The sequence below is a fragment of the Barbus barbus genome (genome assembly GCF_936440315.1).
Source record: "Barbus barbus genome assembly, chromosome: 8".
Classification (NCBI taxonomy): domain Eukaryota; kingdom Metazoa; phylum Chordata; class Actinopteri; order Cypriniformes; family Cyprinidae; genus Barbus; species Barbus barbus.
In genome coordinates, this window is record NC_136736.1 from 1,382,638 (window position 1) to 1,454,726 (window position 72,089).

The window sequence follows — 72,089 nt, forward strand, 5'->3', positions numbered from 1 at the left end:
ATAGTAGAGTACACCAGAATACAGTACAACAAAAAGGAACAGAATAGAGTACAATGGTGTAGAAGAGAACAGAACAGAGCCATTTACCATCATACTAAATCATGTATTAGCATTAATAACCACAAGTGTGGACATTTTCCACTAATATATCATGAAAGCAACAAAGTATCACAGTTATTTTCAATATTAGATTTATATATTAATTCTTTTTTTTTTTTTAAGGTTCACTTAATACCTAACAAACGGCATGTTTCTGCTTGGAAGGGACTCAGGTTGAGTTCACCTCACCACTGCGGCTCCGGGGCCCTCTGCTGGTTCAGACGCTCACTCTCACGCACAGAGCATGCTAAACCGGAGATAAACCGGAGATTTTTCAGGATCATTTGATGAATAGAGAGTTCAAAAGAAAAGCATTTATCCGAAATAGAAAGCTTTTGCAACATTATAAATGTCTATACTGTCACTTTTGATGACTTTAATGCATCCTTGCTGAATAAAAGTATTTATTTCTTTCCAAAGAAAGAAAGAAAGAGATTCTTGCTGACCCCAAAACTTTTCAACGGTAGTGATAATGTTACAAAAGCTTTCTATTTCAGATAAATGCTGGTCTTTTGAACTTTATATTCATCAAATAATCCTGACAAAAACAATTGTACAAAACTGTTTTCAACATTGATAATAATAATAATAATGTTTGTTGAGCAGTAAATCAGTATATTAGAATGATTTCTGAAGATCATGTGACACTGAAGACTGTAGTAATGATGCTGAAAATACAGCTGCACATCACAGAAATACATTACATTTTAAAATGTATTAAAATAGAAAACAGTTATTTTAAATTGTAAAAATATTTCACAATATTACAGTTTTTTTTTCAAATGTATATATATAAGTATAAAATACTCTGCAGAACTATTAAGCTCCCAGGTCTCTGGTAGAGAACCCGAGCTTGGACGAAAAAAATACCACCTAACTAGTGCGAGCAGGGAAATATTAAAATATTGAATCCTGTTTTGTTGGGTATCCTCATAAGCGCAGTCTAAAATGAGTTACATAACATCTTAAATGAACTTAAAGAGTTGTGAGAAAATGAGATGTGCATCAGAGCAACAAAGCTATCAAATCACAGAACAAAGGTAACAGCAATAATTGTAGCTTTATGGACTAGTCTATATTTCATTTATAATTTATGCAGTTAAGACTGTAAAGTGTTTGATAACTTTATTTCTGAATATAACCTACAAAAAAAGTTGGTCCTTTAAAGTTTTTTTTTTGCATGTAGTTCATATGCTGAGATGGTTCTTTTCATTATACTTCAGTTTTTCAGATCTGTATCTGTCAAAGCCTGATATCTGGGTTTCTGTCGCTCAAGACAGACTGTCAACATACTCTTAACAGGAAAATTATGTATTTCTTAAAATCTTTTATCAGATAAAAAATATTTAAATAGTAACTTTCAAGTTGTATTAATAATATAAAGATACTGATGAATGAAAATAAACTGTTATTAAAAAGGGTCATACATAGGACTTTCAAAGCACGGTTCTTTATGGAAACTTATAAAAAAGGTTCTATTTAGCACCAAAAAGGATTCTGCTATTGTTTCAAGTCAAAGAACCCTAATTTGGTATCGTTTAGAACCATTTTTCTTAAGAGTGTACCTGTTAGACAGGTAGGATGGCCACATAAATACGACATTGCTATAATGGGTTTAAGTGAAGATTGTTTTAAGTTCACTTAAATTAAAAGTTATTTTTAAAGCCTGATACATGTTGAATTTGATTGTAGTTATACCCACATAGCTATTTGTGTATTGTTTCAAAACAATATTATGCAGGTGCAGTTCCACACTTTACAGATGGCAAACCATGCAGGACAGTTTCAGAAAGCTTTGCTGTTAGAACCTGTTAACACTGGTGTTCCACCCTGTTATGCTCCGTTCCACCCTGTTAGACAAGTCATTTTAAATAAAAATTAGAAAGTATAGCATTAAATGTTTGGCATACCTTTGTCTTATTTTGTGAGGTGAGGAGCATTGCCAGCATATATATGTTTTTTGAGCATACATTTTATATTATTTACCATCCTGTTGGCACAAATGGGCACTAAAAAGAACCTGTTCTTAATAATCAAGATATATTCTATTCATTAATAATTGTTTTGTTTTTGTTTCAAGAATAAAAAATACCATTATGGCATAAGGGACATATCTTATTCTTGCTCATTATTGTTTAACATTTACATTATTAAAATGTTGTGGTAACTATGTATATGCCCCTAACAGGGTGGAATACATTCACAGCGAGTGTCTGAACAATATACCCATAATTATTATTTTTTAAGTCACTGAGCTTGACCAGTATGTCTTCCATTTAGTTAAACATGTCACTATTTTGAATGCTAAAACATTAAAACCATGTAACTTTTTTTCCAAAAATGATGAAGCCAAAATGTTACCGGATATCAGGAATGACCCACATAATACAATAGGTTCTTTTCATCGTCACTAACGTGATATAACTGAGAGAAAGATGTTAATTTTAATAGAAGAAGTGTGTGTGTTAAACAAATGTATAAAAATATATCAGTACAAATAATGAATTCATTTACAAATTAATAAATAAGTAATATAGTATTGCCTAAATAAAATAAATAAATATGGCTCAAGAGAATGAAGAAAATAAATGTAATAAAATCTATATTGTTTATGTAAATATGAATTACATAAAAATGAATAGAATTCTTTTATAGGCATTATTTAATAGATAAAGTAAAACAAAAATAAATAAATTCAAAACAATGAATAGAATACAAATAAAAACTAATACACTTATATAAATATTATTATATTATATAATACAATACATTTTGTCTACTGATGAAGGGCACTGTGTGTGTGTGTGTGTGTGTGTATATATATATTCATTCCCTTTTTTAATTGGAGATATTATTGCAGCAATAATCCCATCTCTGCCGTACTCAGGACCTGTTGAGCCGCTCACCTGTGCAGACCTGCCTGCATCTGTCCTGTCCTCACCTGCTCCTGTTTACAGTCGAGTGAAAGTGTGACAAACTAGACACCTACACCTGCTGATTCAGTCAAACTGACACACCTCAAACCCTCCATCACACACACACACACACCTGTACATGCACCGAACAGCACCTGAGGTTACACTGAGATGTCCGTGTCCTCCGGACAGAGAAACACATCGATCATCTACATTCTGATCATGCCAGCTTGACAACACACCAAACACACAGCATCTCTGTTCATTTCTATTAAAATAGGATTGTTTGAGCTAACCTCTTAAAAAAATTAAAATCTTAACAATGATATCGCTTTGTCAGCAATCAAGACTTTTGCACATGGAGTTTGCAGTTTCTCAAATATTATACTTTATAGCTGTAAAGGACGTCTTATTAGCATAATTAAACATGATGCAGCTCGAAGCGTGTGAATGTTGTGGCGTCCTCGGGGCCCTTCACACGTGACCTCAGCAGACGGGTAGAGCCAGTCAGACAGGTGAGTTCCTCAGAGGAGTTAAGAGCTCAACCTCACCTGTCCCAGACACCTGTCACAGGACCATCGCAGAGCAACGCAGAAAAAGGTAGGAATAACATCAATCCAACAAACGCAACTCCTGAACATTTATTAGGTGTAAAACAAGGGCAGTAAATTAAACAGATGTGGTTTAATTACAGCTTGACTTATCAAAACCAATCCTCTCAGGTGCTTTTTTACATGGCAATAAGATAAAAATAAATAAATAAATTAAATAAACAACAATTACCTGCTAAAGTTCAATGGGAGAAAAATGGTAAAGGAATTACCTGAAACCTTATTCATTTAGAGATTGATCAATTTCATAAATAGTAGCAAAGAAACCAGGCTAACACACTGAAATAAAAACAGTTTTTAAACAGAAAAACTGAAATCTTAGTTTCTTGTAAAACATACTCTAATTCTAATAATAATAATAATAAAGCCATTATAGACATGGAGTTTGTTTGTGTGTGTTTCTAATAACAGCTACTGGAACTATAACTTGAATAACAAACAAACAAACAAATAAATTGACAAAGAACTTTGATGAAGATCCCATCATCATGATTTTACAGCAGTAACTCCAAATTGGTGTAGTCTAAATGTGACCCATTCGGAAGTCGCACGGGCTAATTTTGAGCTACAGGCAAAAGAAGTGGAAAATGTCAGTTTTGGTCGAATTTGAATTCATTAAGCCCACTTCTAGCGATCCCAATGCTCCAAATAGCAATTAAACATCTAAAATGATCTTTATTTGTATGTTTTCTGAGAGGAGAACCTTTTTCTCTGCACACTTCTGGAGGACGGCTATGCTTCTCACCACAAATTATAAATCTATTGTTGCAAAGCGCAGCATTCCAGCTTTGTTAATATTCATATTGAATTCTCGATGACATGAGTCCAAACCAGTGAAATATGATTTTCAAACCCATACTGATGACGATTGTGTTGACTGACATTTGCAAAGCATAAGTGCCTAAGACCGCATTTCCGTGAGCGCCCGATCTCCCTTATAAAGTACATTATTGTGAAATATGTATTGGCGAGAGTCACATCATAATCTGTTATGACTGACATGAACGTTTATTTAATAGTTAGGGGGAAATCTGATGTGTAACATTATATTTGATCCATGCATTACAGTAGATCTTAATATAGATCTGTTTCAATGTGAATTAAAAGAAAAGACGGAATCACTCGCTGCTCTTGATTAAATACTGTTTATTTGCATCTTTAGGGCCCAAGCCAGTAAGGCGCAGGGCCCTATTGTTCTTCTAAGGATTATTAGGGCCCAAGCCAGTAAGGCGCAGGGCCCTATTGTTCTTCTAAGGATTATTATTTTTTTTTTTTTTTTTTTTTTTTTTATTTTTTATTTCAATCATCCGGGCACTTTTGGGGGCCTTAACGTGCCCGAAAACTCTCGAAAATTGGCACGCACGTTGGAACCTGCGGCCATTAGGACGCCGCTGAGGCTGGGACCCGGGCGTGGCACAGGGGCTCTACGGCGCCCCCTGGAAAATTGTCAGAAAGCTTGATGTATAGCTCACACATACTTGCACGTATTCATATGAAACTCGGTACACATATAGAACTCATTGAGCCGAACAACTTCCGCGCAGCATGTCATAGGCTCCGCCCAACAGGAAGTCGGCTATTCAGGGCTGTTTAAAAAGCGCATGCTCTGGAATTTGATATACTCCTCTGAGGATTTCCATACGATTGCCACCAAACTCGGTGAACATGATCTCAAGACATTGGGGACGCTAAATTGCGAAGATATTTTTGATATGTCGAACGGTTTGCCCGTGGCGAGGCGATGAAGTTATGGCGAAAAATGAGACCCAGGAAATGCCTAATAACGTCCACATACATTGTATGATGTTGATCAAACTCCAGTGGTTTGTTCGTTGTATGATGCCGATCGGATAGATGTGACTATTATGACTGAAAGTTATAGCGCCACCAACTGGCTGCAGGAAGTGTGTCGTTTTCAAAATTATTTGAATTCAGCATCTTATTTTTACTCGATTTGCTTCAAACTTCACCAGAATAATGTCAAAACACGGCCGATGTAAAACTGTGAAGGGAATATTGATATCTAAAATTATGTTGCCATGGCAACGTGTCAAAGTTGAAAATTCGTTTCTGGTGATTTTGAGGCAGATAACATGTTTAGAATGTCATGAAACTCAACACACATATCCATTTTAATGATAGTTAGACACTGGAAAAACCTCATAAACGGGCGTGGAAGAGGCACTCTATAGCGCCACCTTTTGTCAAAAATGGGGGGGTTAGTTTTAGCTACAGACACCAAACTCGGTACATAAATTGTTCTTATTAATCCGGACAACTTTCTAATTTACAGTCATTAGCTACGACCAACAGGACGTCGGCTATATTTATTTTAATGTGGGTTTTTTTTTAAAACGGGCTGTAAACAAATTCATACTCCTCAAAGCAGAAACACGTAAATCACACCAAACATTTTTTCTCATGATGCCAAAATACTGAAGATGCTAAATTGCGGACGGATTTAGGATATCTTGAACGATGATTTAATGGCAATTTATTAAAGTTACAGTAAAAAAGAGATTTTTTTTTTTTTTTTATCTTTTAAGAGCAGCTTCCAAACACTTCATAAAAAATTACATACACAGAACAATACAGTCTGAGGATATGTGATTAATTTCATGAATTTACAATACACTATGCAGAGGAGAAAATTTAAAAACTATCAGACAGTTGTTACAATGCTTCTATGAGTGAGAGTTCCCTGTCAGCCTGCAGCTGAGTGAGGGGTGGGGGTGGGGTGGGCTGTGAGTGACTGTGTGGATTGAGGAGCTGGGTGAGAGAGAGAAAGAGAGAGAGGGTCTGTTTTTTTTAAATCTTTAAAAAATGCTTATAAAGCATTAAAGGTTTTCATAACACTTTATAATTAAGTCTCAATTGTTAACAGTAGGGAATGCATTAATTAACATGAACTAACAATGAAAAATATAATTTTTTACAGCATGTTAATTCTTCATTGATAGTATGAACTTACAATGAACTAACAATGAACAAAATATTTTTAATGTTAGAAAAATAGTCATGTTCAAAAGAGAAACTTTAAAATTTAATAATATATTAACACATTTTGGAATTAATATTGATCAACATTAAATGGAATATAATTATTAATGATTATATATATATAATGATAGCTACAGACACCAAACTTGGTACATAAATTGTTCACATTAAGCCGGACAACTTTCTAATTTACAGACATTAGCTACGACCAACAGGAAGTCGGCTTTTTTTTTTTTATGTGTTTTTTTTTTTCAAAACGGGCTGTAAACAAATTCATACACCTCCAAGCAGAAACCACAAATTCACACCAAACACAGAACAAGACAGTCTGAGGATATGTGATTAATTCCATGAATTTACAGTACACTATGGCGAGAAGAAAATTTTAAAACTTATCAGAGATATCCTGTCACTGTGCTTCTAATGTGTGCGGTAGGTGACTGGGTGAGTGACTGACTGTGTGAGTTCAGTGAGTGTGGAGGGGAGAGAGAGAGAGAGAGAGAGAGAGAGAGAGAGAGAGAGAGAGAGAGAGTCTGTTTAAACTTCTCAATAAAATCATTAAAAAATGCTTAAAGCATTAAAGGTTTTGATAACACTTTATAATTGAGTCTCATTTGTTAACAGTAGGGAATGCATTAATTAACATGAACTAACAATGAAAAATATATTTTTTAAAGCATGTTAATTCTTCATTGATAGTATGAACTTACAATGAGCTAACAATGAACATAATATTTTTAATATTAGAAAAATAGTCATGTTCAAAAGATAAAACTTTAAAATTTAATATATTAACACATTTTGGAATTGATTTTAAACATTAAAACATTGATTTCAACATTAAATGGTATATATTTATTAATGATGTAAATTAACAACAGTTAAATAATGTTGTTTTTTAACATTGGTTAATTCACAAATAACATTAAATATTAACAATATATTTTTTACTTTATTCATTTGTGTTAGAAAAAATTATTCATTTTAGTTAATGGAAAAATAAATCATTAAAAAATGCTTATAAATCATTAAAACCTTTGGTAACTATAATAATTTCTCATTTGTTAGCATTAGTAAATGCATTAACTAACATCAACTACCAATGAAAAATATATTTTCATAGAATTTAAAGTTTTATATGTTGTTCTGTGTGTGTGTGTTTCACAGAGTTGATGGTTTGGATTAACCCTTTAATTGCCGTATCCCTTAAAACCAAACTGCCAGAGGGTTACTGTGATGCTTGTGCTCGCTGGGCACCGTTTTATCGATGCCACCGGGGTGGCGTATGCTGACGGCTTGGGCCCGTCATCGCTGCTCGCAGCTATATTTATTTTTTTTTTTTTTTTTTTTTTTTTTTTTTTTTTATTTCAATCATCCGGGCACTTTTGGGGGCCTTAACGTGCCCGAAAACTCTCGAAAATTGGCACGCACGTTGGAACCTGCGGCCATTAGGACGCCGCTGAGGCTGGGACCCGGGCGTGGCACAGGGGCTCTACGGCGCCCCCTGGAAAATTGTTAGAAAGCTTGATGTATAGCTCACACATACTTGCACGTATTCATATGAAACTCGGTACACATATAGAACTCATTGAGCCGAACAACTTCCGCGCAGCATGTCTTAGGGTCCGCCCAACAGGAAGTCGGCTATTCAGGGCTGTTTAAAAAGCGCATGCTCTGGAATTTGATATACTCCTCTGAGGATTTCCATACGATTACCACCAAACTCGGTGAACATGATCTCAAGACATTGGGGACGCTAAATTGCGAGGATATTTTTGATATGTCGAACGGTTTGCCCGTGGCGAGGCGATGAAGTTATGGCGAAAAATGAGACCCAGGAAATGCCTAATAACGTCCACATACATTGTATGATGTAGATCAAACTCCAGTGGTTTGTTCGTTGTATGATGCCGATCGGATAGATGTGACTATTATGACTGAAAGTTATAGCGCCACCAACTGGCTGCAGGAAGTGTGTCGTTTTCAAAATGATTTGAATTCAGCATCTTATTTTTACTCGATTTGCTTCAAACTTCACCAGAATAATGTCAAAACACGGCCGATGTAAAACTGTGAAGGGAATATTGATATCTAAAATTATGTTGCCATGGCAACGTGTCAAAGTTGAAAATTCGTTTCTGGTGATTTTGAGGCAGATAACATGTTTAGAATGTCATGAAACTCAACACACATATGAGTATTAATGATAGTTAGACACTGGAAAAAGCTCATAAACGGGCGTGGAAGAGGCACTCTATAGCGCCACCTTTTGTCAAAAATGGGGGGGTTAGTTTTAGCTACAGACACCAAACTCGGTACATAAATTGTTCTTATTAATCCGGACAACTTTCTAATTTACAGTCATTAGCTACGACCAACAGGACGTCGGCTATATTTATTTTAATGTGGGTTTTTTTTTAAAACGGGCTGTAAACAAATTCATACTCCTCAAAGCAGAAACACGTAAATCACACCAAACATTTTTTCTCATGATGCCAAAATACTGAAGATGCTAAATTGCGGACGGATTTAGGATATCTTGAACGATGATTTAATGGCAATTTATTAAAGTTACAGTAAAAAAGAGATTTTTTTTTTTTTTTTTATCTTTTAAGAGCAGCTTCCAAACACTTCATAAAAAATTACATACACAGAACAATACAGTCTGACGATATGTGATTAATTTCATGAATTTACAATACACTATGCAGAGGAGAAAATTTTAAAACTATCAGACAGTTGTTACAATGCTTCAATGAGTGAGAGTTCCCTGTCAGCCTGCAGCTGAGTGAGGGGGTGGGGGTGGGGTGGGGTGTGAGTGACTGTGTGGATTGAGGAGCTGGGTGAGAGAGAGAAAGAGAGAGAGGGTCTGTTTTTTTTAAATCTTTAAAAAATGCTTATAAAGCATTAAAGGTTTTCATAACACTTTATAATTAAGTCTCATTTGTTAACAGTAGGGAATGCATTAATTAACATGAACTAACAATGAAAAATATAATTTTTTACAGCATGTTAATTCTTCATTGATAGTATGAACTTACAATGAACTAACAATGAACAAAATATTTTTAATGTTAGAAAAATAGTCATGTTCAAAAGAGAAACTTTAAAATTTAATAATATATTAACACATTTTGGAATTAATATTGATCAACATTAAATGGAATATAATTATTAATGATTATATATATATATATAATGATAGCTACAGACACCAAACTTGGTACATAAATTGTTCACATTAAGCCGGACAACTTTCTAATTTACAGACATTAGCTACGACCAACAGGAAGTCGGCTTTTTTTTTTTATGTGTTTTTTTTTTTCAAAACGGGCTGTAAACAAATTCATACACCTCCAAGCAGAAACCACAAATTCACACCAAACACAGAACAAGACAGTCTGAGGATATGTGATTAATTCCATGAATTTACAGTACACTATGGCGAGAAGAAAATTTTAAAACTTATCAGAGATATCCTGTCACTGTGCTTCTAATGTGTGCGGTAGGTGACTGGGTGAGTGACTGACTGTGTGAGTTCAGTGAGTGTGGAGGGGGAGAGAGAGAGGGAGAGAGAGAGAGAGAGAGAGAGAGAGAGAGAGAGAGAAAGAGAGAGAGAGAGACTGTTTAAACTTCTCAATAAAATCCTTAAAAAATGCTTATAAAGCATTAAAGGTTTTGATAACACTTTATAATTGAGTCTCATTTGTTAACAGTAGGGAATGCATTAATTAACATGAACTAACAATGAACAAAATATTTTTAATATTAGAAAAATAGTCATGTTCAAAAGATAAAACTTTAAAATTTAATATTTAATATATTAACACATTTTGGAATTGATTTTAAACATTAAAACATTGATTTCAACATTAAATGGTATATATTTATTAATGATGTAAATTAACAACAGTTAAATAATGTTGTTTTTTAACATTGGTTAATTCACAAATAACATTAAATATTAACAATATATTTTTTACTTTATTCATTTGTGTTAGAAAAAATTATTCATTTTAGTTAATGGAAAAATAAATCATTAAAACCTTTGGTAACTATAATAATTTCTCATTTGTTAGCATTAGTAAATGCATTAACTAACATCAACTACCAATGAAAAATATATTTTCATAGAATTTAAAGTTTTATATGTTGTTCTGTGTGTGTGTGTTTCACAGAGTTGATGGTTTGGATTAACCCTTTAATTGCCGTATCCCTTAAAACCAAACTGCCAGAGGGTTACTGTATTGTGTGTGCTCGCTGGGCACCGTTTTATCGATGCCACCGGGGTGGCGTATGCTGACGGCTTGGGCCCGTCATCGCTGCTCGCAGCTATATTTGTTCTTGTTTTTAATAACAAAGATAAAATAGTAATTATTATTAAGAAACGAATTGGAGGAAAATATGCAACGTTGCTTGGTGATTCTGTTTTGGAATCTTTTCTCAAAATCAGATCTGCTGCTTCTATTGCCTTCAAAAGGCTGTAGCTCAGTCATTTTTTTTTATCAGATTTCAACAAGTCATATATAATTTTGAAGATATTTTAATGGAGAATGTGAAAATAATAAATAACTCATTATTGAAAATTTGCGAATTCCGACTCATTTTACCAGCACCGGTCACAAATTACGTTTAGCATGGCAAACCCTTGTTATTAACAGAGCAATTCTCAAGATGTTTATGCTATTTTGAAAAACAAACTTACTTATGTAAACACATTTGACAGACAGATGTTTTTCTGTTCACCTTTTTCTTGTGGTGTCCCCCAAAGGTCAATATTGGGCCCTATGCTGTTTTCTTTGTATGCTGCCCCTGGGATATATTTTTAGAGAACACAATATCTCCTTCCACTGTTATGCAGATGATGTAGAAATGTATTAGCCTGTCAAACCAAATGACAAAGCTTCATTTCTGTCATTACTTAATCGCCTGAGAGATGTAAAAATATGGCTGGATCAGAACTTTCTTTGTCTTAACGAAAATAAGACTGAGATTGTTGTGTTTGGTCATCCTGGGGATTTAAGTGCTTGTGTAGATGCACTTGGTAATTTAGGATTATATGTTCGTCCATTTACCAATAATCTTGGCGTGATTTTTGACAGTGCTTTTAACTTTGTAAAACAGATTATTTATTTAATCTGAGACTGTTGGCTAAAATCAAGCCCTACCTGCCGTGTAAGGAGTTTGAAAGTGTAATTCATGCTTTTATAACATCTAGACTAGACTACTGTAACTCTTTATATGTTGGTTTGGATCAGTTATCTCTTCAACTCTTGATCTCTTTAACTGGGACTAAAAACTGGGACCCAGTCTTAGCTTCACTACTGGCTTCCTGTCCACTTCAGGATTGATTTCAAGATATTATTGTTTGTTTTTAAGATTTTAAATGGGTTGGCACCTGCTTATTTATCAGAGCTTTTACATTTCCACATTCCTGTTAAAGCACTGAGGTCGTCCAATCAGGTGCTCCTCGATGCTCCGAGAACCAGGTTAAAAAATAAAGGTGACCAAACTTTTTTCAGTGGTGGCACCTAATTTGTGGAATAGTCTACCTGTACACATAAGAACTGTTCAGACTGTTGTAATTTTTAACTCGTTACGTACGACACTGTATTGCTTGGCTTTTATTTTGAGTTGAGCTGAGCCATTGTGACATTTGTATTGTAGCCTATTTGTCTTGTTTGTGTGTGAGTTTGTGGACATTGTTAAGCACTTTGGTCAACCATAAAATTTAACTGAACTGAACTACATAATTGTATATTTAAGCAGTAGCAGAAGTAGTTCGATGTAAAACAGGGATCTGAGGAACTTGCGCGACCAGCTGCTGCGACACACGACCAGAACACGACCAAGTCTGCTCTGAACGAGGAAAACAAGGAAAGATAAGAAGGAAAAATACAATAAAACGTCCTGTTGGTCAGACAGACGGCCGCTGTTGAGTGTCTGGATGCAAATAAGCATGACTAGCATGATACAAAAGAACGACGGGCTAATTTTCATATAGCGCTACGTTGATTCAGACTCATCACCTCAGGCTAGAGTTTCACGACTGCTTTAAGCGTTTATTCAAAGACCAGACTGAACTTTAAAGCCGGGATAGCTATTATTCAAATGAGCCACTGAAGGAAAAGTGCATCAGGGATGATTTAGTAGAGCACATCTGGGGTCATCATGAGAAAATGTTGTGTATATTAAATGTTTTTGTGGATATAGAAAGTTTGGGATGCTTTTATTCAGCAAGAATGCAATAAACTGACCGAAAGTGATAGTAAAGACATGTATAATGTTACATAAGATTAGTATTTCAAATAAATGCTGTTCTTTTGAACTTTATATTCATCAAACAATCCTGAAAAATCAAATGTGTCACGGTTTCCACAAAAACATGAAGCAGCACGTCTGTTTTCAACATTGATAATAATCAGAAATGTTTCTTGAGCAGCAAATCAGCAAATTAGAATGATTTCTGATGGATCATGTGACACTGAAGACTGGAGTAAAAAAAAATCAGCTTTCATCACAAAAATAAATGACCTTTTAACAGATATTCACTTAGAGAACAGTTATTTAAAATTTGTATAATATTTCACAATTTTACTGCATTTTTGATCAAATAAATGCAGCCTTGGTGAACAGAAGAGACTTCTTTAAAAAAAAAAAAAAAAAAGCATATGTTTATGGATGTACACCACTTTTACGGTGAGCAATGGTGTTTCCCTCACATAAAGATTCAACACAGCATCTCTTATGATTAAAAGAAATGTTTAGAAAGCAAAAATACATATTTTCTGTGTAAGAAAAAACAAAAAAAACAGTTTTACCATTAATGAACATCTCAAACATATTTCTTAATTTGCCACAAGGAACTACAAACTAAACATAAAAATAATAAATACACACAAAAATAATATAGTAAATAAAATAAAAATGTAAAAAAATCATGTCTTGCACTTGAAGGGTTAGTTCACCCAAAAATGAAAATTATGTCATTAATTACTCACCCTCATGTCGTTCCAAACCCGTAAGACCTTCGTTCATCTTCAGAACACAAATTAAGATATTTCTGATGAAATCCAAGAGCTCTGATCCTTTCATAGACAGCAAGGATCCTAACACGATCAAGGCTCAGAAACGTATTGTGTTCTTTGCACACTAAGTATTCTTGTAGCTTCGTAAAATTACGGTTGAACCCCTGATGTCACATGGATTATTTTAACGATCTCCTTGCTACGTTTCTGAGCCTTGATCGTGTTAGGATCCTTGCTGTCTATGGAAGATTCAGAGAGCTCTTTGATTTAATCAGAAATATCTTAATTTGTGTTCTGAAGATGAACAAAGCTCTTACAGGTCTGCAACGGCATGAGGGTGAGTAATTATTGACAGAATTTTTATTTTTGGGAGAACTATCCCTTTGAGTGTCCAATGATTAAATCTCTCATTCTTCTCTGTATAGGATAATTGATGTGTTACTGGTTGGAAAGAGTCAACCATCATCCTTCACTACAATCACAGGATTATCCAGTGCGACTCCAGCGCCACTTCTTCGCTCTCTCCATCGCGATGAACATCCCTGAGAAAGAGCGCAAACCAAAGAAGCCTCACTATATCCCTCGTCCGCTGGGCAAGCCCTTCAGATACCAGTGCTTCCAGTGTCCCTTCACCTGCAACCAGAAATCACACCTGTTCAACCACATGAAGTACAACCTGTGCCACGTCTCCGTCTCCATCAGCTCTGGCCGTGGCGGCTCAGCGCAGGAGGATACACACGAGCTCTCGAGCCCTGATCCCTCACATCCTCCGGCTCCATCTTCATCTCCGTCTCCAGACGTCTGCGAGGAAACCTCCTCTCTTGTGTGCAAGCCCGAGGTGCTCCGTCCTCACTATCCTGGGTCGGTCTGGAGGTCTGCCGCCACTCTCCAGAACGAGCCGCGTCTGCAGGGGAGAGCGGAGGGTTTCCCCTATCACCCGAGCTTTCATCCCCATGCCGCTCCTGCAGGTTTTCTCCCGCTGTATCCTCACTATCAGCCATACATCTACGAGCCGTACGTCCTCGGACTGTGTCCTCAGATGCTGTTCCCGATGGAGGAGTATTTCAGGTACTACTACACGATCCCGGCTCACAGCTATGGTCCGCCGGCGCAAGTGCTTCCCTCCCCGTACTCTGTGATGGACGTGGGCTCTACATTTGATCCGTATGCACGCATGGTGAATCTGAAGGAGGTTCAGGTGAGTCTGCAGACGGGACGCTCCGCTGCCGGGTCACCTGACAGACCAGACCCTTCCCACAATTCATTGCAGACATTGGATGAGAGGGGTGCAGCACCAGCCAGCCAATCAGAAGAGAGGGGTGGGGCCACACGGGCACAAGAGGACAGGAGTCTCCCAGAGAGGTCAGAACTTAATTATTTTAAATTAAATTAAATTAAATCTGTAATCTCACTGAGGTCAGATCTTCTACAATTTAATTATTTTATTAAATGATTAATTTTACAATGTATAATCTCCATGAGGTCAAACTAAATAATTAATTTAATTATACAGTATATATTGTTAATTATATACAATTATAAATGCACAAATTATTATTGATATCTTGACAAATTGAATAAAAATTATATTAAAAATTTAAACTTCCTGAGATCGGATCTAATAAATATTATGTATTACTTTTACAATTTGTTTTATCATTTATTTAAAACATATAATCACAATTTTACAAATGATTAGAAAGATTTTAATAGAAAGTATTAAAATTACATTAAAAAATCCCCCTGAGGTAGGATCTTTTACAAATCACAAATTATTCTACAAATTAGTTATTAAATTCATAATTTTCCTAAAACATAATAAAAAATATACAAATTAATGTTAATCATTTCACAACATATTCACATAAAATAATCTCTCGACGGTCAGATCTTGTACAAAACAATTATTTATAATTTTTAAATTATTTAAATTACGATAGTGTGTGTATATATATATATATATATATATATATTTACACATTCTGTATTATTTATGATACATTATTATAATATTACAAATGAATATTGATAGTTTTACTAAATAATAAAAATATTTTATTTGAAAATTTAAGCTCAGATCTTTTTTAAATTATAAAATGATTCCTTTTACAATTACTTATAATTTATTTATAATTTATGAATTTATAATAGAAACTATTTTTAAATTAATACATAAAAATAAAATAGTTTAAAAAGCAAAATAATAAAAAAAGGAAATATTTTTACTCATTTCTTGTTTCTGTGTACAGGGCATCACCTGCATCCAGAGAGATGGAGAGAGGGGAAAATGACAGTGCAAATGTCAGATATGATGAAGACTCTTTGGTTCCTCTCAACCTCTCCAGGGGAGACAGTCCTCTGAATCTGGCTATGACGACTCGATCAGACACCCAATCGCCCAGCGGCCTGATGAATGAGGGGATTGTGGGTACAGTGACATCACAAGAGGACAATCATTTACCTGTAGAGAAAACAGCTGCATTCGCTCTCTGTCAGCTGGCTCAGTCCGGCGGTTCAAACCTGAGCAGAAACATCAGTTACTCTGATTCAAGTGTCTGTCAGGAGCAAGAAACAAAGCTTCTGACCTCAGTCCGAAGTCCAGCACCTGATGTGAGCGAAACAGCTTCCACGGACTCTAAAACAGCTCCAGATGTGAAATCAGGTGTAGGTGTAGAAGACTCCGCCCCTTCTGCTGCCGCAACGGAAGTCTCCGCCCCCTCATCAAATATTCCACATCAAACATGGACAAAAACACACGGAAAACACAACCTGAAGAGAAAACAGACGAGCAGCCGAAGCAAACACAACCCGAGGAAGAGAATTTGCCATTAATGTCAGAAAATCAACAACTAAAAAAAACTATAATAAATACAGTAAATGAGAGACTATAACCAATAAAGTTTAAATATTTCAGGGAAACTTATTAACTATCAGGTGAAGCACAGAATCACATTTATTTATACTTTTTTATTGTTAAATTTATTTTCCTTGCATTGTTTTGAGGTTTTCTTACATGCAGAATTATAAAATGGTCGAACTGATCTGAAATGACTCTTTTTGCAATCATGAACGCTTCAGTCATACTGTCCTTAACTTCAGCAATATCTGCACACGAATGCAAGTCTGTTTATGCCAGCGACGCATATTTGAGTGAAGCAGGTGTATCTGAAACCTGATAAACTGCTAAAAAACTGCAGGTTCAGACATGCGACTTCAGCAAGACCGTTAAACCTGTCTCTCTCTTTCTCTCTCTCTCTCACACACACACACACACACACACACACAGTCAGACACATAGAGAGGTAACAGATCAGAATGAGTCACTGAAGGCCTTTACAATTACATTACGGGTGCTTATTAAGTTAAAGGGTTACTCCACACCAAAATGAAAATTTTGTCATTAATCACTTACCCTATGTCGTTTCAAGCCCGTAAAGCTTCATTCGTCTTTGGAACACAATTTAAGATATTTTTGATGAATTCTGAGAGCTCTCTGATCCTCCCATAGACAGCAAGGATCCTTACACGATCAAGGCTCAGAAACGTATTGTGTTCTTTGCACACAATAAGTATTCTTGTAGCTTCGTAAAAGTACGGTTGAACCCCTGATGTCACATGGATTATTTTACCGGTCTCCTTGCTACGTTTCTGATTGTGTTAATTACTTTGCTGTCTATGGGAGGGTCAGAGAGCTGTCAGACAGCATCAAAAATATCTTAATTTGTGTTCTGAAGACGAACAAAACTTTTAGGGGTTTGGAACGACATGAGGGTAAGTGATTAAAGACTAAATTTTAATTTAGGGGTGGAGTAACCCTTTAAGCTGTTTTTCCCCCTATAGTGGTGCCACTTATTCACCATGGTAAAAAAAAAGAATATATCAATATATCCACACACAAAAAATAAAAGAAGCCACCAATGGACTTTAATCAACTTCGAAAGCCATGGAATTTAAAACGGATGAAAACGAGACTGAAGGAGACAGTCACCTCACGACTTCCAAAACAGTTTTATGTCTACTGCCTACTTAAAATCCTTTCTTTCCCCCCCTGGGAAGACGTTTCATCAGCAGAACATCGGTATGTTAAAAAAACACCACATAATCGATGTGTTAAAGATTAACAAATTCCATTTGACTACTTAAAGGTTAGTTCACCCAAAAAGGAAATCACGTAGGGACTATTTGAATTTGAGCTTTCCAAACATTAAAAAGTATGTTAGTATGAATATGGGTAGTCTAAATGAAATTCATAAATCCTTTCCCGTGGCCTCATGGGATGGTAAAGTGTCCATCAAAAGCACACTTCAGAATTTCAGAATCTTCAGAAGCAGTGGGTCATCGAGGTACTTTGCACCTACTGTTTCTCGAATTCAGACATGCTCTATAACAGGGAAGTAGCCTATCCGATTTCAGATGCAGTGACAGTGTTAAAAGAATGAGGTTAGTGGAAAAAAATAAGTATTTATCACCTTGTTTTGATTAGAATCACATCCGATTAGAATCTTCTGCTTTTTTTTCTAATTTGTCGCAGATAGTGAAAAGGCAACTTTAGATATCTAAATATCAAACTCCTTTATTTAATTGTACAACACTGAAATGTTGATCTATTTTCATAATCCATAATCTCACAATCATAATCCCTCTGCTGGACACATGATGAGAGCTGAGGGGAAAAATAGCGTTAAAAGTGAATAACATTCATTTATTAGTGTCTTTAATATACACCATGTAACTCATAGTAGATTAAACGATTAACCTGGTTCTCCTTTACTAGGACAAACTGGATGGCATACTCAACAGCAGTGATTAACAGTAAAGCTGGTATTGTTCTTCAATCACTTTTCTGAGAGGAGGAAATAACAGCATCAGATAATTCAGCATTGACTTATATTGAGTCTGTACACGTCCCTTTCAGACAGATGGCGTCAGTGAGTTTTAATTGGCTATGCAGGTTCCTGTGGGCGGCACTCCTGAGATCCGAACAGGAAGTGAGGCGCCAGCCCCAGTGCATTGTGGGACTGTCGGTGAGACAGGCACGTGGAGGAGCTCGGTTACAATCAGTGCCGGATCTCATCACGCGAGATCCATCGATTGAAGGCAACAGAAAGGAAACGAGGAGGGAGATGTCTGAGGAACGAGGAGAGGACGGTGAGTTTTGTCCTGGTGGAGATTCATTAGTTCTGTTGTGTTCCTGAAATTTACCCCCGTTTAGACAGAGTAGGGTATTTTTGACTGAATTATTGACATTTAACCCCTCCGTAAATTCATTAGCAGCATGCTGATCCTGTGCAGCAGAAGAGCAAAGCGTCGAGCCAAGTCACGTTCACGACCTATAATGCGCCCTAATTCTGGATATTCAATTTGGATTTTATCCATCGGGATTTGATTAGATGGTAGAAAGTGGACGTTACATACCATAATGGCTATTATTGCTGTCATTAGCATTATATTAACCAGCATTAAGTTACTATGTTAACTATTTGTGAAAAAGTACCCACACCAGTAGTCTTAAGAATGCCCAGTTAACTATTTGGCTATCAGTTAAGATTTAATTTTATTTTTTTCCCAGGGGGCCGTAAGAGAGTTTTGGAAAAGTTTACAGAAAAACTGTGTAAATATTGTTAAAAATAATAAAAAATAAATAAATAAATAAGATTGAACAAATAAATTTGATTAAAATACATTTTAAAAATTATTTGGAGATTTTGAATAAACTAAAATATTTAAATGATAAATACATACAGTGAAATATAACTAATTATTTTCCAAATGATATTTTATACATATTTAATTTTTACAGTATCAATTGGGTCTTTTAACATGAAAATATATATATCTGTATTTTAAAATTTATAATGAGGTTCTATTACATGAGGATGATTATATTTTTGGGGTCTGTAGCATCTAAAAGATTGAAAACCACAATTGGAATTTTTTTTGGAGGGTCAGAGCATGTTATCGTATTTTGATTATGACCAAAAGTTTTTGAAATAACATGCATTGATGACATAATAAGTGCACGATTATACAAGGATTGTGTGTTAGGAAAGTAAACAGAGTCAGTTTTGATTTCATGTTGCCTTTAAGATCGATATAAATGTGATAAAAGAGGCTGAGCTATTATCACGCAGAATACAGATGCACGCACGTAAATTAATAAAGTCAGCCAGCATTAAATGTGTATCATCGTATTGGAAAAGTACTTTCACTAAAAACGGGCCCAGAATTGTTCTTTAGGCTTCAGTTCAGCTCTTCGGTCCCTTCACACTGAAACTGAATCACTATAATTCAGTTCCAGTCTCCATTTTCCATTCTTTTGGCTTTAAATCAGCTCTTCAGCCTGTTCACACTGAAACCGAATTGCTATAATCCAGTTTCAGTATCCATTTCTCATTCTTTAGGCTTTAAATCAGCTCTTCAGTCTATTAACACCAAAACCAAATCACTATAATCTAGTTACAGTCTCCATTTCTCATTATTTTGCCTTTAGATTAGCTCTTCAGTCTATTCACACTGAAACCGAATTGCTGTAATCCAGTTTCAGTATACATTTATCTTTCTTTAGGCTTTAAAGGTGGGGTATGTATTTTTTCAAAAACGCTTTAGAAAACTGAGTCGGGCCCAGTACCAAAACAAACTTGTAGCCAATCAGCAGTAAGGGGCATGTCTACTCATGATGCGAGGAGAGAGCGCTCAGTGCACAGGACGGACATTAGCCGAGCCGAGCGACAGAAAGATAGAGATGGCGGATAAAAAACAAAAGAGGAAAACGTCTGCGGAAAAAAACAAGGCTTACACCCTGTATACACCGCGCCGCAACAGCTAAGGTCTGTCTACACTGGACTCGACAAAGCTACTGTTGAAAATCATTTTAAATTTGTGTCAATATGTCATAAATAGAACCCGGCAGCAGTTTACTGTCAGGGATTTGTCATGTCCATCCAGTGTAGACAGCATCACTGATTATAATGAGTTATAGTATTTTCTCAGGCCGTTCGCGTCTGGTGTAGACACGGTGTTACGATAAGGCAAGTAGGACCCGTGTAAATATCGGATCAGCTTTCCAGAGAACTCAGGGAGCGGGGAAGGCCTGCGATCGGACTTTGTTTTTTCTTGATAGGTGAGTAACATTGGTTTTGCCTTTTTTCACAGAACTAATCATTGCCTGAGTTGCGTACGTATGTGTGGGGCTGAGCTATCAAAATAGGAGCGAGACCCTTTTGGGGTAGGGGCATGTTTGTTTTGGTGATTTCAAATATCAACATTGGCTTCCAGAAATCACTTACCCCACCTTTAAATCACTTCTTCAGCCTGTTCACGCTGAAACTAAATCACTATAATCTACTTTCAGTCTCCATTTCTCAATTTTTTGGCTTTAGATTAGCTCTTCCGTCTGTTTACACTGAAACCGAATTGCTGTAATCCGGTTTAAGTATCCATTTCTCATTATTTAGGCTTTAAATCAGCTGTTAAGTCTGTTCACTCTGAAACCAAATCACTATAATCCAGTTCCAGTCTCCGTTTCTCATTCTTTTGGCTTTAAATCTGCAATTCAGTCAGTTCACACTGAAACCGAATTGCTGTAATGCTGTTTAAGTATCCATTTCTCATTCTTTAGGCTTTAAATCAGCTATTAAGTCTGTTCACTCTGAAACCAAATCACTATAATCCAGTTCCAGTCTCCGTTTCCCATTCTTTTGGCTTTAAATCTGCAATTCAGTCAGTTCACACTGAAACCGAATTGCTGTAATCCAGTTTCAGTATGGTTTCAGAGGAAGTGCGGTTCCTCAGAGGAAGGGGTTGTGGCTTTGGCCAGGGTGCTGTGTTTGTCGGGTGGAGGGCGTGAGAGGCAGAAGCGGCTGTGGCAGGTTGCTGGGCAGGTCCAGCAGGCCGTGGGGCGGCTGTGTGAAGGACGAGGGTAGAGTCTGGGGCTTCTGCTGCAGGATGGGCAGAGGGAGGGAGGCGCTGTAGGACAGAGCGTGAGCCGGCAGCGGCGAGGTGGAGTGAGGACGCATCTGATTCAGAGTCAGTCTGGGCTGCTCACAGTGGAAGGGGTTTGTGGGAGATGGTGCGCTCAGACCTGCACGGGACACGAAATATCATTATACTGTAGACTCTTCTGCCCACAGAGGCTGCATTTATTTGATAAAAAATACAGTAAAATCAGTAACATTGTGAAATATTATTACTATTTAACATAGCTGTTTTCTATGTGAATATCTGTTAAAATGTAATTTATTTCTGTGATCAAAGCAGAATTTTCAGCATCATTACTCCAGTCTTCAGTGACACATGATCCTTCAGAAATCATTCAAACATGCTGATTTGCTGCTCAACAAACATTTTTGCAATCATGAATATTATCAATGTTGAAAACAATGTTGTGCTGATTTTATGTTTTTGTGGAAACCGTGATACATTTTATTTTTCAAGACTGACAGATGAGGATAAAGTTCAAAAGAACTGCTTTTATTTGAAAGAGAAATCGGTTGAACTTTATTTTGATGGTCCCTTTAACACATTCTGTTGACTGTAAGTAACATTGCATGTACATATCTACTAACTCTCATTAGAGTGTTAGTAGTGTATTAGTAGATTGGTAGGGTTAGGGTTAGATCAAGTTGACACGTTCTTACTGAAAAGGTCAATGTTATTTAAGAAAATAAATCAAATAGAATATGATTTAATATATCTGGAAAAATAAGACATTTAAAAAGTTAAACTGTTAAATTGTAAGGAGTGATCTTGCACTGGAAACGCAAGTGCTTAAGAGTATTCGGTTTGAAATAAAAGTACTTGGCTTCAAAAGCACTTAAAGGTGCCGTAAAATGCATTGATACAATATTTTAAATTATTTTCTGATATCTACATAGACGGTATGTGGCTTAGGTAAGGGGAAAAATTCTCCAGAAACGGTTTTACATGTCCATTTACAACCCTAGGATTTGTCCCTAGAATGAAACGGTTACCTTATTTGGACGGGTCATGAATAATAATGTTGAGCTCTGTTTCACAGTGCGGCTCATTTTAGTAGCTCTCACTGCAAACAGATCTCTACTCTCCGGCGTGAACGATGGAGAGATCATCCAACCTTATATGTTTGAGCCTGTATCAGATGAAGATACAAGTTTTGAGAGATTTTGCAAGAATGTTTAGCATCTGTGGTATGAACATGATCACTGCGAGACGCTGGTGGAGTGACTGAGGCTTGAGAGAGAGTTGTGAGTGAGGACACGTTTTTGGAGTTGTCTTTTCCACTTTTTTTGACACTTTAGAAAGTTAATAAAGTAGGATGTTGCAGTTTAGGGTCAGCGATATCATTATCTTGTCTTAAAAAATTCAAATTTCGGTTTTTATTTATTTATTGTTTTTTGCTTGTTTTAATAACAATATCTGGCAACACTGCATCGATGATTCGACTGTGCAGGTCCGGCTGGGCTAGAACATGGGCTGGTAGACGTTATGCTAATGTTGGGGGCGTAAACATTAATGATCCCAACTGTAACGTCACAGTCGGTGTTGGGATGTTGGGATTCGCCTCTTTTTCAGTGGTCTTTTGCACGTACAACATTTCCATAAGGAGAAGGAAACAATGGTGTTTGAGGCTCACTGTATGTTATTTCCATGTACAGAACTCTTATTATTCAACTATGCCAATGTAAATACAGTTTTTCATTCCCCAAAATAATTAGCGTGCCTGGGTGTGAATGTTTTCCTACCTGACAGGAAGGGGTTTTTGCTCTTGACCGGTGGGTTGGTGGGAATGAGCGTGTCCAGGTTGACGAGGGAGGCAGCGGTGGGTCCGAGGAACGCTTCGGGGGTCCGGCACTGTCTAGGGGTCACTGCGTCCAGAGGAGGCCCGAGACGAGAGAGGTCAAAGGTCTCTGGACTATCATTTCCCCGTCCATTCACTTGAATACCCACCACCAACTCGCCGAACTGATCAGCATCTGAAATGAGAGATGTGAATGAGCTTCAGCTCGACTCAGAGAGGAAAACGAGTGTGGAGAGGGTCTGGTTTGGTGTGATGAGGACCTGCAGGACTCTCACATCGAGGGCTGAACACTTGGTTTGGCCCTGGCTGCTCTGCTATAGGCCCCTCCTCCTCCTCCTCCTCCACTCTAAGCTCCTCCTCCTCTGGAATAGTAAACGGGTCCTTCACACTCAACACTGGAATGCAAAGAATCTAGAGATGGATCTGTAGGGCTACAAATATCTACTTATTTAAAGTGAAAAACTGTGCCTTTTTTCTTGCAATTGCAAGTTTACATCTCACAAATAATAATAAAAAAAAGTTAAAATTGAAAGTTTATGAGATAAAAAGTCACAATTACAAATCAAAAATGTATACCACTTTGGTTTTTAACATGAGGTGCTGTACCTGGTTGCGCTGGGCTCCTCCAGGCTTTTTCCTCCATGTTAGAGGTGGAGTTTGAAGGCGGTGCATCCCAGGGGTCAGGAGGTGATTGGTGGATTCCCCACGGGTGGGAGGGGCTACTGGAGGAAGGGCAGGTCGTCCAGGGACTATCAGCCACCGGGTTACTAGACTTAACTACAGCTGAAACAAACAAGCAAATCAAAATACATTCTCACAAAGAATCCTTGAAATATGTTTGCCTTACTGTTGAGTTAAAATATCGAAATTTATATATATCTTTATGTTCTACCTTGAAATGTGGTTTCAATGTTTATATAAATATTTAGACAATGCCGAAGCAACGTTTAATGCTAAATAGTTTTAACCAGTTAACAAAATACTAATAAATCAATGTTGAAATAAAAAAATATATAAAAATAAATAAAATCTAAAGAACGTTCAAACTGTGACCGCGAGATAATTTTTAACTTTTTAAAAAATATTAAGATAATATTTTTACTTGACCAATTTTCAAATGCGGTTGAAATAATGTCAGTTGTTGTAAAACTTGTTGAAACAACATTTAATGGCAAATAGTTTTAGAAGGTTTACAAAATATTGATGAATCAACTTTGACATTTTATTAAAAATAAGACATTGAAACAATGTTGTGATATCAACACAACCAGATCAAAAAACATACTCGGTGCACTGCGGAAAAGTATGTTTGAGGTCTCAAATACAAAGTCTAAAAATCCTTAAAACAAAATAAATATTCGGGATACGTTTATTTTGACCTTTTTACTTTTTAAGAGCAATGATTCGATTTGCAAAATCAAAACAAAAATCAACATCTATAACATTGATTAGTCCATGAATGAATGATGAAACTGTGACTGAGAAGTCGAAAAAAGATTAATTAAACTCATTAAAAAGTCATTTTTTCCAGTTTTACAGTTGAATAAAACATTAAAAAGCAAGACATTTTTGGTGATAATTTTTAGATATTTTACTTGACTCACAGTCTACGTTGAAATGTGGTGGAAATAATCTCAGTTAATGTCAGTTTCAGTGTTGATTGGTTTAAAGTGTTAATAAAATACTGATACATGAAAGTTGTACATTTTACTTGACTGAACTTCTACGTTTAAACGTGATTGAAACAATGTCAGTTGTTGCTTGAACGTTGATCAAAACGCTGAAACAACGTTCAAACAATGCTGAAGCAATGTTAAATATTAATGTTAAAATGTTATGAAAATACTAATAAATCATCTTTTTTACACATCAATGAAACCTAACGAAGTGTTTGCACTGTGATCGCAAGATATATGCGATGATGTTGAGGAATGGAGAACTCTATTGAAACTGATGGACTGTGAATCACAGCACTGAGAGCGCTCATCACTGACCGACAGACTCCCAGGGGTCAGAGTTCACGGGGCAGGTGGGCGGGGCGTCCCAGGGGTCGTCTCTGCCCGGCACGGCAGGCGTGGGGCCGAATATATCCACCAGATCGATCATGGCCGACTGCGAGAGGAAATCAACGGTGAGCCGCTCAGAAGCTCAGCAGATCATGCACGTGTTGAGTGTCTCTCTCACCTCTGAAGGCCGCGGGTCTCGCTCGTCCTTACTCTCCTCCAGAGCCTTCTGCAGAGGAGCGTCGTCCCCCTGATGGCTGCACTGCTCCTTCAGGAGACAAAACAAGCTCAGAAGCTGAAGCCCATGCTGTTCGTTAGTGCAAGGATTAATTAGGATGAAAAGAGCAGGAGGTTAATGAGCTCCGTGACATTCACAGGACATCCACAGACAACACTGCAGGAGAAATACCGCTAGAGATTAGAGAAGAAGAGGGAGGACAGTTAGTACAAGCTAGACAAAGAAGTTAAAGCCTGCAAAATACAGAAAAATAAAGAAGGAAACTGCAAATGTTAATAGTCTTGTTAATAGTTTCATCCAGTGCTTCTCAAGCTTTTTGTCTGAACGGCCCACGATGTCCAACATATTGTCTTGTTTTCAAACTTTTTTATTAACAGTTAACAGCAACACTGGGAGTATTGATATATTATGTAATATTGTATTAAAATAATCAACTATGATTCATTTTGTGACCTGAAAACTTTCAAGAACTGTATGTTCTTCAATTAAAAGAAAGAGTTATTGTGGGGGAAAATATTTTTTTCTTTGTATAATTTATTATTTTGATTATAATATAATGATACATATTTTTACATTTATAATTTGATAAAAAATATATTTTAGTTTTTACATTTAATAGTTTTTTAGCACTTTAATTTAGAGTTTGATTGCTGTAATATATTATCAATAATGAAACAAATAGCCACTGAGGAGGAAAAATAATTATTAATTAACAAATAGTAATTAATATTAATTAACAATATCATTATTTTTTTTAAAATAATTGTTTACTTTTTATATTATACTATTATAATCTTGGTTCTGATATTATAATATTGTATATTAAATACATTTCTGTTTACATCTTGATTTTGTGTTTTTTTGCATTTTACTTGTTTCAACACATCAATAATAATTATATATATATATATATATATATATATATATATATATATAAAAAATCCCCCTTGATTTCAAGAACTCTGTGTTATTCAATCAGAAACAACAGTTATTGAGGGGAAAAATACGTTTTTTTTTTATTATTTGTTAATTATTTTTGTTTTTATTTTAATATAATGCATATTGTAATATTATATATGGACTAAATTTCAGTTTACCACTTTTTTTCTCTTGAATTTGTTATTTGAATACTTAAAATGTTTGAGGTGCCCCGGGTGAGAATCCTGAAACATATGGCGGTTCCTCGGATACCTGCTCAGAGTTACAGGACGTTCTGCTCCATCCCCATGACAACAGCGAGCGGCAGGCAGTGATTGGCTGCTGTGGAGGGGCGTGTCTGCGCTGGATGTGGGTTAATCATGGTTATTTTCAGCAGTGTGTGTGGTTTCTGCTCTTCCACCGCGTCCTGTGGGAACGCAAATATTACCGAAACAGCAGCAAAACTCCTCCTGCTCGTCTTTTTCCTCACGTTTCCTCCTCTGTGCTCACGGTGCTGCTCTCCGTCCTCACACACACACACACACACACACACTCGACCGGCTCATGCCATGGTGATTCAGAGATGGAAATGCTCCGGCTGCTGCATGCTGGGAATGAAAAGCCTCGCGAACACCACAGAAACTGAAGACACAATCATTTACAGTTCATTTAGGAAACCGTCTGCTGTAAAGAAGAGAGAGTGTGTGTGTCAGGATTATTAATGTACACTACAACTAACAAACCTAAAGTTAGAAGGTAAAAAAAAAAGTGATCAATTGTACTATAATAAAATATGAATAATAAATAATTATAAAATTATAAAGTAAATGTAAAATATATGTAAGATGAAAACTGAAAATGCATTTATTTTTTAAAGAAACCTAACAATGACCTAAAATGATTTATTATATTGTAACTTTATATTGTAGTATATTTCAAAGTTATACTATAACAAACAAATAATAAATGTATAATCAAGGACAAGCTGTTTGAACAATGGATTAATAGATAATATACAATTACAAATAAAAATTATGAAAATATATTTTAAGACTGCTAAAAATGGTTGAAAAAAATTAACTAATAAAATAAATTAATTCAATAAAAATGAACACCATAAATAGTAATACAATTAAATAGAAATAATTATAAACAAACATATAATGATAAATAAAATACATTTAATTTACATTAAAACTTTCTAAGAAACCTAAAATGGCAAAAAGATAACTTGAAATAAATTAAATATGTGCTACATTATCACATAAAATAATTATTAAGTAATTACAAATCTTTTAAAATATTTTATGTAACTTAAAAATTGTTAAAGGGGTCATCGGATGCAAAATTCCCTTTTCAAGTTGTTTGAACATAAATGTGTGTTAGAAGTGTGTGTGCACATCCATCCTATAATGATACAAATCCACCCAGGGTTTTTTTATTTTTTAAATCCGTTTTAAAATCCTCTTCCTCAAATCAGGCTGTTCTGATATTCCTGTCAGAATGATGTAGTTCTGTACAGACCGCTCCCACGAGAGTTGATTGACAAGGCCGTCAGCAGAGCTCATTAGCATTTAAAGCAACATGAACTAGAATGGCTTGATGAAAACAGAGCTGATTTTGACAGTGCAAAGAAGGTTTTACACTACCAATATTTTAAAGAAAATATGTTATAGACTTTTCATTAAGACCCTAAAGAAGCATATCAACTTGTGGAAAACGGGCATCCAATGACCCCTTTAGAAAAATATTTTCAAATAAATAAAAAATTAAATATAAATAATAAAATGCATAATATGAAAAAACAAATCTTTGTGTGTACCTCTCTGCTCATGGCCAGCGCGAGCTGCAGCTGCAGCTCTTCTTCTCCGCTCGTCTGCGGTCGAGTTTGCTCCAGATCAGACGCTCGAGGAGACGAGGAGGACGCTGACAGACACACAGACAGACAGAGGATCATTCATCTTTATATATGTGTGTGATAGATATGATTGATGTTGCTCTGAGGGGCTCTAATACGTCATAATCCATCATCATCATCATCATCTCACTTCAGATTTCATTATACTGTCAGTGTGTGTGTGTGTGTGTGTGTGTGTCACGGCCTCATTAGACTACAAACACTCGAGCACATGGCATCAGCAGCAGCTGTGATGAGACTCGTCAGTGCAGAGAAAACCACTAATGTCTTTAATATTTGCTATGATGAATATGAGGATGCCAATTTCAGACAAACAATAACTGTAATAAATAGTCTGGGAGTGACATCCTAAACATTTTTACATGTACAATTTAAAAAAAAAATATATATATATCTTTATTACATATTTAATAGTTTTCTATTTGCTATTTTTATTTTATTTAATAATTCTAGTTATTTATTTCATATATATATTGGTCATATATATTTTATTTATAGATCTACATTTAAGACATTGCCCCTTAAATAGCTTAAATGTAACTTAATTTAATTAAAGCAATTACTTGAATGAATTTTAAGTACTTTCTTAGGTGAGTGTACTGTAGAAGTGCACATATTCTTCTTTTGTTCAGTGTTTAAGTACATAATTCAGCATCATCACTATAATTTAGTTAACATATTACACTTGTAGCTAAATTCAATATTAAACAAAATCATCTTGTTGTACCTGATTGTTTGTTTGTTTTTAATCTATCATTTTCCTTTTGAATGTTGTTGCTGTAAAGCACATGTGTCGCTGCCTCTTGATCAAACACGAGCTGAAAGTGATCAGTTATGGGCTGGTAATATTAATGAGAGTGTTACAGTTGAAGGAGGTCGGTGATCCTCTGGAGCGGCTGAACTCTTCTCCGTACAGAGCGCTCATGCTGGGCTGGCTGCTGCGTCTGCTGGGGTACGCCGGGGGAACGCCGCTCGCCCCGCCGCTCGCTCCGCCGCCGCCCGTCATCCTCTCTCTGGTCTTGAGCGCCTGCGTCCGCTCCTGCCTCAGACGCTCCTCGTCCCGCAGCAGTGCCACCAGCTGCTTGGCCTTCTCGCGCACATTCACGCCCTGGTCGCGCCCGTCCCGGTCCACGTACTGGAAGTCCCGCAGCGTCTGGATGGTGAAGGTGTTCTCGCGGCACTGCTGGGCCACGCGCTCCGAGCCCGTCTTAGCCAGATAGTCCAGCAGCGTCAGTGCCTGACCACACAGATACACCAGATCACGGGTTACTGATCATTAACACTACAGCAGTGCTTCTCAGACTTTTGGACTCTGTTGTCCAGAAAAAAAGATTTAAAGTTTCCACAGATTAAAATACATAACTGAAATCACTTTAATTATGATTAAAATAAATGTCAGGAATCCAAATGTAAGAGCTGAATGTTATTCAGGGTTTTAAACCAATAAATATGCATATATTGTTTTTCAGTATTTTTTTATTTATTTTTTTTCACTTTGCCTCAATTTCTACTGAAAAAAAAACATATATATATATTAGAGTTTTGCATCACTAGAAAAATGCATATTATCTATGAAAAACAATATGTAAATTATATATTTTTAATTAACTTTTACATTTTAATTAAAATTAATAGCAGTTATATGTTTTTTTTTATTAGGCTAAAAATCACTACCCACTGATTTTAATAAAAATAAATAAAAAATAAACAAAAAAATAGAACTTCTTAAAAATAGGGTAGAATTAAACAAACGTTGTTAAATTAGGTTATGAATAACTTCTGCACATTTCTAATTAGACTAGAAGCAAACTAGAAATCACACACTGACTTTTTTAAATTAAGATAGAAAATCACACTGTAGTAATAACTAATTTAACTGAAAATAAACTAAAAATAAACTAAAATTAACAAAAAAAATTTAAATTAGGAATCACTTGAAATCATGAATTAGACAAGAATAAACTATAAATCACTTGAAATCATAAATAAGAAATACACTAGAAACTGAAAAAATAACACTAGAAATAACTTGAAATAATGAATTACAGTAGAAATAAATTTTTAAATTGTTAAAAATAGAACATTAAAACATATGACCAGAAATCAGTAATTAGATTTAAAATTAAAAATATTTTTTTTTTATAAATTAGTTTTTTTTAATTAGACTAGAATATATGTGAAATCACTAACTAGACTAGAAATAAATAAATAATAATATTAATAATAATAAAAACTAAAATCAAACATTTGTTTCAATTCAGGAAATCACTAGTCTAGTAATTAGTCATTAATAAAAAAGAAAAAAAAAGACAAATGTTTTTATTTTTAGCTTAGGCTAGAAATCAGTAATTAGACTAGAATTTCAGTAGAAATAAACTTCCATTAACACTTTTTTGTTTTAATAACCCTTAAAATAACTAGAAATCACTAATTAGATCAACTTATTTCTTCATATGTCCTGATTTTCTGAGACTGTGTGAATCCTGGTTCCTCACAGCTGTTGAGGGATAACTTCATCTGCGCCGCACACCTTGTAGACGTGTCTCCAGTTCTTGCCGTGGTCGTTGAGGCGCTTCCACACCATGGCCATGACCTCGCTGAAGGCCACCACACTGAAGGTCAGCTCGGCGATCTCTGACATCAGCGAGCTGGACGGGCCCCAGGGGTCGTTAGAGGTGGCCTCACGCACCTTGATCTCCGCATCCGAGTAGTTGTGCACGATGTTCTTCACCTGCCGCCGCAGGGCCGAGGTCGTCATGGCGACAGCGAGAGTGTGAGCGAGCGGCGGATCCCAGACGGTCAGAGCTGAGACACACACATGTACACCACAAATACTGTTAATACTTGCTGGATTATTAAATACATCTCTTCTGCTCACAAAGGCTGCATTTATTTGATTAAAAATACAGTAAAAACCGTAAAGTTGTGAAATATTATTACAATTAAAAACAGCTGTTTTCTATGTGAATATATTGTAAAATATAATTTATTTCTGTGATCTGCAGCTGTATTTTCAGCATCATTACTACAGTCTTCAGTGTCACATGATCTTCAGAAATCATTCTAATATACTGATTTACTGCTCAACAAACATTTCAGATTATTATCAGATGTTGAAAACAGTCTATTTTTGTGGAAACAGTGATACATTTTATTTTTCAGGATTCACTGATGAATAGAAAGTTCAAAAGAACAGCATTTATTTGAAATATACATTTTTCATGATATTATAAATGTCTTTACTGGCACTTTTGATCAATTTAATGCATCCTTCAAGAATGAAAGTGTCTTCTGAAGTATTTAAGAAGAAAACAACATAAAATGTGTAATAATTCAACATTTTGGCTTCAAAATTAGTTTGAAGTTATGTCTAAATGGCAACGTTTTATATGTATGGAATATTTTAATTATACTTTTGTTAATTGAAATAAACCTGAAACGAAATTCTAAATAATATTAGATGACAAAAAAATTTAACTTTTGGTAACACTTTAATTTAAGGTGTCCTTGTTAAACAAGTTACATGTACTTTCTACTATAATAACAATTAATTATGCATAATTACATATCATTATTTATAACCCTAAACCAAACCCTCATCCTAATCCTAACCATACAGTAAGTAGTAAAACTGAAATAAAGCGGAATAGAATTATTTACAAAAACCTTAATATTAAAAATGTCAATAGCACATGACTAAAAAATACTAAAACTTCAACTATAATAGAGAAATATAGTATAAACTACTATAATACTATAGAAATAATAGTGAAATAACAGTGTTCAGATTATGCTAAAATCTTGTTTATTGTGTGATTTCTCAATGAACAATGAACAGAAAATAAATAAAATGCATTTTAAAGAGCTGAATTTTATTTACCGAAGCAATGTGCTTTTAAATATTCAATCTTATAAAATGTGTTTCCTTATATGGTCATGTATGAATGACACTGAAGCGGTCAAAGGTCATTTACCAAACATCAGTTGTTTGCTGTAGTTTTTGGGTTAATGAACTTTTGAACACATAAACAGACGCAGTTCTAATTAAAAATGCTCCCCTCCCTCTTCATTTGCAGCGAGAGGAGAGCGATTACCATGTTCAGCTTGATCAATAATTCAGCTCGGCTCTCCAGTCAGCACTTATGTAAAAAAATACACAGCCACAGGAAGTGGGTCGGCGCGGAGGGACAAGCATTATCTGTCCGTCAGACTGCAAAAACAAACCCTGAATTCACCGAGCACCAACACATCCTGCAGACCTGCTGCACTCGCAACCTCAAGGTGATGGGTTCGATCCCCAATGATTAATGCATCTGAAATGTAGGGCCCTATAGTTTCTGAGATGCAGAAAACACGGACGGAATCACTGCCGTCTCACTAAATGAGGACATAAATACATCTACTAGAACTGTTCTGAGAGCACTGAGCATTTTACCGTTTAATTTGAGAGAAACTAGATCATATACACTCAGAAACTTAAACGTATTCACGGCAACCCGTCAAAATAAAAGTTCGGTTTAACCTGAAGAAGTTGTGCCAGAAATAGTAAAATTATTAAAACGTTATTTTTTTAAGGAATAATCTAAACAATAAAAACATTTCTTCCATGTTTTAATTTTAATAGTAATTTTGTTTAATTTTTCTGATAACAAGAAAAATTTAAACAATTTCTGAGTGGAAAAAAATCATAAGGCTATTGTAAGAATCATTTTGAATAAATTAAGTTGTTTTTATGCATTCAAATAATTAACATGTTAAAACACAGAATTTGGTAACAATAAAACATATGATGAGAAAAAACAAAAATAAATCATAGGGCCCTAAACATGTAATTTTTGTTAAACTTTTAATAAATTGATGTGAAATTGTACAAGTTTCATGTTTTTAAACGATTAGAAGTGCTTTTTAAAATAAAATAACCATTAAAAAAGGAGTCCAGAAAATTTAAAAGTGAAAAAACTGAAAAAAAAAAAAAAAAAAACGGATTTGGGAAAAAATTGATTAGATTTCATAGAACCCTATTAATGCTGCTGAAAGCCTGTGCTAAATGAATAAACGTGTCTTTGACTCAGGCGTGAGTCACCAGCGAATCACTGTTACCCATCAGCCCACAGATCAGCTGCAAATCACAGCGGCAAGCTTGAACCCTCAGCTCTGACTCACATCGCGTTTGATTCATTCAGAAAACACGAGTTTGAAGGGTTAACTGAGCTTCATCTGGAGAATCTGTGAGTTTAATCACACAGTTAATCACACTTCACAGCAGCAGCGGCGCTGGGAAACATCTCACTATTTCATTCACAAGAAAACATCAAACAAACATGACTGACATCCAACAAGCACTTTAAAACACGGGTGATAACGAGAAAACCATAGGATGAATCTAAGAACGAATGCTAATCAGTGCTGTGGAAAGTAACTTTCTAAAGTAATACATGACAATATAGTTCCCTATCAAGGGAACTTCGAACTGCGTCCTCTAGAGGTCGCTATGGGGAACTCCATCTACGTCCTCTAGAGGACGCAGTCTCTCGTTCCCTCTCAAGGAACCATGGCTACATACATAACCTAAGACGTTCCCTATCAAGGGAACTTCGAACTGCGTCCTCTAGAGGTCGCTATGGGTCACGTAGATGGAGTTCCCCATAGCGACCTCTAGAGGACGCAGTGTCTCGTTCCCTCTCATGGAACCATGGTTACATACGTAACCTACGACGTTTTACTCCTTTAAAAACTAATTGTTTTACTTAGTTACTGTTTATGGAAAGTAATGCACTACGTTACTTTTGCACAACAAAGAAACTGGTGTTAGTTGTTTGAAAAAGTCAGATATTTCATAAATTTAAAAGTAATGTGTTACCATAGTTACTTGAAAAATCAGTAATATGATTACGTAACTTGGGTTACTTGTAATGCGTTACCCACAACACTGATGCTAATCTAATACACAAACACAAAACACCATCATGACACTCAAATAATTTGATAAACGTTCATCTGACAACATGAACGCTAAAACCCTAATGTACATAACAGATAATTTGTTACTTCAATGAAAAACCATCAAATGAGAAGTCAAGGTTCACACAAAGAATTCTGGAAATGCCAGTTACAGTTTTTCACTGTAGATTATCTATAAGATAATTTATTCTTTTTCACTTCCAATCACTGTAAACTTTACAGTAGTTTACTGTAAAATGTCCCATTGGATCTATTAAAGAGAACTCTAGCATTTACAGTAAGATAACTGTACAATTTTACAGTCTTTTATCATTCAAATCACAGTATTTATTAGTGTAGCGTCAGCTGATCTGAATGAAGATCTCTGCCCTTCACACGGTTGAGCTCTTTAACTTTGTATTTCTGTGTGTGCGGCAAAACCTAATCCTACACATCCTTCACAGAGCCTCTCTAAAGCCAGCGCTGCTCTCTGGGAAGAGCTCATGATGCTCCTCGGAGATCATCTACAAGACTTTTAACCTACTCTAGATCATTTCAACGAGTTTCCAAAGAGATTTTGGTTCTGCTTCTGCCCCAAAACCTGCTGGTCTTGAACCAGGAGCTGCTAACATCAGCACTTTCCGTATCGCTTTTTCAAACTAGACCAAAACAACAAAAGTAGATCACTCTCCGTAGGTTCAATGAAGATGGGCTCCGGTCTTGAAGAAATACAACACACTTTTAATTAGTTGCATATAAACCAAAATGACATCATTTGGAAATAACACACGTGAACAGATCGCTTGTTTTGTACTTAAGGTATATGTAACCTTTAGGGAACGTTTCAAATATGTTAGGTAAATGAGTAAACGTTTGGTAACCATCCTCAAAGAAATTCACCTGGAAATGAAAATCCTGCTATCATTTACTCATCTTCAGGTTGTTCCAAATGTATTGTTTCTTCTGTTGAAAGATATTTGGTAACCAAACTGTCGTTTGACTCCCATAGTATCGAAACATATCAAAATATCACCTTTTGAGTTCGACAGAAGAAACAAGTTTGGAACAACCCGAGGATGAGAAATGATTTTCAATTCCTTTTAAGATGTCATTAATAACATTTAATAATGATTTGAACAATATTTGGAGAAAACAGTCTGAACGTAATAACAGTTGAACGTTTTTTAAACGTGCAACTTTTGAGACATTTGCTTAGATCACGCAGTATTTCAGGTGCTACATTTAAACAACATCTTCATAAATGTGGCAACCATTTTTTGCACAGTTCCCAGTTGTGTTCAAGGTTTAAATAATGTAGACAGTCTGCCGTATTTATGCATATTCAACAAAATGATGCACTACAGGAACATCACAAATCAACGCACATTATGGAACATTTTTAAGTTAAATAATGTTTTCACTCACATTTACTAAAGACAGGCTATTAAATCAACGAGGCTGGATAATAAGCTGATATTTGGAGATTATTAACTGCCATCAGCCAATAACCATGTTTTTATTTGGACAATAAAAGTTTCAACTTTTGCCAATTTTGAGTAAATATTGTGCTTATGTCTCATTAAAGGGATAGTTCACCCAAAAGTAAAAAGAGGACATTTTGAAAAATGTTGGTAACCAAACATTAAACAGTAGCTACCGTAAACTGTTTGGTTACCAACATTTTTCAGAATATCATCTTTTTTGTTAAACAGAAGAAACTCAAACAAGCTTGAAAAAAACATGACAGCACTTTCATTTTTGGGTGAACTATCCCTTTAAACTATCTAATATCAGCATTATATTGATCATCACTCATCCTGCTCTTTAAATATCTGCCATGATAAGCTAATATTGGTTGACCACCGAAGCTTTAAATAACCTGCTACTTACAATTTTAACATTCTCACAACCAAAATGAGACATTTTTAGAACATAAATGACCCGAGCTGCCACTGGGGCTGATCTACTTCTGATGCTTTGGGGAAAGGCAGACCTGGTTCATCTGCTGTAGACATGAGAAGAAAACAACAGACACCCCATGACTGCGGTAGCGCACGAGTCCGGGACGAGTCACTGATGAGTGTGATCTCAGTGGAGACATCTGCTCCACAACACGACACACTTTCATCAAGCAGATCCCCACTGAGACATTTAATTCTGTCAGTGGCCTTTTCTGCTTTCTTTATTGAATTATTCCTCTCTGTGTTCCTGCGGTGATCACAGATTCATCACACATACATATTAAACAGCCAAAAATACTTGTTCAGCCTGATGCCACAGTGGAGCCTTTATAGCAGGGTTCCTCAAATCTTTCCCTGGAGGGCCAATCTGCTGCAGAGTTTAGCTCTAACCCTGATCAAACTCACCTGTGATTTTCTAATGATCTTGAAGACTCTGATTAGCAGCTCAGGTGTCTTTGATTATGGTTAGAGCTAAACTCTGCAGGAGTGGGCCAGATTTGAGGATGCCTGCTACATAGGTTTCAGTATTGTGATATGAACTTTAAAATATTCTCCTGTGATGTCATAGAATATTTTGAGGATATACGATGTTTCAAAAATGCCACAGAAGTATTTTAAACTCATATGATGCTATTGAACCGTTTCGTGGAGTTCCGTGATGTCACAGAACAAGTCCCATAGAAGTCAATGGAACGTTTTTAAGTTCTTATGATGTCTTTGAAGTTTTTTGGGGTTCCACAATGTTACAGGACATTTAAAGCCCTAAAAATGTAATATTAAAAACATTTCATGTCTTTATGTTGTCAATGAACCATTTTTTTTAGTTCCATCACGTCTAAAAAAAAGTCCTAAAATATCATAGAACCTTCTCACGTTCCTGTGATGTCATTGAACCCGAGTTCCACAATGCTACAGAATGTAATTTAATATTATTTTAATATTGTTTGAACATTCTTAAAGGCAGCTGTGAAGTTCTCGCAATTTTATGTGCTACATTTCAAGAATGTGGGAACCATTTTTTCTACATTTCCCAAAGTCGTAACATTTGAATGTTTTTATGATATCAATGAACCTTTTTAAATTGCACAATGTTATATTTTTTATTATTTTTGTTCCTGAAAACATCATGGTTGAACCTTTTCAAGTTCCTGTGATGTCTTTGAACCTTTTTGAGCTCCACATTGTTATAGACGTCTATGTAACATTCTTAGCGTAACATTGTTTGAACGTTCTTGAAGTTTTTGGCATTTAAAGAATGTGGGAAACATTTTTGTTGTTGGGAACCAAGTTGTTTTCGATGTTTAATCAATGTGGACAATCCATAGAGAAAGCCATATGTATATTTAACAATATAGTGTACTACTAGAACTGATGCCAACCCTCAGACAACATACAAAACTACCAAATTTTGCAGCATATAATTACTGCTGTTAATAGTGTTCACCGCCACATTAACTAACTGCTTGATTTTTACCATTCATTTCTGCCATATGGACATCAACAATAATGCTGATTCATTCAGATCAGCAATAATGTAGAAACTTACATTTTCTGTAAAGCTGCTTTGCAAAGATTATCATCGTGAAAAGTGCTATACAAATAAACTTGAATTGAACATTAGAACTTGGAGTACAATCCAAGAATATCATGTAAAAAGGTTAATATAAATGTTTTTAGTTACACTTTCCTTATAGTCATGGTAGAACCTTTTCAAATTGCTACGTCATTATAACTTTGGAATTCCATATAAAAACATAAAAAATAAAAAAAAGTCATAGCAGAACCATTTTTAAGTTCTAATGAAGTCATAGCAGAACCATTTTTAAGTTCTAATGAAGTCATAGAACCATTCCAAGCTGATGTCATAAGAGAATCTGTTCTTCACATATTTACTGATGCTTTAAAGAAGGCAGATCTGGAAACTAATACACTAATATGACCAATAATGTAACATTTCTGAATCTCCATAGAAACATCTATCCAACATGAGCAGCTCCCACACAACAGCATCAGAGCAGACATTGCCTCGAGACTGTGTGGAAATGCTCCAGTAGGCCTTCAGCTCCAGCATTCAGCATCACAGGAACACTTCTGACACAGATCACACACACACACACACACTTCTGACAGCAGACACTGACGATAACACGCTGACAGATGCACGCGCATCATCTGCAGGGTTAATGAGGAAGATAAAGGAGTCGCGCTTACCTGCAGCATCTCAGTGAGCAGCCGCTGTCCGCTACACCGACACCGACCCACGGACACAGACCCAGAGAGCGACAGGAGAAACACGGAGAGATCTGTCGATGTGTCCGAGAATAATCGCTGCAGTGTTTCCAGTGATGTAGGTGAGATGAGCCATCTACACACGCTCACACATGCGGTGTGGAGGCACGAGAGAGAGAGAGAGAGAGAGAGAGAGAGAGACTGATGCTCTGCGCACTCAGCATTTAACCGCATCGCTGCCGGGAGTCTCTCAACAAAGCCGAAATAACAGTTTATCTACTCATATCAGTCTAATTGGACCGAGATGGAGTTATCACACTGCTACCCTGTACATTGAAAAATTGCATGAATTAATCATAAACTAGTACATTGATAATAGGCTACAAAATATAAACTCGTGACTAAATATTGTGACAGTGCAAAGGTACTGTCACTGAATGATGTAACTTTGTCAACGAGTTAACTCAAGGAAAACTTAAGGGAATTAAAACTTAATATTACAATTAGATGTTTTCCTATCTATTTAATTAGGTAATACTTAAAGGAAGAGTATCTCAAAACGATATTTCAACTGATCTGTCTTAAAGGGATAGTTCACCCAAAACTGAAAATACTGTCAATTACTCACTTGGGTAAAGTTGGTTTTATATTCGCACATTCACAACATTCACAAATTTCCGCTTTCAATAACTTTCTAATTATATGTGCAATAAAGTTACTTTTTGCAAATTCTAATCAGCGACATCATTGTCAAACTACTAAAATTCATAATCGATCAAATTGAGCAAGTATTGTTTTAATGTCATATTTACTTGTGAATGTCCGCTGAATGTCCAGTGTAGTGTGGTATGTGCCAATATAAAACCAACTTTACCCAAGTCAATTACTCACCCTCCTGTTGTTCAGAACCAAGATCTTCATGCATCTTAATAACACAAATTAAGTAACGTTTGCACATGCTTTCCTCTGAACATTAACAACATAGGCCTGCTGCTGCTGCTGCTGACACAGAACGACATATGAAGAGTTAATTTGTAAAAACCGATACATTTTTTCACAAATCAAGTTTTTTAGCGCATTCCAGGTAATATCAATCAAACTGCAGTTGGGTTGTTTTGATTAAAAGTAATAATAACTTATCAAATACAGGTAATTTACAAAATTAAAGTTAATTGAAAGAATGTTTTTTTTTCTACATATTAAAAGTTTGTTTTATAGCAAAAGCAGATAACTCCACATTTATGTTTTAGAGTAAAGAAAAACAAACCTGTTTAATCTTTGTAATCTCCTCAAATGACAATGTAGATGCCAAATGTTGTTGTGATCATAGATTTATGGATGTGATTACAGGCAATACACGGAGCTTTTCCCTCAACATTTAACGCGCTGCTTTCGCAAGGATCCGGGAAAACGTTTCAGCTTTTATTTTTCCTTTTTCGCCCTGAAGAAGATATCAAAGGTTCATCAAGTTCGTCGAAAATTATCCATCCTCGAACACTTTTAGTCAGCTTTGAGGAAACCAGCTAGCACATCTTTTCAAAGTGAAAGTAGTCTTGTCACCTGACCTGAATACAGTGCGCTGATTCGCTAAAATGGATTTATCGGCTTCCATGTCCCATGGATTATTTTAATGATGTCCTTACTACGTTTCTGAGCCTTGATCATGGTAGTAGCCTTGCTGTCTATGGAGGGTCAGAGAGCTTACGGGATGCCTCAAAAATATATTCAATTGTGTTATTAAGACGTATGAAGGTCTTAAGGATTGTAACGACATGAGGGAGAGTGATTAATGATAGAGTTTTATTTTTTGGGTGAACTATCCCTTTAATAAGGCTGCAGCCTTGGTCGGTGGACCATTACATTTTGAACCGTCGCTGGCGGGAAGCACATTTAACCCAGCTGCTGGTTTAGCATTAAAATAACCCAACAACGTAAAAATTACATAGCTTTATTTATTTTTTTTAATCCAGTATTTTATTTTCTGCATGTATTGTTGCTGCAGTTTTCATAATATACTGAAGTATTTGCAATTTAAATGTTTATTTTAGCAGAAATATACAGATATTTTTGAATGGCCATTAATAAAGACAGTCGGATAGATACAGCAGGGTATAGTGATAAACCTTCAGCCATTTGGACTTGAAACGCTTAATGGACAAGCTCATAGATTATCACATAAATCATCAACTGAATCATCTCATTAAGTTGTTTCAGAACAACTAATTTAAAACTCACATGCAAACTCATCCAGAAACACACCAAAGGTTCTTCTGGACAGGAAAATTACATTTACTGACATGTGCAATTGAGATCTGATACTTTAGACAGTAAATGAAGACAGATGGAAGTGTTAATATGCTGTCTGAGGAGTGTCATCGAGTAAATCACACAGAGAATCCACCATCCTCTCCATCAGCACATACACCTGACACACACACACACACACACACTATGACTAAACATGACAGTATGAATCACGACTGGATGTGTGAATGCGTGATCAAACACCACGAAGGAGTGTGTGAGGGTTTGAACGGCTCTGTATCATAAGTGCGTCATGACAATATGTCACAATCACCTGCTATAGTCACACAACTATTATATATACATTTATTACTATGCATTACTGTGTTATATTTCTATTTCAAATAAATGCTGTTGTTTTGAACTTTCTATTCATCAAAGAATTCGGAAAAATAAAATGTATCACAGTTTTCAGCATTGATCATGATCAGAAATGGTTATTGAGCAGCAAATCATCATATTAGAATGATTATAATGATGCTAAAAATTCAGCTTTGATCACAGAAATAAATTACATTTTAAAATATATTCACACAGAAAACAGCAATTTTAAATTGTAGTAATTTTTACAGTTTTTACTGTATTTTTGACTATATTGCACATGTACCTGTGTGTGAAGCAGCACATTGTAGTGTGTGTGAGTGGTCAGTAGTAAAGTCTGTCTTCCTCTCCTCTGGAACGTTTCCTCATGCTCCCACCTTCCTACACACACACACAGGGTATTAAAAGCACATATTTGTAAGTGTCAGAGCGTAGAGAGTCAGGGTGAGTGTTTATACTGCCGCTGTGAGTCTCTGTGTGTGTGTGTGTGAGAGAGAGACAGATCAGAGAGAGAGAGCGAGAGAGAGAGACAGGTTCACACTGTTAGCGGGTGTGAAAGCATGCAGCTGTCCTGCGCTGAGAGCGGTTAGCATGCCGCCCACAGAGCGTGAGTCAGCGAAAGACGCGCACTAGTGAGCGAGCATCACAGGCGCTGTACAAACCACACGCTTCACTCTCTGTACAACACTGACAGCTCAAAGACTGATGCTTGATGGTTACTAGGGTCTTCTGGGTGGTTGATATGAAGTTTCTAGGGTGTTTGTTATGCAATTGATAGGGTTTTGCTAAGATATTCTTGGTTGCGAGGGTATTCTGTGCTGTTGCTAAACTGTTACTTGGGAGTTCTGGGTGGCTGCTAAGATGTTATTGATGGTTGCTAGGGTGACGTGACTGATTGCTAGGGTGGTTTATGTGGTAACTAGGGTGTTCTGGGTGGTTGCTAAGATGTTCTGGTTGACTGCTGTTCAGTTACTAGGGTGTTCTTGATGGTTACTAGGGTCTTCTGGGTGGTTGATATGACGTTTCTAGGGTGTTCTAGGTGTTTGTTATGCAATTGATAGGGTTTTGCTTAGTTGCTAGGGTGTTTTGATTGGTTGAGAGGGTATTCTGTGCTGTTACTACACAGTTGCTTGGTAGTTCTGATTGATCTGGTTGCTAAGATGTTCTGGTTGATTGCTAGGGTGTTCTTGGAGGCTGTTATGTTGTTGCTCAGGTGCTCTGAGTGATTACTGTGCAGTTGCTAAGGTGTTCTGGATGGTTGCTAAGATGTTCTTGGTGGTTGCTAGGGTGACCTGACTGGTTGCTATGCAGTTGCTAGGGTGTTCTGGGTGGCTGCTATGCAATTGCTAGGGAGTTCTGGGCTCTGGTTGCAAAGATGTTCTTGGTGGTTGCTAGGGTGACCTGACTGGTTGCTAGGATGTTCAGAATGGTTGCTATGCAGTAAATAGGGTGTTCTGGATGGTTGCTAAGATGTTCTTTATGGTTGCTATGCAGTAGCCAGGGTGCTCTGGCTGGTTGCTAGGTGTTTCTTCCAGTCTGTGTGATTGTGTCAGCTGTTTTCTGCTCCAGCAGGTACTGTGAGGAAAGCGCTGTGTGTGTGATGAGGTTTGCTGTCCTCTGCTGGTGAGCAGCATCACCTGCACTGCTCTGGTCTCCTCTAGCTCTCTGACACTCGCGTGTCTCCTCTCGTCCTTCAGCAGCAGCAGCGCTCCTCCTCTCCTCTCCGCTCCTCCTCCTCCTGCTCGGCTGCGGATCAGCACGGTTAACATTAGACCTCAGTCTTTCATGACTGAGTGTGTGTGTGTGTATGCGTTTGTTTTGTCCTCACAAGTGTCGGTCCAGCTGTTGTTCTCCTGAAGGCCTAGCGAGTGTCTCAGTCTCACAGACTCACACACCAAACTGTCCAGCAGCTCCCTCCACAACTGCACACTGCGCACACACACACACGTCATCATCATCATCTTCATCACAAGGTGTGTGTGCGTGTGTGTCTCACCTGACATCCTGTGCTGTCACAGGTGCGCTGTTATCTGCGGCCGCTCCAGCTCCAGGATCAGAGAGCTAAATCGGCTCAGACTCGTTTCTCTGCTCTCGCCGTCACTCTCAGACACGGACAACAGCGCCTAGTGGACAAAACACACACACCGAGTTCACTTAAACATCGTTTACTCTCCCTCACAACACTCCAAACCTGAGTGAGTGACTCTTTCTCCTTTCTCTAGTGATACGTTTAGCAGAGTGTTCACGCTGCTCTTTTCCATGCAGTGACAGTCAATGGAGAGTTTTTTTTTTTTTTCATTGGCTTAATGTCAGGCTGGCCGTCACAAAAATCAAGCATGCTGCTTAAAGTTTTTATGATTAAAATGAGTTTTAAGGGATACAATTTGGACTACAGGGGGACTAATGAAACTACACAAGCCATATGCACTACTGTTGGGCTGCTTTTCTGTCATTGTCGAGCTTTCGAGGTCACTTTGAACTGTCAGTGTATTGAAAAGTGCTGCGTGACAATTGTGTCCCACCGAAGAAAGAATGTCATACGAGTTTAGAGATACATGGCAGTGAGGACATGGTCACAGGAACTACACACTTTGTCTGGGTCTACAGAACGTTTGTTTCACTATACTCAGATGGTATTATTGCTTTTTAATACATTTTTTTTATTATTACTATTTGCATTAAAGCAGGGGTTCTCAAACTGACGTTTGTGATCTGATGAAACAGTAAATCATCATAAAACTCATTAAATCATACAAATGTGACATTAAAATAAATTAATTAGATTAAAATAAGATCAACATAAAACTTGCAGTTAAAAATGATGAAATACGTTAATAAATGTATTTTGACTAATTATTGAAATATTGTGTTTGTAAAATTATTCAAATATTAATTTAAAATCACAAGAAGACATTAAGAAAATATTATAGTTCAAAGGAGCTCAGCTGACAAAAAAATTGGGCAATCCCTCACCTAAATGTAAATAAAAATAATATTCAAAGCTGAAATGTCAAGTTAAAATGAAGCTTAATTGCCTAAAAAGAAGCATAATTTACAAGTTAATTAGTGCCAGTGTTATTTTAGCATAACTGATATAGTATTACAGTTATTGTTAATATTTAGATTTTATTTTTATATATTTGTTTTCAAATACATCTACATCGTTTTTATACATTTTTATTTATTAGTTTGAGTTAGTATTTCAGGTTACACTAAATGAAAAGTGTACGCTTATTTTTGTTTTCATTTTGTTTCAAGTATTTTTTCTTGTATCTTTTTTTGTAGTTAAATAGCCACATCGTTCTAAGTATTTTACATCTAAAATAATATGTCACTTTTTCACATTACATCAATGAGAATGTAATTTTTTGCATTAAAGTAATGATAATTTTTAGGAAAATGTACTTCTGCCTGAAGGACAATGACATGAAAGCCATATTTTTGCGTAGATTTCAACTTTTTAAGGCTATGGTCTTAAGTCTGTTTGAGTTTAAATGCAGTTTTCTTTATTTTTTGTCTCTTGCTCCCGTTTCTTCTTTTGGTGTTTTGAAGCAGTACTTACAACCTGGTTACGATCCACCAGCACGAAATTCCCCCAGTCTTAAGATTTTGTTCAGGAGTGTACCTGTCTGAGTGTGTTCAGTGACCGATCCACGGCGGCGTGTCTCCTGACCCATTGACCTGCTCCCACAAGCCCTGCAGGTATAACTGAGTACTCGCCGGTACTGCACCTGCCAAAAATACAGCAACACAGAAACACAACCAAAGCCAACTGTAAACTGTCTGAACATGTTTCTGCTGCATTCATTTTGCGAGGATGGTCTGTCAGTTCCAGGTTCAATAAGGCTGTTCTCCGGCGGGAACACGAGGGACCGACACATGCTGAGCTGTACTCGGAGCCTTAGTCATGTTCTAGCCTAAATTATACAACTCAAGCAATTATCCGCTTAATGGAGCTGATTATCGCTGTTTGTGTGGACAAGAGCGTGTGTTTAACAAGACCAAACAACGAGCGAAAACTAGAGGAAAAGTCCAAATGTGAGGCTGAAGTTTGTGCAGAGGATGTGAAGATGACCTTGTCCTTCCTGCTTATTAATGGAAAATAAAGAAATGATGAAACTTTGTAAAACACACACGGCTGGCCAAATATAATACATGACTCTGTTACACAGTAACCTGGCCGAATGACTTTATTACATCCTTTCATATTAAAGATGTTATTGTAACTGATGTAAGGCTTTACGATGATGCAAATATTACTTAACGAACGGCAGGAAATATGGCTAAATCCCATTGGTGTTTTATAATGTTGATTAAATGTAATCATCTTTTGAATGAAATGCACGACAGCACTGTTCTTCTGCTTATAATGACGAGGAGAATCTTTTCATCGAGCTGATGAGGATCTCAAGGTTTTCTGGGGAAATCGATGGAGTCTGACTCAAGGCTGCGGTGAAAAGCTTCTGTTTCTTACTGTACTGCACTGGATGATTTAATGAGACTTGATATAATGTTTGATGTCTTATGAAAACACGGATTCATTTCTTTTATAAGCTTGTATTTTCCAGCATTGGTGTAATGCATTAAAAGGGACCACGAGCCATGAAGCCATGAAGATGTAATTGTAAACATTAAACAGTTTTTTTTTTTTTAATGTTTCCATATTTTTTTGAGGGTTTCAACAATTTATTAAACCCTATTTTTATCTTGATCCTATCACTTTTATAGAATGACAGCAACAGCAAAATAATAAAACCAATGTTCAGCAAATATGAGACATATGTATTATGTTTACATACTACATATTGTATATTTTAAAATATATAAAATATATTATTAATTTACATTGTGTGTATATAAACATTTACATGTCATATCAAATATGAAAATGTATGTTTTATAATACATAAACATGCATACATATATACAGAAATGATGTCATATTGTAATATTAATAAAGAATTGTATTATTTAAATATTATTTGTTATATATAAATATGTATGCTTTATACAGTTGGGCAAACAAGTATTTAGTCAGCCACCAATTGTGCAAGTTCTCCCACTTAAAAAGATGAGAGGCCTGTAATTTTCATCATAGGTACACTTCAACTATGAGAGACAGAATGAGAGCGTGGCGTCCTGTGCTGAGATCGGTGTGTGTGTAATGCTGTGTATGCTGCTGTGGTCACGTATGTGAGGGTTGAGCGTGTTGAACAGCTCCTCGTCTGTGATGTAGAGATCAGCAGGAGAACTGGGCCCTTCTGGAGTGTGAACTCCTCTCAGCAGATCCCTGGCGATCCGTCCACACAGCGACACAGACGCTTTCTGCTCCAGCTCCTTCTGCACATACACACAGCATCATTTTAACTGAATCAATGTTGTCATTGTTTTAAATGACACACACACACCTCCAGTACGGCTCTCTGCTGGGCACTGTTGTCCTGCTCTAAAGCCACGCCCCTCAGAGTGACCTGCAGTGAAGCTCCGCCCATCAGCACCGGGTGTGTGTGCAGACGCCAGGCCTCAGTCATGATGCCCGCAGACGCGCTCTTGAAGATGAAGCTGATGTGTTTAGTGCTGCCGGGCAGAATCAGCGCTGACAGAGAGAGAACAGAGGATCATGGAAACACATTTCTGTTTGAGAATTTACGTGTAAATAGTCTGTATATGTCTACTAACGTCCAAAAGTTGTTGTTTTTTGTTTTTTATAAATTAATACTTTTATTCATCAAGGATGCATTAAATTGATCAAAAGTGACAGTGAAGACATTTATAATGTTACAAAAGATTTCTTCTGAACTTTCTATTCATCAAAGAATCCTGAAAAATCAAATGTGTCACGGTTTCCACAAAAATATTGGGCAGTACAACTGTTTTCAACATTGATAATAATCAGAAATGTTTCTTGAGCAGCAAATCATCATTAGAATGATTTCTGAAGGATCGTGTGACACTGAAGATGGAGAAATGATGTTGAGAATTTAGCGCTGCATCACAGAAATCAATTACAGTTTAACAGATATTCACATAGAAACAGTTATTTTAAATGTTTATAACATTTCACAAATTTATAATTTTTACTGTATTGTTCATCAAATAAATGCAGCCATGGTGAACAGAAGAGACTCATTTAAAAAACATTTAATAATCATAATGATTCCAGTGAGGTTTCTGCTGCCAGTGTGTGTGTGTGTATACCTGTAGTGTTGTTGAAGTAGAAGTGTTGAGTGTGTGTGTGTGTGTGTTTGTGTCAGTCTCTCCCAGCTGTAGATAAATTGTGGTACTTCCTTCATTCTTTAACTCCAGATCAGTGCTCACACGCTGTCCTGTGACCGTCTCAAACATCAGCCTGACAGAGATGCCCTCCTGCCCCTGACACACACACACACACACACACACACACACACACATGTTGGTTTTTGTGGTTTATGGGGACTCTCCATAGGCGTAATGGTTTTTATACTGAACAAACTGTGTGTGCTATTGCCCTACACCAACCCTACACCTAAACTTAGCCCTCACAGGAGACTTTGTGCATTTTTAGATTTTCAAAAAAACACCATTTAGTATGTTTTTAAAGCCTTTTGAATTACGGGAACATAGGCAGTGTCCTCATAAACCACCTTCATATTGTAATACCTCTGTCATACCCATGTCATTATACAAATTTGTGTCCTCATAAACCACATAAACATGCACACACACACACACACACACACACAAACACACACGCACACACACACACACACACTACTGGAAGAGTGGTACTCTTGTATGTTTATAGTACAGCGATGAACCACTTGTCCACTCAACCAACTAGAAGTTTGAGAGGCATTATGTTTAAAAAAAATGTCAGCATGATAAAAAAAAATTAAATTCAAAAGTTTGAATCTGTTCAGTTCAAGGCTTAGTTACATTTTTTAAAGTTGCCAGGCAACATTTCAAATCCATTAAAAAACAGTTTGTCCAGAATTTTGAAAAAATTAAAAAAGTTCTGAAGGCTTCATTACTTTCTCAACATGGCAACATCATGATTCATTGAACGTTCAGAGGGAGTGTCTTTGAGTGGTTCCTCTCTCTGAACTGGACATATAGAGTGGTGCTGAGTGACTCATGTGGTGATATAAGATCTCCTTCCTGCCGCCCACCTCAGACCTGCAGAGCTGTTCCTCTCCTCATACCTGGTGGGAGGAAGTGCTGCCGGTCCAGAGCGTCAGATATCCACAAACCCTGAGAGCAGGACGCAGCTCCACGTCCGTCAGCACGTCCTCATACAGCGCCAGAGGAGCTCTGCAGGAGAACACAGACAGGTCCTCGTCTTCTCTCTCATCTGGCAGAGGAGAACGTGAAGAGACGGGAAGACAAGACCCGACCACCTCCAGACCATCAGCCTCCTGAAACAAGCACAGATCAGATCTCTGCTCAACTGTTTCTTCTATACAACACTTTAGACTCCAGCGGAGATGTTTCTGCGCAGAACAACACCATTTCATGCATTTCTGAGCGGCTCCACACGGTCTTACTGTATGACAGCTAGAGACTCCTTTGTGTCTGTTTTAATTTCTCCCAGGAGAAACATCTGAGACAGACTACATTAGAGATGTGAGATCAGAGTCTCAGCAAATCCACAGAGTAATAAACACTCGAGAGTTTGTGATGATCAGCTGAGAGGTTTTATTTTAGAAAGCCCAGCTGTTTAGAAACCAGATCTGCTGATAAGCTGCGGAAAAGTACAGCGAGTCCGACGAGAACAAACAGAGTGAACCACACACACACACACACACACACAGCTCTCCTTCTCACAGACTCAACTAATGCAGCTCAAGAAAGCAGAAAAGGCAGCATGCACATTTATTTTATTAGGATAATTGCATGTATAGAAAGAAAGAAAGAAAGAAAGAAAGAAAGAAAGAAAGAAAGAAAGAAAGAAAGAAAGAAAGAAAGAAAGAACGATAGACAAACGGATGGACGGACAGACGGATAGATAGATACAGTGGTGTGAAAAAGTGTTGGCCCCCTTCCTGTTTTTTATTTTTTTGCATGTTTGTCACACTTTAATGTTTCAGATCATCAAACAAATTTAAATATTAATCAAAGATAACACAAGTAAACACAACATGCAGTTTTTTGAATGAAGTTTTTTATTATGAAGGGAAAACTAAATCCAAACCCTCATGGCCCTGTGTGAAAAACTGCTTGCCCCATAAACCTAATAACTGGTTGGACCACCCTTAGCAGCAACAACTGCAATCAAGCGTTTGTGATAACTTGCAATGAGTCTGTTACAGCGCTGTGGAGGCATTTTGGTCCACTCATCTTGGCAGAATTGTTGTAATTCAGCCACAATGGAGGGTTTTCGAGCATGAACCACCTTTTTAAGGTCATGCCACAGCATCTCAATAGGATTCAGCTCAGGACTTTGACTAGGCCACTCCAAAGACTTCATTTTGTTTTTCTTCAGCCATTCAGAGGTGGATTTGCTGGTGTGTGTTGGATCATTGTCCTGCTGCAGAACCCAAGTTCACTTCAGCTTGAAGTCACGAACAGATGGCCGGACATTGTCCTTCAGGATTTTTTGGTAGACGGCTGAATTCATGGTTCATTTATCACAGCAAGTCTTCCAGGTCCTTAAGCAGCAAAATAGCCCCAGACCATCACACTACCCCCACCATATTTTACTGTTGGTATGATGTTCTTTTTCTGAAATGCTGTGTTACTTTTACGCCAGATGTAATGGGACACACACCTTCCAAAAAGTTCAACTTTTGTCTCGTCAGTCCACAGAGTATTTTCCCAAAAGTCTTGGGGATCATCAAGATGTTTTCTGACAAAACTGAGACGAGCCTTTATGTTCTTTTTGCTCAGCAGCGGTTTTCGTCTTGGAGCTCTGCCATGCAGGCCATTTTTGCCCAGTCTCTTTCTTATGGTGGAGTCATGAACACTGACCTTAACTGAGGCAAGTGAGGCCTGCAGTTCTTTAGATGTTGTTGTGGGGTCTTTTGTGACCTCTTGGATGAGTCGCCGCAGCGCTCTTGGGGAAATTTTGGTCGGCCGGCCACTCCTGGGAAGGTTCACCACTGTTCCATGTTTTCTCCATTTGTGGATAATGGCTCTCACTGTGGTTCGCTGGAGTCCCAAAGCTTTAGAAATGGCTTTATAATCTTTTCCAGACCGATAGATCTCAATTACTTTTTTTCTCATTTGTTCCTGAATTTCTTTGGATCTCAACATGATGTGTCGCTTTTGAGGATCTTTTGGTCTACTTCACTTTGTCAGGCAGGTCCTATTTAAGTGATTTCTTGATTGTGAACAGGTGTGGCAGTAATCAGGCCTGGGCGTGGCTAGAGAAACTGAACTCAGGTGTGATCAACACACTTATGTTTTAACACTTTTTCACACAGGGCCATGTGGGTTTGGATTTTGTTTTCCCTTCATAAAAAAAAAACCTTCATTTAAAAACTGCATGTTGTGTTTACTTGTGTTATCTCTGATTCATATTTAAATTTGTTTGATGATCTGAAACATTAAAGTGTGACAAACATGCAATAAAAAAAAAAAAAATCAGGAAGGGGGCCAACACTTTTTCACACCACTGTAGACAGATAGATATAGTAATTTTAGTAATAGTAATTATTAGCATAAATAGTATTATTGCATAAATTCATAGATAAAATCATAAATATTTAAATATGCATAATTTCTTACCTTTCCCAAGTTATCTTCTGCTTATAAATGTAATATATAATACTTTACTTGTTGATTATTATTATTAAATAACTCATTTTACATAAAATGTATACAAAAAGTATATAAATGTTTTTTTTTCTAACTTTTTTCCTATATATGTATATAATATATTAATTTGACTGTTTGTTTTATAACAGTATTTTAAATATGAAATACAAATATTTTTATTTTTATTATTGAATAACTGTTCCTTAAAATGTATACATGCATATTTAAATCTGCATCTTTAAAAAAAAAAAAAAAAACTTGTATTCTTCCTCTATGTATATATATATATATATATATACAGTATGAATTGGTTTTTGTGAGCAGCTGTTCTCATGTTTTTATCTCAATATGAGGCAGCTGTGCTTTACAGCATCAGTGTTTGGATAGACTGAGCATCACTCTCCGTCCCTGTCCTTTCTATTACAGTCTGTCCACCAAACACCATCCTCAATCTCCGTCTCAGCTGACATGAGTCTGATCTCTGATGACAAGCTAGTGAGCTTCCTCACCGTCTACACAGTCAGCTGCCTTCTAAGGGCACGTCTCACTTAAAAGCGAATGCAGTTATTCTCTTCTCCAACACATGACAATGACAATGTATCATAAAGAGAGGAGGATTTAGCTGTATATCTATTGAACAAACGAGCATAGGGAGTCTATGAGTGTAACAGAACACATCCGAACACAGCCGTGTGTTTCTGTGATAATGGCTAGTAATCACCGCAGGAGATGCGTGGATCTGCTCTCTGGGGGCTGATGGGTACATGTGTGCATCTGAATACTAATACAGAACACACAATAACAACAACAGCAGCATCCTCAGACTCACACTCGGCTTGTCCAGATGAGTAATGAGCGGAGAACATCACATTATAACCTGGAGAGGAGATGCTCGTCCAGTATTTAGGTGAAATCACATGCACGTGAATGCCGTATGCTGCTGAAGTCTTTTAACAAGCTCGCGTGAGGTATGCTCACGTGCAGGTGTAGATTGGGAACCGACACGTGAAGGAAACGCTGCTAATGAACATCGTCAAACCGTCATTAACTCAGGAGTTCTGTGCTGTGCTTGAAACAGCTGAAATGACTCTTCTTTCTCTTCACAAAAGATCTGGGACTAGTTTGAAACCCTTAATGTACTGACACCTTCAACACTTTGTTCTGAAGACATATTCTGCTTTCAGCAGCTTTATATTACAAGAACATTAAGATTAAAGTGTGAACATCTTCCATCAACTTATAGAAGTATTTAAAGGTTTAGATTAGTGCTGTCAAGCGATTAATTGCAAAGTAAGAGTTTTTGTTTATATGCGTGTGTACTGTGTATATTTATACACACACACGCATGTATATATTTAAGAAGAATATGTTATATTTGTATATTAAATATATTTATATATCATATAAATTATATAAATATAAACATGTAAATATTTTCAAAATATACACATGCATGTGTGTGTATTTATATAAATATACACAGTACACATGCATATATTATATAAACAAAAACTCTTATTTTGGATGCGATTAATCACGATGAATCGCTTGACAGCACTAGTTTAGAGTCAGTAAGATTTGTTTACATTTTTGAAGTCTCTTCTGCTCATTGGGGAAGTCGTGGCCTAATGGTTAGAGTTGGACTTGTAATCCGAAGGTTGCGGGTTCGAGTCTCGGGCCGGCAGGGATTGTAGGTGGGGGAAGTGAATGTCCAGCGCTCTCTCCACCCTCAATACCACGACTGAGGTGCCCTTGAGCAAGGCACCGAACCCCCAACTGCTCCCCGGGCGCCGCAGCATAAATGGCTGCCCACTGCTCCGGGTGTATGTGTGTGTGTTCACTGCTGTGTGTGTGTGTGTGTGTGTGTGTGTGTGTGTTCACTGCTGTGTGTGTGTGTGTTCACTGCTGTGTGTGTGTGTGTGCACGTTGGATGGGTTAAATGCAGAGCACGAATTCCGAGTATGGGTCACCATACTTGGCTGAATGTCACTTCACTTCATTAAGGCTGCATTTATTTGATCAAACATACAGTAAAAATAGTAAAATATTTTCTTTATTAATATATGTTAAAATGTAATTGATTTCTGTGATGTAGCGCTGATTTTTCAGCATCATTACTCCAGTCTTCAGTGTCCCATGATCTACTGCCCATTTTGTTTTTTGTGAAAACTGTGATACATTTTATTTTTCAGGATTCTTTGATGAATAGAAAGTTCAAAAGAACAGGAATAGAAATCTTTTAAAATGTATTATTTAAAAATGATTACTGATGCAGTATTTTGTAAGAAATGTTTGCCATCCAGAATCTATTTCTTATGTCTTATGTCTTCTATAGAAAATGACTTATTCAAGGTTACATTTCCATGCATTCCTGGCAATCAAACCCATGGTCTCTACTGTATTGAGTTACTGAATATGTCTATTTAATGGCAATTTCACACGCGCACACACACACACACACACACACACACACACACACACACACACACACAACCAGAAAAATACCTAAATGTGCCTAAATCTCCTTCAGTGTTCATTAACCGCAAATGTCAGGAAACTGGTTTTATTTTCACCAGTTTGAGCATCAGTGTATTCACATTTTGAGCCGTTTCTGCCTACATATGGACCAAATATCCAAAGAAGGACAGTAAATCCTCAAATAAGTGACAGCAACTTCCATAAACATGTATACATGAATAAAGAATAACATGAATAAAGTCTTAATGGATGTGCAGAAGTCTTCAGAAAGCAACAGATCACAGAAGTCAAAGCTGATTGTCTTACAGTCTCTCAGCACGTCCTTGAGTTCATGAAGACGCTGCGGCTGGCAGGTACAAACTCTGATCCCAGCCGCCGCTCACCGCCTCACATGCCACATTACCTACAAACACACACAAACATCACACCGCTGCTCCTCAGACATGCATGTGTTGTGCAAGTGAAGATTGTGTGGATTGGTGTTGATGAAAGCCTGATTTCATGTCATTTGACTCAATCTATCTGCAAATTAGATTCTCGTCTATTATAAAGACACAAATCAACAACAATCTGACATTATTCAGTCTGTTTCTGATGACCCTGATGGGTCTTCATTTTTCATGATGAACAGCTTCTAAAAAAACGCCGCCATTAATCGGAGCGACTGTTGCTATAGAGACAGAACATGTGGATGGATTACAGCATGCGCTGTTGTTTACAAAGAACAAATTCATCTATGAGAAACATTTATTTTTGTAAGACACATATGTTTGCAATCTGCTGTTGTTCTTGTGCTTATGTGACAACGGTGAGACCCTGAGGAGGAAAGCTTGATTCAGTCACGTTGACAAGAGTTTATTAATTGCAATCAATTTTTTTTAAAGGAACAGTTTATTGAACCTTTTGACAAAATATGTTTTAAAAAGTTTGCATGTGTGTTTTTTGTTGAGCATCATATTTAATCCATCAGTTTTTTATGGCTCATATAGTCTAATAAAGTGAGAATATGAAGGAAAAAAACAGCAGAGTGTTATTCATAAACTAAGCAAAATAATACAATTTGGTCCAGATGCTAAATCAATGAGCTCTTTATAACAGTACAGCAGATACTTACATAAAAGGATCTAAATATCAGTGCTCACTCTATATCTCCAATAATATGTTTTATCATTTAGATAAAAATGATCAAAACATATAATGCAATGCAATCCAATGATGATTAAAGGGATGAAGAAATAAACGTTCCTCAAAAGCCTGATGATCAGATTCGAGACTCACTGATTTTTCTAGAAAATGATTGATGGAGAATCAAGTAAAGCCGAGCTGCTTCAGTCCAGTAAGTGTTCATCTGGAGATATGACTGCAGTTATTCTGACGTTTACTTGATAAAAAACAATCGAGGTTTGACAGCAACAAGACAAGCTGAAGTGTATAATTACACCAAAAACCTCTAAACTATCAGTCAGAGACAGAAGGCATGGAGAGAGTTGTGTGTGACAGGCTCATGTTGATCATGTTAGCGTTAGCGTGTGTACCTGACTCCAGGCGTGTGACAGCGGGTCGCTTTCCTCTCTTGGTTTGCATGAGAGTGGCTGTGATCCCACTCATCTCGTCCCCGTAATGCTGCGGGACGTCCAGAAGTCGCTGCCCCGATGACCCTGAAGGAACAGTCAAACACAACACAAGATTCAGCACACGATGCACAGGAGAGTTACTGAAGCCTCTTTCATTCAGTGTGAGACGGGACAAGCTGGGACTTACATTCATGTGCTTATATGAAAACTGACTTAGAGCTCATTAAATCCACACATTTGGTCATACAAATGTTTGCTATGAATCAAACTCTTGACATTACAGCAGTACTAGTCAAGCTAACTGTGTTCTGGCATTAGAAATTAGCCTTTTTATTAAGACACAACATTAGCCATTATGTGTCATTTATCATACTTTTAGGAAGACTGTGTGAATTTAATTAGTTCATTCAAATAAATCTCCTAAAGTTTGGGGTCAGGAAATTTTCTTCTTTTGTTCATCAAGGTCACATTAAATCAATTGCTCAAAAAGCGGCAGTGACGACATAAACGAAGACATTTGAATTTCTATTTCAAATAAATGGTGCTCTTTTGAACTTTCTATTCACAAAAATATACTGTTTTTAACATTGCTAATAATCAGAAATGTTTGTTGAGCAGTAAATCAGTATATTAGAATGATTTCTGAAGAATCATGTGACACTGAAGACTGGAGTAATGATGCTGAAAATTCATCACTGCATCACATAAATAACATTTGATCAGATATTCACATAGAAAATTCGAGAAATATTTAACATTTTTACTGCTTTTACGGTATGATTTGATCAAATAAATGCAGCCTGTGTGAGCAAATGTGACTTCAAAAACACTACAAAATATTCCTGACCTCAAACGTTTGAATATTAATAACCAGGCCTAGAATAAAATGTTGGGAAATACAGGAGCATTTTTTTTTTGCCCATGTAATTGAAATCTCTGTGCATTTGTGTCAGAGGCTACAGTTAATTGTGCAAGTAAAATAAATACATCTGAACGTAACTTTAGTATTAACAAAACTGGCTCTGATGAATGTGAACAAACTGCAGATCAGCTCTCCGCTATAAAAGCACTAAATAAGAAGTGACTCAAATAACTCCTTCCTGGAAACATTCCAGTTTTAGTCTGAACTCAAGTAGAGAAGATAACTGCAGCTGAGTGAGAAGGAGGAGATCTCATCCCACACGCTGTGATATAACACTGATGCATGATGCATGGAAACCGTGTTGTGACCTCCAGTGCCTGTGAAGGTCTTGTCGTTGCTCGAGATGGACACAGTGTAAAGGGGACGGAGCCTCACATGTACTGCGCTGAGAGCGGACAGCGCTGTGCTGATCAGATCCCTCTGCTCCTGAACCCGTCTGAATGTGCTGGAGCGGTTCATCAGTAAAGACCCCGCTGGCTTCTGCAGGAACCCTGCTAAACACACAGCATGAGATCCACGCGTGACGCCAAGAGCAGCAGCAGCCGCCGCAGAGACCCTTTGTGCTGATGCTTTAGATCAGACAGACAACACACTATTACTGCAAATAATCCTGTTACAAAGCACCCCGTCTGATTTATGTTTTATGTAATGACACATTAAGGTTCGCTATAGGAAACGGCCTTTGATTCGGACTGGAGTGGCTGCAGTCTTTACTGACTCATCACTTCAGCAAAGCTTCACCTTATATGGAGACCACAAGAGACCCGGCTAGTTACATAAACATACAGCAGCAGCCCATCACACACACACTTATTTTGGGAATTAGAAACGCAAAACCACTGATCATTTCAGAGGTCTCACAACAGTTTTCCTACATTTAACAAATATATATATATATACACACACACACACACACATCTATCTATCTATCTATCTATCTATCTATCTATCTATCTATCTATCTATCTATCTATCTATCTATCTATCTATCTATCTATATCTATCTATCTATCTATCTATCTATCTATCTATCTATCTATCTATCTATCTATCCATCCATCCATCCATCCATCCATCCATCCATCCATCCATCCATCCATCCATCCATCCATCCATCCATCCATCCATCTCTCTCTCTCTCTCTCTCTCTATATATATATATATACACTTAAGCTTGGGGTCATCAAGATTTTTACATGTTTTTGAGAGAAGTCTCTTCTGCTCAGCAAAGCTTCATTTATTTGATCAAATCATACTGTAAAAACAGTAACATTGTGAAATATTGTTGCAATTGAAAATAACTGTGTGAATATACTGTAAAATGTAATGTATTCCTGTGATCAAAGCTGAATTGTCAGCATCATTTCTCCTGTCAGAAACATTTCTGATTATTAGCAATTTTGAAAACAGTTGTGCTGCCAAATATTTTTCTGGAAACTGTGATACACTATTTTTCAGGATTCTTTGATAGAACGAAGAGTATTTAATCTTTTGTAACAATTTATGTTATTAATTATGTTATAAACTGTCACTTTTGATCATTTCAATGCATCATTGATAAATAAAAGCATTAATTTATTTTTAAAGATAGCACTTTTACTTTTAAATAAAATAATCACTATACTCATATTTCATGAGAAGCATAACAATTTTTGTGTGATACTATGAAATTTGGTGAATTCTAAAAGACTCATATGTATTTCATTAAAATCTTAAGCACGCACATTCATTTTGACAGCCTGAAAAACACATTCTCCACCCTACGACTGAGTATTGCGCGAGACAGACTCACGTGAGATGAAGTCCTGCTGCCTGCGTCTCTGTCATGTGACGGCCCCAGTGCTGGAGGGCATGGCTCTGAAGGCCCCGCCCTGTTTCTAAATGAACTTCGGCCTTATTGTCCTCATTCTCATCCTCCACCCACAGAGGAGGCCGTTCCTGTCGGTCTGGAATCCGCTGTGCCAGCTGAGAACGAGTGTGACAAAAGATTAACAGTAAAATATCTAAAACTTTTAGAACAAGTATAATGATTACGACCCTATAATTCTTTGCGTTCCCTAAAAAGAAATGAAGAAATGCTTTTTTTTTAAATGACGTGCCATTTCAGCTGTCTGTGACCCTCACCTCTGTCTCTCCTCGAAGCTACATCTCTGTCTTGAAAGGCTTCCCAGAATGCTGTGCGGCAGCACCATCCCCTGCACGTCAAACCTCGGCCCACCAGGACCTTTGACACACAGAGAGAGTTTAAAACATCAATCACACTGAACTTAAAGGGTTACTCCACCCCAAAATTAAAATTTTGTTACTAATCACTTACCCCCATGTCGTTCCAAACCCATAAAAGCTTCATTCGTCTTCGGAACTTAATTTAAGATATTTTTGAAGCATTGACCCTCCCATAGACAGCAATGTAATTAACACAAATTTGCATTTTGGGGTGGAGTAACCCTTTAATGTTCTGACTTGAAGCCACACCCACTAATCTGCATATTCAAATTGTTGGGGCGGAACAACATTCAGTGGGCGGAGCCTCGCTACAGTGACTCTAACCGCTCTGCTGACCTCACCTGGGGGGCGTGTCTTACAGACATACACACGGGTCATCGATTTGGGCTTCGGGGAATCGGAAGGAGGTCTAGGGACTCGCAGCTGCGAAGAAAAAAGCAACAAGACATGATATACATCAACAACACAGAAGATACGGAAACACCTCCAGCTGTAACATCAGTGTGAATGAGCTGTAAACACACACACACTCTGACCCTCTCCAGGTCCTGAGCTGTGATGGCCAGAATCTGGATTTTGTGTCCGTTCAGAGCAGAACTGTGATCTTCCTCACCCACACATGAGGATGATGATCTCCTCACAGCTTCTCAGCAGCTTCTTATCTGACACACCAGAGGAGAGGAGGACGAGACAAACCACAAACCCACATACTGTGAAACTGTGACCACTCAAACTAGGGCTGGTAAAAGATTACAATTATATCTTGTGATTAATATCAAGATATTGTGATATTTAATGTTATTCTTTTAAGATTTTAAATTGCTTTTCAAAGAAAGTATACACTGATTTTTCCAAAAACATGCATGTATCTTTAAACATATAATTTGCACTGTAGTGTTCAAAAGATTGGGGTCGTTAAGATTTTGTAATATTCTGCTCACCAAGGTAACATTTATTTGATCAAAAATACAGTAAAAAGGTGAAATATTGTTACAATTTAAAATAACTGTTTTCTATGTGAATATCTGTATTAATTGCTGTGATCAGAGCTACATTTTCAGCATTATTACTCCAGTCTTCAGTGTCACATGATCCTTCAGAAATCATTCTAACAAGCTGATTTGCAGCTCAACAAACTATAAATGTATTTTCTGGCATCAATTGAATGCATCCTTGCTGAAAAAAAAAAAAATGTGATCCCAAACTTTTGCAAATAGTGTAAATGGTGTGAATTACTTTCTTCATCAAACAGAGGTCTTAACCTCATTAGGCATATAAACTCCCACAAAAACCCTACTGCTAAAAGATCATGTATGTTATTTCTATAAACAATGTCTCTTACGATCAAGAGAGAACAAAACATATCCCAACAAAAGAAGAAAAACACAAGCTCTGCTGGTGTAAATGTCAGTAAGTGACTATCAAAGCACCGAGACAAAAACACGGACGTAAAGTGATGAGGGCAAATAATGATATCTGATATATGATCAAATATGACAGCGGCTTTTAGCTATGGAAACACCTGAAGGCTCATGGAAAAAGACAACGGACACAAATGAGCCTTTCATATGTGCTTTTATACTTAGCCCTAGTTTGAGGGAAAATATTCCAATTAAACAATTATTTATTTATTTTCAATTCATTTTAAACATTCAACAAACACTTTTCATTTAGAAAAAATACCCTCCCACAACATTAGCACAATATAACAAGAAATTATTATTATTATATTATATTGTAAAATATATTTTATTATATTGCAAATTTTTGAAAAATATAATTTGCAATATAAACTAAACAAAGAGAATGTTAATACATTTAAAATTAGCATTAGCACAATATCACAACAAATTATTACATTTTATAATATTACATATAAATATGGTCAAATATATTATTTGAAAAAAATAAACATTACATTTAGTCATTTGGCAGACGCTTTTATCCAAAGCGACTTACAATTGGGAATATGTGACATAAAATAAAAAATGCTAAACTTACATTAGTGCAATATCACAACAAATCATTATATATAACTATTGCAAATATAATTAGAGGTGACTGAAATGTTTACATTTTAAATTTAAATAAAATTAGAATTATACACATTACCTTAGTGCAATATAACAACATATTATGATTAATATAATATAATATAATATATTTAATAATTTAGTAGACGCTTTTATCCAAAGGGACTTACAAATGAGGACAATAAAAGCAATAATATAATATAATATAATTGGTCTATTTGTGTGAGGGTTAGGTTTAGGGGTAGGGCATGGAAAATAGTTGAATATAAAACAAAAGAAGTCGATGGAAATTCCTACTATAGAACAAATGTGTGTTTAGAGACAGAGAGAGAAGAGCAGCCCACACAGATGAGAGCGAATACTAATGAGTCACTATAAGCTCCACACTGACTCCAGCTGACCCAGTGTACTCTCACACACACACACACACACATGTTGGGTTTCCATGTTTTATGGGGACATCCCGTAGGCGTAATGGTTTTTATACTGTACAATCTGTATGTGCTATTGCCCTACACCAACCCTACACCTAAACTTAGCCCTCACAGGAAACATGCTGCATTTTTAGATTTTCAAAAAACTTTATGCTGTATGATTTATAAGCTTGTTTCCTCATGGGGACCAAAAAATGTCCCCACAAGATTAAGATTTACTGGTATTACTATCCTTGTGGGGACATTTGGTCCCCAGGACGTGATGAATACCAGGTGCACACACACACACACACACACACACACACACACACACACACACACACACACACACACACACACACACACACACACACACACACACACACACACAGTCATTTAGAGTTGTCAGGCTGTTATATAAGCCTGTGCATCCTCAGTGTTCTGGAGATGGATGAGTGTTGCCATGGTAAAACACAATAACTTTTTCCCCATTCAGACACACATATCCCAAATGTCCTCTGCTGCTGCCAGTCTTTCCCTCCGAGGAGTCAGAACATCCTGTGCTGTTTCACAGGTGGAGTGGAGGAAAGAGGTGAGATTGATCTCAAAAATATGGAGGATTGACAGGAAGACAACAAATTAGCCAAAGTCTTTTTTCTGCGCCATCTCTCTGACAGGAGCATCATGGACCGCTTGCAACTGTGGTCAGGCCAGCCTCCACTTCAAAAAACACGGTCATTCTAGCTGCCACATTATTGTGTGGTGCGCGCATATACTAGGCGTTGCGGTAATAGCGTGTAAACACTCAGGTCAAAGGAAAAGCGATCTCTGGCATTTATTCAGCCAGGTTCTCTGTCAATGAATGAATGAATAAATAAATTAATTAATAAATAAAAATAATAAGTTTAAAACGGTCTGATATAAATAAATAGACCAATTAGTATGAAAAAAAAAACAGTCTGATGAGAAATAACAAAATAAAAGCAACTTGCATTTAACCATTTGTTTATCTGTAAATACACATAGTTATAAAAATAAAAACCCCTGTCTCCACAAAAAACTCCCTGTTTCCACACACCACTTTTAATTCAGATTAATAGTCCACTACCCCAGGGTGTCTCTCAACCAGCTTCAAGAGGATCTGATGTTGCATTACAAAATAAAAGCACTCCAAAACTCATATATGACCAGTTTTGTCTTGGATTTGAGATGGCTCTAAAAAGGAAACTCCCTGTTTCCACAGACCAGTTTCAATTCATAGTAATAGTCCACTACCCCAGGGTGTCACTCAACCAGTTTCAAGATGATCTGATGTTGCATTACAAAATAAAAGCCCTCCAAATCTCATATATGACCAATTTTGTCTTTAAATTCAGACAATCTCTAAAAAGGAAACTCCCTGTTAACGAGTAGAATCACCAAAGAAAATCACTTTTTTTAAGTCACCATTATAGTGGTTAGTGTTTACTTTAGTTGGGCTCTTGACCCTTAAATTTTAATGTTACGTTTTATTAGGCTGCTATGACTGATTTATAACAGCCAGACAAACAAAGAGCAAAAGTCATCAGGTGGTGATGATTGTGTTTGCTGAATAACTGAGTTAGGTTTTATTTGTTGGTTATGTCAACACTGTGAACAACATATAGATCTGGCATTTTTCGTTTAATCATACAGATAAACTTATTTTGATCAAAAACTTAAGCATTATCTTTAATTTAGACACATAGACGTCGAGAATCACAACAACGGTGACCATCAAAAAAGCATGTTGTAGCTAATCAAAACTCATCCATGCCTCCCATCATGCATTGCAGTATGAATAAATTATGAGCTGATTGTCTTTGTGATTTCTTTTATTCTCACTATTTTCTTTTATTTTTGCTGTTTTATGTGAGTTTTTAGTAGCTGGTTTTGTGATGTTCAGAGTTGATCTGTTTTTCTGAATATGCTTTTTGTCACCGTTGTTGAGATTCATACGCTGATCCTTGATGTCTGTGTGTGCCTAAAACAAACGCTTTTCTGATTTTTTTTTTCTTTCAGAATGGCTTGTAAGTAATCCTTTCTAGAAAATACAGTCTTTTGAATCACAAGTATGTTGTAATCAATAAAGGAGATTAGACTCTAGATGTGTTCAGTGATTCAGGTCAAATATTGATTACATTAGAACATAATCATCACCACCTGATGACTTTTGCTTTTTGCAAATGGTGGCTTACAAGCTTGTGATTTTCTTCTTTGGTGATTCTGCTTACTAACATCAGGTGTGTTCAATAATGGTCAGTCATCAATGAATCTCTTAATTACCTCATTACTTTTAACACTCTGTAGTGTGGACACATACAGACACCCAGCAGTGTTAGTTTGACACTGGGGATTTTGCTGTGCACAGTAGAATTGAAGTAATGTATTTCCCCATTGGGATTTTTCATAACATCAATAATATGATTGCAGTTATTTATTTATTTGAAGTGTTTGTTGTAGTATAGTTGTATTTAAGTGAAAAAGTATGGTTACCCATACTCTGAATTTGTGCTCTGGATTTATCCCATCCAAAGTGCACACACACAGCAGTGAACACACACACACACATACTGTGAACACACACCATATATGCTGCTGCTCCCGGTGAGCAGTTGGGGGTTCAAGGGAACTTCAGTCGTGGTATTGAAGGTGGAAGAGAGCACTGTATTCGCCCCCAATAAGTAGCCTATGAATAAGATAATTGCTTCTTTTCAGAATATTAATACAGCAATATTACATGGAAAGGGCAATAGGAAGAGTGCAGAGTTGTCTCTTCCATGTGGTGACAATGAGGATGAGTTGCCCTTCAGTGACTGTAACTGTGTGTGTGTGTGTGTGCGCATGTGTCTGTATATGTGTGGCAGATTTAGATGGAAATTAAGACTGGATGCATCAATATCTAAAAGAAATGTGCATATCAACTGAAAAGAAAACAATCATTTAAAAGTAGAAAAACTACTTTTCTGGCAATTTTCCATTGTGATACAGTACAGTCGTGACGAAATTGGTGCTCTGCGTTTAACCCATCCAAGTACACACACACACGGAGCAGTGGGCAGCATTTATGCTGCGGCGCCCGGGGAGCAGTTGGGGGTTCGGTGTCTTGCTCAAGGGCACCTCAGTCGTGGTATTGAGGGTGGAGAGAGCGCTGGACATTCACTCCCCCCCACCTACAATCCCTGCCGGCCAGGGACTCGAACTCGCAACCTTTCGATTACGAGTCCGACTCTCTAACCATTAGGCCACGACTTCCCTGTTACTGTTGCCATATGGCAAATTTTCCTCAATAGCCCCCAAACATCTCTTTCTCTCTCTGTGATAAGGACCCGAGCAGCCACAAGGAGGTTCACAAATGCCGGAGCGAAGTTGGCGTCCACAAAGATGTTTATTTAGAGCAGATGTGCAAAAATGTGCAAATGAATAGAACTGAGAGCTTACAACACAGATTGATATAAAAACAGTATAAACTGCTAAGAACAATACAAACTCCCCTCCAATTCACTGAGGCTAGAGTTTTACATGCTTCACAGCGCAATCCCATTCACAAGCTCATTATCCATCCTCCTTTGCAGTAGTGACGGCCATCTTAAATACACAGTTTCCCGCTCTCCCAAATTGGAGCATACCATTTCTATAATATAAAAACTCTTGACTTTGATTCATACATGAGATTTAGAAACAAGAGCCTAAATAAATACAAATAATAATGCAAATCAAAAACGAATAAATCATAACATTTGAAATGCACTCATACATAGAATTAGCATAAAATTAGCACTTTTACAAGAGTACATTTACTGCCACGCTTACTCGGCTGGATCAGAAATACATTCAAATAAGACCAAGTCGAACGCAGTAAAGCAGTGATGGAAGGCAACTAAAGTCTCTCCATCACACTCTCCTTCTCTCTCTTAAGATTGAAACTATTTCATGTAACAAAAGCTTATTTGAAGAAAATAAAATTACTCAAAAATTCGTAATATTTGTAAACAATATTTTCTATGTAGAAAGCGAATTTTAAACGATTTCTCCTTTTTTTACCCTCTAGGTATCCTTCAATACAAATATTGAATGCATTAATAATAAATTAATGTATTGTCTTTTATTCCATAAAGCTTTCCGTTGGAATGTGTTTTAAATTCATTTATTTATTTCAATTTTCTCTGACCTAATTATAGAGTCTTTATCGCAACTGTAGGCTGTACTCATTATGAGAGCTGGCCTATATCATCGTTCACTGCTCCGGGATGTTCCTCGCTCCTGTCAGTCACACAGATGACGCGCGCGCGGGTATATAAGCAGCGCGCCGCGAGCGCACCGAAGTACTTCTCCAGAGCGCGCAAGAAGAGGTGGATGCATCCGATCAGTATCAAACAGATCTGCCCGTCTTCTTTAATGTTCCCCGTCATGGAGCAGAGCGTCAAAGCGGCCGCAGCCCTGCAGGTGATCCAGACGCGCAGCTCGCCCAGCGTCCTGCACGCGTACAAAACCGCAACACAAAGACTCGGCGCGACCGGGTTCAGCGTCAGCACGCTCTCCAAAGCAGGACTGGGAATCCTCAAACTAGCCACGACGCAGCTGAAGCAGCAGGAACAGAAGGCGCGGGTGGTGCGTGCGTCCAGTCTGGGTAAAGCGCACCCCGTGTCCGTCGATAAAAAGTCTCCTCTGGAGCAACTCGCCGCGCTTGTCGTGCACGGTAACGCACTTCTCCAGCCGCTGGCGAACGAGTCGCATGTCCCCAAGCCGCAGAACTGCAGGCGCATCGTGGTGCTCGGCGCGCCGCGCGTCGGTAAGACCTCCATCCTGCGCCGCTTCCTGCGCGACGACTTCGAGGAGCGATACGAGCCCACGAGTGAGGATTTCCACCGAAAACTCTACCAAATCCGCGGAGAGACTTACCAGATAGACATACTGGACGCGTCCGGAGAGAGGAGCTTCCCCGCCAAGCGGAGACTGTCTATCCTGACCGGTGCGTAAAAGCTTCTAATACGCTCTTGTTAGGAACAGTTTTAGCTGTACATCGTTCCTGATGAGCCTTATAGGTGTTCTTCTGCAGAACAACTCGGTGTTCTTCACTTTGGTCCTTCAGATCAGTGTCAGTGCTTTTCCAAAGCACCATTAAACAGATGAAGAGTTAGACGGTGAAAAGTTATTTGTGAATCCAAAAAGTGTTCTGCTTTCTTTGAATCTTGTTTCTGTAAATATGTTATGCCATATTTATTTGTGTATTTACTCTGAAAGTTTCAAGCTCTTATTGGGAACAATTTGGGATGTACAGCGTTCCTGAATTTCTGAATGGCTTTATGATGGCTTTATAATTGCTATGTGAAGTTGTAGGTGTCACACTGGATTTCCAAAGCATACACAGATGGAAAGCTAGATAATAATAATAATAATAATTAGTAGTTTGTGGGGGAAAAAAGTTAAAACTGAATGAATGCACTTGTTTTAAAATCATCATCCAAGGATCCAGTCTCAGATTTTATATAGGCATTAACCTTCTGATAGAATAACGAAAGAATATTGTTTTGTTTTTAAATAAATAAATAAATAAAAATGGTATCAAGAACAAAAATGAGATAAATTAAAGGAAATTAATTCTTGAACTGTTGCTTTCTCCAATTAACATAAATTGAGTGAATTAGCATCATGCATTTCTATAAAACCAACGCGTGTTCATTCATTTAGAACAGGAATATAAAGCATAATTATGTTATTTAGAATAAATACATTGGTATTATTGTGATCCCTTTTAAATAATTTAATTGATGCTTAATACTTTAAGCAGGAGTGTCAGACTTTGGTTCATAGGCTTTAACTTGAAACTTCCTGTCTGCACTTTTAATTTCAACAACGCTGCATTTTTTTCAATGGCCTAAAATGATATGTTTCATATATCAGATATTGACCCTCTGAGGTCTCTTCTTGTGTTTTTTAGGTGATGTTTTCCTGCTCGTCTTCAGTCTCGACGACCGCGGCTCTTTTGAGGAAATGCGCGCTCTGCACACCGAGATCGTCGCGGCCAAATCGGCGCTGCACCGATCCAAGCAGAAGGTGTGCGTGCCGACGGTGGTCTGCGCGAACAAGGTGGACTTGCCCTCGGAGCAGCGCGCGGTGTCGCGGACCGAGGTGCTGCGTGCGCTCGGTAGCGGCTGCGCTCTGTTCGAGACCTCCGCCAAAGACAGCGTGAATCTGGAGCAGGTGTTCGAGGCGCTGGCGCGGCGCGGCGGGCTCCCCCTCGAGACAGGACCCTCGCAGCACCGCAAAGTGTCCATCCGGTCGTACCAGGCGCTGCGGGCGGGGCGACAGGCGAAGAGAGGGAGCAAAGCAGCGGGGTGCGACGCTCCGTGTGGGGCGCTCTTCCCGCTGGCCCGCAGACCGAGCTTCGGCACCGACCTGCGGCTGGTCCTCGGGCCCAAAGCCGGCAGACAACAGAGCAAAGCGCTGGACAAGTGTCAGATTCAGTGAAACAACTCAGACTGAGAGAAAGACAACCGCTTCAACACAAAACACTGACGATATTGCAGATACTTTGATATGTGTTTACCAGAACACAACACATTTTATTCATCTTTTGTAGATGGATCAGAATATTTTTTTATACATTATATGTGAACCTGGAGCACAAAAGTAGTCATAAGTAGCACGGGTATATTTGTAGCAATAGCCAAAAATGCATTGTATGGATCAAAATTAGCTATTTTTCTTTTGTGCCAAAAATCATTAGGATATTAAGTAAAGATAATGTTCCATGAGTTTTCATAAGTTTTCATAAGTAATATGCATTGCTAAGAACTCAATTTGAACAATTTTAAAGGCGATTTTCTCAATTCTTAATTTTTTTTTGCATCCTCAGATTCCAGATTTTCAAATAGTTGTATCTCAGCCAAATATTGACCTATCATAACAAACAATACATCAATGGAAAGCTTATTTATTCAGCTTTCAGAGATCATACATCTCAATAAAAAAAAGACCCTTATGACTGGTTTTGTGGTCCAGGGTTACATATATAAAATTGATCATTGCATTTTAATCCTGGCCTATAAAATGCATTATGTTGCATATGCTATCATCGCAAAGCCATTAAAACAATTATTACTGATGTACAGAGTCATTTGAATTCTACTCAATGCATTTTAATGTGGGAGGAACAATGAAGCATTTATGTAAACTTTAGGTTTAAAATGACAGATCTGCATCCCAAACCCCCCGTTGAAGACCTCTGCCATATTTAATGACTTGAATTAAAATACTGTGATTATGTCTGAGACATGACAAACTGAGTTGACTTGAGGCCACTCAGAGCCTCGTTTTTATGGTGTCTTGATGAAGATAAACTGAGAATGACTGAAAAGCCTGTTGAGTGACTGCTTTGTTTGAATGCATGAGATGCTGTATAATATGTGTATTTGAAATAAAACATTTTCATGCAAATCCTGACGTCATGAGTCAGTCTGATGATTTGGTGAAAAGCTGTACCAAACAGCTGTACCAAAAAGGCATACTAACAGATGCCGCCTCAGAAGCGTAATGAAGTACAGAGAAGTGTGTCACGATTCATTCATTCAAAATAAATAAATAATTGAGAGCCTGTGGGCGTTTAGATGAAATGATAGAGCCTTGACTCTCACTGATTGCATAAGAGCCTTGACATGCTGCTGCCGCACAGGATGTGCTGTGAGAAAGAGAGGTATCTATCTATCTATCTATCTATCTATCTATCTATCTATCTATCTATCTATCTATCTGGTCTAATGATTTGCAAATCTCATAAAGCAATATTTTATTCACAACAGTCCATAGAAAACAGTTTATACATATTACAAATATTTAAACTGAGGAAATGTACCATTTTAAGTCACAACACTCAAAAACGTTTTGTAAGCTGGAGGAACATTTTGCAAATACTTAGGTTAATTGGTAACAGATCAGTAACATGGCTGGGTACAGAAAGAGTTTCGTAGAGGTTGACCAATCTGCAAAAAAACTGAACAATTTCATAAATAATGACCCCAGAGCTAATTGTAGTCCATTGCTGATTACAGATTACATTATGACAATTATAGCAAAATAATTTAGGTTATTCATTTTAGAGAATGTATTCTGACTACTTTTTAGATTACTTTTAGATTACTTTTTTAATGAAACTTCTTGTCATTAAATATTACTGACAAAAAATAAAAATAAAATATATATATTTTTGATATCAACATCATAAATTGCATTAAACGTTACATTAGTGAGTTGACTGCGAGTGAATAGTGAGTTATAGAAATAGCTATAGCACATAATAGCTAATACAGTACTGGATGCACGTGATGTTCGGCCCTCAGGCGGCACTGCATTATAAACAGGCATGAATCTGTAACGTAAACCCCTGCATGGGCTCAGAAATCACCATCTGTGAACACAGTCTGCAGTACCATCTACAAATGCAGGTTAAAGCTCCATCATACAAAGAAGAATCCATGTGAACTTATCCAAATGCTGTCATGTTCTCTGCGGCAAATAAACAGAGTTTATTGCAGTATTTATGCATATGTTAGTTGAGATCAGGCCTGTCATCAAGGATGTGATCTGTGCTCGGTCTGTGCAGTGTTGATGTGTGTGAGAACGAGTTGGATATTTGTTTGGATAAAGGTCGCCAGCTGACATTTACGCAGATGAATAGATTGAAAGGCAGTGGAGGCTGTTATTCATCCTCTGGAGAGCAGATTCATAATTACACCTATTCAGATCTGTGGACACAGTTTTCATCTCCACAGACAGAAATGATGCTTCAGACACATGAGAGCGCTGAGATGAAACACTAACCCACTGACAGGAGCACGATCTGTGTTTCACTTTCTAAAGATCATCCTGATGTTTTCACCCTGAGCATGTATGATATGGCATACAAATACTTGCTCTATCTCTGAAACATGCAGTATGTATGAACATTTTCATATGGAATACACAAACTACATTTCTCTAAATGTGAGACAAACAACTAAAAAACTACAACATCCTATTTGACATCCTTTTTGAAGTACCCTATGTAATATTTAAGCTAATAAATAAAAAGTTTGTTGTAAGCATGCCTTAAGGAAATATTTTGCAGGTTGAAAATATTTTTCATTTAAACCTATTGACAAAATTCATTACAAACTGTATAAGCCAAGAAAATATATTCACAATCTTAAAATATATTTAGATTTTTTTCTACATTATATTTTGAACAATTTTAAATAATTTTCAATTATATATTTACAGTGGATTAAAAAATGGCCAAATCATATGGGTAAATAAAAGTAAGTAAAACTAATCAAAAATATATGTAATATATTTTAAAATCTCTATTAGGAATATACACTCACTAGCCACTTTATTAGGTAGGCCTGTTTTAACACCTGTTTAATTGCTTGGTAACACAAATCAGCCAATCACATGGCAGCAATTCAATGCATTTCGGCATCTAGATGTGGTGAAGGTGACTTGCTGAAGTTCAAACCGAGCATCAGAACGGGGAAGAAAGGGGATTTAAGTGACTTTGAACGTAGAATGGTTGTTGGTGCCAGACGGGCTGGTCTGAGTATTTCAAAAACTGCTGATCTACTGGGATTTTCACACACAACCATCTCTAGGGTTTACAGAGAATGGTCCGAAAAAGAGAAAATATCCAGTGAGCGGCAGTTGTGTGACGAAAATGCCTTGTTGATGTCAGAGGTCAGAGGAGAATGGGCAGACTGGTTAGAGATGATAGAAAGGCAACAGTAACTCAACTAACCATTCGTCTAACCAAGGTATGCAGAATACCATCTCTGAACGCACAACACGTCGAACCCTGAAGCAGATGGGCTACAGCAGCAGAAGACCACACCGGGTGCCGCTCCTGTCAGCTAAGAACAGGAAACGGAGGCTACAATTCACACAGGCTCACCAAAATTGGACAATAGAAGATTGGAAAAACGTTTCCTGGTCTGATGAGTCTCGATTTCTGCTGCGACATTCAGATGGTAGGGTCAGAATTTGGCGTAAAGAACATGAAAGCATGGATCCATCCTGCCTTGTCTCAATGGTTCAGGCTGGTGGTGGTGTAATGGTGTGGGGGATATTTTCTTGGCACACTTTGGGCCCCTTAGTACCAATTGAGCATCGTTTAAACGCCACGGCCTACCTGAGTATTGTTGCTGACCATGTCCATCCCTTTATGACTACAGTGTGCCCATCTTCTGATGGCTATTCCAGCAGGATAATGCACCATGTCACAAAGCTCAAATCATCTCAGATTGGTTTCTTGAACATGACAATGAGTTCACTTTACTCAAATGGCCTCCACAGTCACCAGATCTCAATCCAATAGAGCAGCTTTGGGATGTGGTGGAACGGGAGATTCTCATCATGGATGTGCAGCCGACAAATCTGCAGCAACTGCGTGATGCTATCATGTCAATATGGACCAAAATCTCTGAGGAATGTTTCCAACACCTTGTTGAATCTATGCCACGAAAGAATTAAGGCAGTTCTGAAGGCAAAAGCAGGTCCAACCAGGTTATAGCAAGGTGTACCTAATAAAGTGGCAATGAGTGTATTTATCCATTAATTGTATATTTTGACTTATATATTCAAAAATATATATGAGAATACATGTTTTGCTTATGGCATGTTATATTTTATTGTAAAAACAGTTTGTAAAGCAGTAAAAAGTGTTCAGTAAACTGTTTATGCAGTTAGCAGGTAAGCTGTAATTTTGTTTTGTTCATCTGTTGGAGACAGACTGTGCTGTGATGATTGCAGGAGACATTCAGAGCACATCTGATCTCACAGATGCTCAGTAATTACAGCGGCTTGTTAAAACGTCCAGTCTCTCCTCTCAGGAGTGATGCAACAGGAATCATCGTGACCTGACAAATTAAAGCGCAGCAGGCTGTTTGGATCACATGAGGAACTCAAATAAGCAGTCTGAGACTAACATCCATCACATTCAGCCTCCATCATCATGTACCTGCACACCTACACACAGATCTGTATCTCTGTGACTGTGTGTGCAGAGGAGGAGCGCTTTGTGTGCGTGAAGGTCACCGCTGATTGAACAGACTTAACTTATACGGCAGGAGGATAGAGCACTACAATCCAGAGAGAGAGAGAATGAGTTAGCTCTTTCATAAGGAGACTTTATTGGAGATTTTATTTGTATATTGTTTAAGATGTTCCCGACACATATGAGCTACACAATTCATTAGGGTATGTTTGAAATGCAGGATGCAGTATGCACATTTTAATGAAATAACTACAGTATATTTTTGCCTAAATGTGCAGTAAACAACAAAGAATATTTTGTCCCATATTAAAATATGAAAATCCCATAAGATAAATTTCAGAACGATTTTTCTAGCTTACAAATAAAAAAAATAAAATAAAACATTGGCCAATCAGCCAATCAGA

At 37.1% G+C, this 72,089-nt stretch overlaps 3 protein-coding genes and 1 pseudogene across 4 annotated transcripts; 2 read left to right on the forward strand and 2 right to left on the reverse strand.

Moving 5' to 3' along the window:
• The first annotated feature begins 3,131 nt into the window (after nucleotides 1-3,131).
• Nucleotides 3,132-16,693, forward strand: LOC306873886 (uncharacterized protein). The gene is made up of 3 exons (XM_079423415.1): nucleotides 3,132-3,614; nucleotides 14,079-15,015; nucleotides 15,903-16,693. The coding sequence occupies exons 2-3, from the start codon at nucleotides 14,087-14,089 to the stop codon at nucleotides 16,483-16,485; spliced, it is 1,512 nt and encodes a 503-aa protein (XP_079279541.1). The 5' UTR covers nucleotides 3,132-3,614; nucleotides 14,079-14,086; the 3' UTR covers nucleotides 16,486-16,693.
• Nucleotides 16,694-21,440: 4,747 nt separating this feature from the next.
• On the reverse strand, nucleotides 21,441-31,263 carry LOC306873748 (epsin-3-like; the record flags this gene model as incomplete). Its single annotated transcript, XM_079423234.1, has 9 exons — nucleotides 21,441-21,733; nucleotides 23,373-23,603; nucleotides 23,689-23,823; nucleotides 24,035-24,211; nucleotides 25,423-25,540; nucleotides 25,613-25,699; nucleotides 28,410-28,513; nucleotides 29,370-29,742; nucleotides 31,036-31,263. 9 exons carry the CDS (start codon nucleotides 31,261-31,263, stop codon nucleotides 21,441-21,443), a joined length of 1,746 nt encoding a protein of 581 aa, XP_079279360.1.
• Nucleotides 31,264-43,272: 12,009 nt separating this feature from the next.
• On the reverse strand, nucleotides 43,273-58,904 carry LOC306873749 (MYCBP-associated protein-like; annotated as a pseudogene). Its single transcript has 14 exons — nucleotides 58,899-58,904; nucleotides 58,732-58,803; nucleotides 58,537-58,618; nucleotides 58,159-58,193; nucleotides 57,762-57,934; nucleotides 56,345-56,460; nucleotides 55,009-55,131; nucleotides 53,857-53,876; nucleotides 48,442-48,654; nucleotides 47,459-47,632; nucleotides 46,669-46,856; nucleotides 46,476-46,600; nucleotides 44,886-44,991; nucleotides 43,273-43,383 (listed from the first exon to the last, which is right to left on the reverse strand). The product of its transcript is annotated as an MYCBP-associated protein-like (transcript).
• A 6,085-nt stretch (nucleotides 58,905-64,989) lies between these two features.
• On the forward strand, nucleotides 64,990-68,104 carry LOC306874151 (GTP-binding protein Rhes-like). Its single transcript, XM_079423967.1, has 2 exons — nucleotides 64,990-65,631; nucleotides 66,601-68,104. The coding sequence occupies exons 1-2, from the start codon at nucleotides 65,016-65,018 to the stop codon at nucleotides 67,128-67,130; spliced, it is 1,146 nt and encodes a 381-aa protein (XP_079280093.1). The 5' UTR covers nucleotides 64,990-65,015; the 3' UTR covers nucleotides 67,131-68,104.
• Nucleotides 68,105-72,089: the final 3,985 nt, after the last annotated feature.

Bases quoted from the DNA above. Each gene is read 5' to 3' on its own strand.
- LOC306873886 (XM_079423415.1), top strand. From the start codon at position 14,087: ATGTGTTACTGGTTGGAAAGAGTCAACCATCATCCTTCACTACAATCA. The intron at 15,016-15,902 runs GTCAGAACTTAA...TTCTGTGTACAG, and splicing joins GACAGGAGTCTCCCAGAGAG to GGCATCACCTGCATCCAGAG.
- LOC306874151 (XM_079423967.1), top strand. From the start codon at position 65,016: ATGCATCCGATCAGTATCAAACAGATCTGCCCGTCTTCTTTAATGTTC. The intron at 65,632-66,600 runs GTGCGTAAAAGC...TGTGTTTTTTAG, and splicing joins GAGACTGTCTATCCTGACCG to GTGATGTTTTCCTGCTCGTC.